Source organism: Poeciliopsis prolifica, unplaced genomic scaffold, assembly GCF_027474105.1.
Source record: "Poeciliopsis prolifica strain line A6 unplaced genomic scaffold, Auburn_PproV2 SCAFFOLD006, whole genome shotgun sequence".
NCBI lineage: Eukaryota > Metazoa > Chordata > Actinopteri > Cyprinodontiformes > Poeciliidae > Poeciliopsis > Poeciliopsis prolifica.
The window spans coordinates 173,851-245,939 of record NW_026562381.1 but is presented as its reverse complement, the minus strand read 5'-3'; the positions used below and the strand labels follow the sequence as shown (position 1 = coordinate 245,939).

Here is a 72,089-nt window from a genome sequence, read left to right as displayed (position 1 = left end):
CAGTGGATTCCCAGAGGCCTGGGGGAATGACAGGGGGAGGCTGGGGGAGAATTTTCTCCTTGTCACCAATGTAATGAATACTGATGACACGATTGTGGCCCGAATTCTCACTGATCGTGTTTAACCTTTAGGTAAACAGGAATTTGTCCGAATGGCGAAGCTTGCGTAGTGATTAGGGAGAGATGGAGAATTACCAAAATAAACTTGAATAATATTGTCACGATGGTATTGATTTGTCTTCAAATGCATCACATGTACTACCTGTGTATGTAGATATTCCTTTAAAATTAACTATAAGAAAAGTTGTTACATTAAGAAGAGATCTTATGAGATTTAGTTTTGCTGAATACATACCATAGTTAACCAATATCATGTGAAGAAGCTAAGAAATCCAACAAATCTTTGTCTAGTAATGTGAAACATCTTACACATGCAGTCCTGAAAAACATTAAAATGTCAATGAGGATGCAACAATTTTATTTGGATTATATTTTATTAGTCCTGTTTATTAATGTCACTTCATCAGATGGGAATCTATTACCCTTCAAACAAAACTTAAGATTTAATTCAGACAAAACTTTGCTTACTTTGGGGTAGTTAGTATCACCAATGTTTTTTTTTTCGTTTTGCTAAATACCACAAAATGTAGCAAGAACAATTTTTACAGATTTTTTGTAACTCGAATGTGCAGATGTAACATATGAACAGGCTCTAGGGTTAATGGACAATTTTATTTGTCATGCAAATCTAAAAATATATAAACATGTATCCATTAACATTCTTTGAAACAAGTGGAAAGTTCATGTTTTGTGATTTGGAGATGGAGAATCCATGTCACCGTTTTATTTTGTTTTTGTTTTTTTACCAAAAAATCTGCAAGTGGAAGTCAGAACAGGCAGCTTTAAGATGAACGGTGCAATGAATCATTTTTAAACCTTTCATTTTTCTTTTAGAAATTTAAGGCTTTGGTAAGTTGTTTGTTAGTTTTGGCAAAGAGCTCATTCGGTGTTGGCAATGAAAGTCCGTGTATGATACAGAAAAACAAAGAGACCATGTAGGCGTGTGTTTGCAAACTGTTCTTGTTTTCTCAAGGTATCAAATACAACTGTTTAGTCGTAGTAGATAGTGTGTCTGACGTACCCTCAAGGAATCCTTTGGGATTGGGGCTATGTAGTACCAACGGCTGCATTATGAGACAGTGTGCAAACACTACCTTTAAAGAGGATTCACACAATTTGAATAAATATAGAAACAGTTGCAGTAGAAGAGTGTACCAGTATGGTTTTGTTTCAAATTTCCACCTTTCAGGGTACAGTTTTAAGTTTTTAGTTAGTTACATCCATTCCCTGTCGGATTTTGCAGTACAAACATCTTCTGCAACAAAAGTGGTTTGAATTTGGCAGGAAACTTTCACAAGGTGATACTCCTATAGAATATAATTAATCTGGAGTTAAGAAGAGGTCATGCATTTGTTTAAAATACCTTCTCTCTCTTTGCATTATGAAAAAAAAGACAATAGGGTACACAGTGCAGCACAATATAACACCAAGGGGTCCTGACAGAGCAGCATGTGAAGAACTGGAATTGAGAGCACACTCGAGTTTGTGTTTATGCATGCCTGCTGTGTGCCCTTATGTGGCTCACCATGTGTGGTTGCGTGCTCAAGCGTGTGTCTCTTTGTTTGAGGGAGGTGATGTATGTGATGTCTCTTGCAGCCTTATTGTGTGGATACCTTGGAGCTGACAGCTGGCACAGCTGAGATCCTCAGCGCTCCTGCATGAGGCTCTCCATGGAAACAGTCAAATTGAACAACGGCAGCTGATACAACTGCCAAGAGATATCTGTCACCATGGGTTATGGTGTCACTGTGGGTATCCACCTCTGCGTTACCAATTTATTTAAACCATGACAGCGTGGTTACGTTTCCAGTAAACCTTAAAAAGGTTTTACTTTCTTTTAAGAAGCAAGGCATCACATTAAGATCTGAAAGTGGCTTGTCAGGTTTGAATCTACACTGATAAACAGACTTTTGTTAAAATATTAATGTAAGAAAATTGATTTTGTTGACAGATAAGCCCAAAATCATTAATGCCCCTCGCACATTTAGCCTCAAATTTTTCTTTTGATTTTACTAGCATGCTTTTTTTTTGACTGGGTGTAATAATAAAGTTTTATTTGTTTTATTTATTTAGTTATTTTCTATGTTTGATGTTGTTGGTCTCTTATCTGTTTCTAAAGTTTTCAACCTTAAAATGCAGGAAGCTTAAAGCACCAACTTTTGAAAACCTTAATACCAGAATTGGTGTAAATCGTCTTTTGTAAAAGCAAAACTAAATAAAAAAAGACATCAGTAAATTGAAGTTTGAATAAATGGAAAGGGTTAAAGTTGGAAAGGCTGCTGGTTTATTAAAACATATTATTTGTACTGTATATTTCAACGGAAAGAAGAATGCTTTCTTGTTCAGAGTTAAGTGATTTCTCATGTCGGTCAGAACATTACAAGACATAAGCAACATTAAAACTGGTTGGGTATTTTGTGCCAAGAGCTTCTGCTTCAGCTGTAAAAAAAAGTTCTCAAATATTTATTAAGGCTAAAGATGTGTCAACACAATAAGAAACTACTAATAGCTACTCTTTCACATTTCTTATTCTTTCTGAAACTGACTCGAAGAAAATTCCTGTTCTTACCTAAATTATGGTTAAATGTGTTGGATTCAGTCTGTCGGAAGACGTATAAAGTGAAGAAGCTAATGACTCATACATTAATTTGTAGCTGAATGTTCTAGACTGTCAAGTGCTTTATTTCCTTTTGTCATGAGTGCCTCTCACCTCTTGTCATTAAGGTCTTATGACTAAAGACGGAAGAAAATGTCAAATCTGCTGAATGATCCTCCAGTCAACCCCCTCCTGATGTGATCAACAGTTTCCTGCTACAATGAATAGCAGAAAACTGTTTCATAACTGTGAATTATATTATTTATTTATTTTATTTTATTGTATTGTATCTTATGGCTGGATGTCAATGTTCAGCATGTTGTTCAGGTGTCTTTTAATATAACTTGTCATTTTTCAAAATTGCTTCCTAAAAGATGGTAAAAGAAGAAGGATGTAAAAGTGTTTTAACGAGGAAAAAAAACAAAACATTCGTGCCAGCTTCTTTTACAAAGTGCCACAAACCTTCACCTTCCTACGCTTGTGAGAGACAAAACACTCGAAAATGTTCACCTGAGAATTAGCATTGTATTTACTTCAGTAAAAACATCCTTCTTTTGTTTATCGGAAATGTATTGGCTGTGCAATTTTCTTTTTGGGGCAGTTTAGTTTAATGAAACTAACACTACAAGATGTCAAAAAACAAATCAATTTTGAGCAAAAGGCAGATGACACAAATAACTGTGTCACGATTTGTTGAGGACTAAAGTGGAGCCACATGGAAAGAAACATGGGTGTCGAGTGGATGGCGATCTTTTAACCAAAATAAAAAAGATAATTAACAAAAACTTACTAGGAAGGACACAAAAAGCAGGAATAAAAAAAGGAAGCACATACAAGGAGGCACATGAAGGGATGTAACAGGAACCAGCGAGAAGTGGAAGCAGAAGAGGTGGACAAAAACTATCAGGGTGAATCCTGGAACGATAGACTGGGGCTGATTGACTAACAGGTCAAACATGAGGACTGAGAAAATGAATTTAATTGTAACAAAGAATAAATAAACACAACATAATTAAACACAAATAAATAAGAGGACTGAACAAAAGGGAAACAGAAACAAGGCAAGACTGATCTAATCAAAGTACAGAAACTAAAAAGGAAAAGAAATGCTCAGGGTTATGCCTTATTCAGAACAGGTTTTTAACATTTGCAAGATGATTGTGGTCAGATTTCACACTGTTTTATCAAACAGGTACTTCAAGCACATTACACACTTGTAGTACATTCTGTACGACAAGTAAAGAATTGCTATCTTAGTTTTCACAGACGTTAACTTTGATTTCTAAATATTTATTAAAATTCCTGTTGCTGTAATGCAGTGAAAAGGTTAACCAGAACTTTAAAATTAAGGTTCAGCTTAGATGTTCTCATTTTTTAAAATGTTTTCCTCTTTTGCTGTGGATGTAAACACTGGCAAAAATAGCTTAAATAGACAACTTCTTAGGGTTGTTTTCAGTTGCCAATGCAAAGAATGGTTTCTGAGCAATGTTAGACACATTTATGGTAAGGTTTATATTGTAGCATGCTGTTTTGAAGCCCAGAATTGATGAGAGAACCATTGTGCATGGTGTCTACTTTGCCCACATATTCTCTTTAAAAACCATCTAATCTCTTGGTTTTTCTCCTTCTGTGCGTTTTATGGCCCTAGATAAAAGTAGTCAGATATCAGCTCATAACTTGACAACAAAAATATCCAATCAGGAAGCAAAGACACACTAAAACTGTTCTCCGTCTATCATGTGACAAAAGACAGAGAGGGGGAGAAATCCCAGACAGATGGATATTGATGGGCTGCAGCATCTAAGGAAAGACAGATCTAGTCACTGTAGTGTTCTGTTTGATGAGAGGACTTTTTGTGCAGAAATGCTTGTACAGTTTTTCACTCAAGCTGTCAGAGAAGGATTCCATAATACCTCTGTTTTCCTTACACATTATAGACTACTTAGGGACTTTTAAGTTTGTTGTAATCAATTTCAGAATAAACTGGCTTTTAGTGTCACAAGCTATGCAAATGTTCACACAGTTAAATGCAACTGCAGGCGCACGGTCTGTTATTACTTTAGCCAAATTAATTTTTTTGATGATTTATGTGTTTTGTTATGTTTTGTTCCATCACTGCAGTTTAGATCAAGACTTTAAATGGCACATTCAGTTAATTTTAGTGACAAAAGGTAGCAAATATATTTAAAGTATGAATATAGTAAAAATAGATTTAAACATTTTGGGTGTGCTTTCCTTTCTTGAGAGCACATGATAATAAAAAATAAACAATTAAATGTTTTATGGTTAACTCAGTTTTTACTAGAGTTCCTTAAGATTGTACAAAAGTCTTGCAAAGGATTTAACTGGAGATGGAGACATCCTAATTTAATGACTCAATCAGTTGACCCTTTAATTTGGTATGAAATCAGCTGCACCTAAATCTTCCTCTGCGTAGATGTCAAAAAGTCTTATTTGATTTGAGCATGTATCACTGATTTCAACACTGATCCAATTGAAAAGTAAATTAAAAAACAAAAAAAACCTTAAAGCTTTGTCTTGACCTTTACTATTTCAACCATTGAAAATTTTATTCGCCTACGGGTTTGATTCTTTAAGGACCAAACCCAACAACTTGTTCCTGTAAGAAAAACACTGCTGCCACCTGAACCATTGCACAACCCTCTTTTTTCAACATTTTTATTTTAAAACTAAGGCAGCATCAGCTATACAACAAAGGTAAAATACACATTTCATCCTGGTAGTATGTGTGTGCTTTGAAAACTGAGTTGAGTAAAGTTTCAGGTATTGAATTTATTTTCCTTAAAACAAACAAACAAAAAATGAGTTAAGCAACTTTGCCCTGCAACACTTTGTATCGAAGGGGTAAATTTTTCTTTCAATTTTGATGGCACAAAGTTTTTACCACCATCAAATAAGAAAGCTCTGGGAATGAATCTGGTCTTTCAGCGTGGACTTTGATTATTCTCCATTTATGTTGTAACATAACCACTATGTTTTGTTTTCCTCAGCAAATATAATAAATGTTAAAAATGCCAAGCTGTCTAGTGGAACAGTTGTGGATTTCATTATAAATAAAAACATAAAAAAATAAAAAAAAAATGTCGAAGTTCCACTGTTAAACTGATGTTGGGTAAATCATGTTTGGGGCCAGGTGTGTGGGAATTAGAGATAAAAAGGGGGCGTGTGCGCCGGAAGACGCGGCGCAATCTGTAAGAAAGACGCTCATGTGTCGATCTGTGCAGCGGGAGTTCTGGCCTTACCTTAGTGTCTGTTTAAACCAAAGAAAAGTAACAAAAAGATAAAACATCGATTAAGGTTCGTCCCAACGCCGCCCGGTGCAGAAGGACGACGACAGTCCATGGAGGAAGCCACCGGCGGGGGGGGGGAAAGGGACGCTCCCGGTGAGATCTGGACTTTATTTTCTTTTGGGGTTTTTTTTGGGTGGTACCACTCTTCTTTTTTTCTCATCTTCTTTTTTTTTTTTTTTTTTTTTTTTGACGTTTTGGATTTTTCTTCGGGAAGAAGACGGGGATTAATACGGAGCGACGCTTCCAGGTCGTGGCTAGATTTGGATGTATGGGACTCCTTTATGGACAAAAATATAAAAGGAACAGGACTTTTGGGATTTCAATTTTTTAAGTGTGGTTTGTGAATCAGCCTGACAAGGCAAATCAGACTCTTGATATTTTGGGTGGGTTTTGATGTTGATTTAGGTTGATTAATTATTCAAATTTTGGGTTTCTGAATAAATTATTTCTGGTGCAAACCTATTAATTTCATACTGAGTGGGTGAACATTTGTTTTTTATCAAATTGACCTGGTAACACTTTTAGCCTTTACCTGGAAAAAGATCCCCCTTGTGTGTTTCTTTGTGAGTTCTGCTTTAATCAAGCCGAATATTACAATGTGAACGTCTTCTCTCGATGTACTATGAATTTTTCTCTAAAAATAGGATAAATAGCAACTCTAAGTTGTCTGTAAGTGTAAGCATGTGGCTTCATAGCTGTCTGTTGTGGATGTTTCAGTGTTTTCTTTTAACTGACTGGCACCTTGTCTGTGGTGACACCTAATGACTGGAGATAGGGGCCACTAGTTCCCTGGGCATGGGAATTTAAAAGATTAATAAGATTAGTTTATTGTATCAATTTAATCAGTTTTGTTTATCTGCTCTGCTATTGTGCTATTCAGACTTCACTTTATAGTTTTCATTAGTTTTCTGTTCTCCCTCCAAGTTTAGACTGCTACAGTAACTCTTTACTTTATTGTTATAAGTGACAACAATGTTGGTTTTTATTTTCTGTTTGTTGCCAACATCTACTGTACTGTATAAAAGGAAGTCTGTCATCAGATCAAGTTCTTCCAGTAAGCACTTGAAGAAATATCCAGCTGTTCATTGCTGCAGAAATAATAAAAGTGTGACTAATAGGCTGGCATGTGAAAGAACCTACGTAACAAACAAGTCAAAGACATAAAGTCTGCTAAACACAATGAAACACAAGACAGATTGTGAAAGACCATGCAGAGAAGGGCTCCATCTGTCCTTGTCTAATAACAAATGGAAAAGAGACTCAGCTGAAAAAAAGGTAGCTTCCAAAATTCCTTGTAAACACATTAAAGGTCTGGTCTTGTCCAATATGAAGAGCCAGGACATAACAGCAATGGAGATGCTGAGATGTATCCATAAATGCATGAGGCCAATCTCATGTCAGCATCTGCTGGCAACTTTCTATGCATCCTGATGTGTGGAAAGTGCACTGGATAAAGAAAAGAAATAGATAAAGAACTGAGGGAAGATGCAGATCAGTAATGCAACTGTTAGAGGAAAAAAATTTTCAAATGCTAAGAATGTAAGAAAAAATATGTTTCAAGAGTGTAGAATAAAAGCCAAAGAATTTTTCAAATTCATTTTCTCACATGGGCCTGTAGGTTTGATTTTTTTCAATCAACACCTTCATCAAAAACTGCGTTTAGAGTTTGTTTTGTGAAAATAGGTAGTCTCAACTGAGACATTTTAAAACTGCTGGCTTTAGAAATCAAAACAAAAAATTCTGGTAGTGTGAAAGAGATGCTTTTCCAGTATCAAACAACTACAAAAATATTTGCAATCACAACAGTCTTAATGTAGCAGTATTTCAATAAAACTTGTGGGGATTTACACGTAAGTTTCACAGATTCATGGATAGAAAGGAAGAAAATATTACCACAGTTTGTATTGACATGATCTATATGCTGCGTTGCCAAAGTTTGCAAGTTTGCAAGTTTGCAGTGGTCATTCCTGCTTCTTTTTGTCTTGAGAAATGGGCTGAGCAAGCAATCAAGCATATGGGCAGTCAAAGTGTTTTCTTCTGTTATTTCAGTACTTTTGTGTCTAACAGAAATTAGACTTTCAATGGAAAACTCATAAAAATGGCAATACCATGCTGCCTTCTTCCTGCTTATGTTGAACCCTTGTAAAATAAAATAAATTACTTACAGCTGCAAGTACACGTCCCACACATAGCCTGAAGTGGCTAATAAACCACTCAGGTCAATGTGATTTCTGAATCTTTCTATTGGCAATGTCCTCCAGTAGTGCCAAAGCTGCCATTGTTCCCTAATTACACACACTGTTATGGATCTATTTATGTACCTGTGTGACCTTGATGTGGACATCATTCTTGTCCACATCAAGAATGATCAAACTTGACCTGTTTGAAGTTAATCTGTTGATCCAACCTTGTTTTCTTTGTCTTTGGGAAAGAATGTGCCCCTCAGATAAGATGCATGCATTTCCTGAGCATCAGCACACAAACAGATGTGTGTTTACATCTACATGTGCCAAAAATGGAAGAAGTTTTTTCTTTTTCTGACTTACATGAAGCTAAATGTGGTTTAGTTTAATCAAAATGTTAAAATTATGGAAAGAAATTGACTTTCATGCTCCTTGTGTAAAATACTACTGAATGACTACGTGCCAAGTTGTGTGTAAAACATTATGCCATGAGGTTTTGATGCACAGTCTTTGTACATGAGGCACTTGGTGGTTTCTGTGGCAACATATTTTCATATAGATGAAACAACAGCCCTGCTGCATAATCATTTTATTAGAAGTTTAGGGGGAGGGGAGGGATCTTTCAATATCTTTATGTAAGCATGTCACTGGAAAATTAGGTTTTAAAAACAAAATTGTTAATGAGCATTGATAGTATGTGTAGGTTTTATTTGAATCCCTAGCTGAAGCTACTTTTAAAAAGAATTACACAAAAACCAAACATGTGAAAACAATAGTTCCCTGAAGGCAGAGATCAAAGTTGGATGCACAATTCAGGGCTTATATAATTAATTCAAAAAGCATCAGACTCTGAGTGTAGCTCATTTTGTGAGAGCTGAAAGTATCAAACTTACATTAAACAACCAGGGAAGTGAGAATGTAAACAAACAATGCACTTTTTCAAGTAAAAACATTCAATTATCAGTTTCATGACTCAAATTCGTTCAGATCTCTCTGTTACTATTTGATCAAAGAGACTATTCGATAAAGCAGCTGTTACTCACAGCCCCAAACACCCAGTTTTATTCACTTGAAACAAAAGAATTAAAAAATAAAGAAAAGATTATCCAAATCTCCTACCTCCTATTGAGAATTACTGCAGCAAAAAGCAAGCACATAGTTCACTAAATCTTTGTGGTAGTCGGAAAAAAATTCGATGATGCATTACAGCACATTTGCTTGTCATTCCCTGGGATTTGGGAATGACTCTAGCATTACTGCTGCTGCTATTACTCAGAGATGGGACTTCATTTATGACTCTGAAGTGTGTCAGGCTGTTTAAGGGGCAGAAAAGATGAATGGCAAGTGAAAAAGAAGCATTCATGGTGCTCAGTATAACTTCAAAACCATTTGGCTGCTTTGGATGATTCACCCTGAAATCCAGAAAAAATATTTTTACTCACATTACATTTAGTTAATGTACAGATATTAATATTAATAGTGTATTCTAGCTGGAGATACTTTGTTCCCCATCTTGACAGAATTTAATTTGGATGCTGACACCAATTTGCAGCTGCTGCATTTGTTTTTATTATTCATAATTTCTCATCTTTTGAATATGTAGTTTTAAATTCTTTTTTAAAGGATCTATTGCTCGGGAGGATCGGCAGGATATCTGTGTCATGTGTTTAATGTAGTTTTGTTGGATAATTTTCAGATATTTTATTTTTAATCAAGATAGCTACTTACAAACTAAAGTGTCAAAAAACAAGGAAATTGCACTCTGGTCCATGTATGACCTTGACAATGTAAAATCCAATTAAACTCTCAGACTGAGATTTTTGATTACTTTTAATTCATCACACAAATGCACAGCTTGCTTTAACTCACTGTGGTAAAACCCAATGCATTTTACACAAAATATAAAATTACATTTTTTAGCAATGCAGCACAGTACTGACAAAAAGTACCCTCTGCTATGCAGACAGATAAAGCACAAAAAGCCTTACGTTTCCATCCATCCATCCATCCATCCATCCATCCATCCATCCATCCATCCATCCATCCATCCATCCATCCATCCATCCATCCCTGGATCAATTTGCAGAGGCCGAATGACAGAGAAAGCTTCAGGAAAATGTGTGGGCTACCGAGAGATTCTCACAGCATGTTTGAATAGCATTTTTAAGGGCAAAATTGTGCATTTCTAAGCACATTCTGCTATATAATTGCACTATCTAATAGCTATGTTACTTTGTCTTATAAAAATGTGGCATAAATCACAAATAACTGTAAATAAATGTTATATTGGAATGTTATGCTTTGAAACTTGCCTCTGTATCTTTAAGAAGCTCCTACTCGGATACTCCCTGCCTTCAGAATGTCATCATGCCAGTTCTTCGAAGCATTGGACTGAGACGTAGTTTGTATAATAAGCTCAACACCATCAGGTATTTGCTAATTACTGATCCCCCCGTGTCTGGTGGAGTTGAGTGGGGAAGGTGCAGGGGAGGGGTTTTTGGTGAGGTGAAAGCATATGCTGCAGCTCCAAAGAGGAGAGATGGTTGAGTGGGTAGTGCTTTGTGAGAACAAGCATTTAGCTTTATTTCAGCCATGATCTGCATCCTAAGAGCATAAAGGAGACAGACTAGAGCCCAGCTATTATGTTTATCTCTTTCTTTGCTGCGACAGAGTGGACAAATACTCCTATTATTGCTGTCAATGTACAACATCCATTAAACTGATATTTCACCTTATAATATTAATAATAATCACCAAAGAAAACTTTCCTCTGATTGCATAAAAATGTTGATAAACCATCATGTCTTTTGCTCTTTAAGGCCGTCTTGCTCCTTCTTTTGGCTCGATCTCTCCTGATCGAATGTAATTTAAAGGCTTGCTTGAATAACTGCTACTGGGAGATAATCTCTTATTCTGTTATTCTGAGAGAGTCTGAAAGAGGTGGCCTTGTTTACTCTTTGCTGTTTTTGATTAACTTTCTGCAGCCTGTGGCTATGTTTGTCTGGACATTTTAGAAGTCAGAAGAAGCTGCTTGATTCCTGCAAATCAAAGCCACTGGCGTCTTTGGCTGCTTTGTCTATCCTACATAAATATACAGTTTCTGCCCTTCTGTCCCCTTTCATGTCTTTTTGAGTTAGTTATAGTATGTGGACACATGTGGACTTTTAGCTGATTGAGAAAGAAGGAGTGAAAATAGGTTATTTCAGAGACAGGGAGATGCTACAATCAGCTGGGGTGACAGCAATAATAGTAATACTGGATTTAAACATTTGGGTTTTCAAGGCACATCCAAGAGACTGTTGATGTCTGTTGAACTTTACAGAGCCATGTACAAGGCTAAGGAGTTCAATTTCCCTCCCAAAGATTGTTGTCAACAGAAACATAAAAGGCAATATGAAATTCAGTGGGGTGGAAATGAGGTGGGATCCCAGGGAAAAATCTTCACATAATCTTTCTTTCATTTCCTTTTCTAGTGAGAAAATGACAGTGTTGACCCTGTGTGAACCACTAAGCTTGTGAGTATATTTAAAAGGTTGATGTTGATAGACAACTGTAACTGATTACTGTTCATTGCCAACTAGTTAAAGTCTTCAGGTTTTCATGTACGAGTAGTGTGATGATCAATTTTGGAGATGAGAGGAAAAGGTATAAAATATTGGTCAAAATCTTATTATGTGTTTAACAAAGTGACAGTTTGCACACATTAGTTTCTGTCAAAGTCAAAATGTCCAAATGACATTATGAATAGAAAAATTATTTACTGGATAAACTTTACTGGACAAGGAAATCGTTAAATGGATGTATTCCCTTTTCAACAACAATGCAGTGTATATATCAAACAAGTCTTAAAAAATTGACTTTGGGATTTAATGCTTTGAAATCGGGCCTCTGTCTCTCTCTGACACTGCCTTCAGCACATCATCACAACAATGTTTCTCCATAGTGAATCACCTTGATTCACTAACATCTTTAACAAAGGCTATCATAGGTCTGTGTGATCAGTCATTTATTTCATTGTGTTTAAAGAGATGCTCTATTCTTTGTATGGAGAGTCTGTTTTCTGAGTAGAGCCATTGTCACTCTGAATGATAAGAGCTCAAAACACACATTGTGAGTGCGGCAAATTTCTCCAGCTCTACAACCCTGACCTCTACAGATAAAGAGTCTTCCAAACAGAATCTACTTTAACTCTCCTCTCTAATGTTATATTTACTGCTATGTGTGCAACCTGCCACAATCTGCCACCTCCCAATAGCTGAAAAAGAAAGCAAGGTCATTCTTTTTAATCCTGAGAAAAGGTTGAAGTCTTGAAAGATATGTCAGCTTTCATATTTAATGTATTCAAGAGCAATTCATTGTATATTGAGCCAAACATGTTAGTTTGTTTGCTTTTTCTTTCAGCTGGATTGCCTGATTTTTATGCTACGGGGCAAAACTTGCTTGAAAGCTGCTTTTTATATCGGAGAATTTGGGAAAACAAACTTGTTAACAAAGCAATGAAAACGGTGAGAAATATTATTAGGATTTTAAAATACTAATTGGATCAAATAATAACTTCCAAAGAGAATGAGCAAAAAACGTGTTGGTTAACACAGATTAAACAAAAATCCAGAACAATTCTCCCCTGGAGAGTTTTGAGTTATTCACAGATTCTGAAAGTGTGATTCCAAGTTTTCTAACGATGTCAAACACATAGGAATAAAAAAAAAAAAAAAAAAAAGAAATGAACAACAGATTACCATTTGAATGTTAGCACTACATTACAAGATTAGTAAGAAAACAGACATCAAAGATCCCCCCCTTACCTGATGAACTTCTCAGGATTGGCAGCGCTGGATCTGATTTTCTGACCAAGTTGAATATTTCTGTAGATGGAAATAGGAGCACTGGGATAAAAGCAGAAAATTATAATTTTTTCCCCCACAGATCTCATAAAATACTGTCATTAGGCTACATAAAAACAGTTTTAACAAATATGTTAAAATAAATAAATAAATATATATATATATAATTTCTTATCAATGTTACATACTGCAGCTTTAAGCAAAGATTTTATTACAGCTAAAATACAAGTCTGCTATGCGTCTGTTTACAAAGAACAGATTAATCATCTAAAATGGGTGCAGCAATCAAAGGGAACACTTCCTTAACTAATTTGGATGGGAGAGAATCCAACATGCAAATCGAAGGTTTGGAAGAAGCTAATAATTTTCATAACTCAGGATGCCTGACTGACTCAAAACAGTCCAAGCACACATCAAGTTCTGAAGTTCACTAACTGGGGCATAAGTAACCACATTTAATCTTATTTTTCACAGAATCAATATTATTTATGAAGTATCGCATAAGGTCATTACGGCTCAGAGTTGGGGGGATTAATTGCTCAGAGTAAGTTTTGCACAACCCCCTCCCCAAAAAAAACCTAGCATTATTCTTATTCGACCCTCTTAATGATGAAAAATATGATGTTCTAGCTTGGCGAAGTGTCTTTAAATAGCAATAGACTATTTTTCCAAGTTAAGCAGGAGTCCTTCAGATGAGGAGACGAGATGCTATTTTCTTTCAAATTTCCTGGTGTTCTGATTTACAGTACACAGCTCTGAATTACACCAAGGAGACAATCTGGATAATTACCTTCAATTTTAAGGAGATTACATTGTCTAATGCCACAAACAATGAGAAACAGTAAGTACTAAGAAAAAGATTTTTTTTTAAAAATGATACACTCCTAAAAAACAACCCCAGTAAAAATATAGAAAAAAAATAGAACCAATGAATGACGCAATGATGTCACTGTTCAGTTTGACTTGTCAATTTTGAGAAACAATGGAGGAAACTGGAAATGAGGTCAATTGTTTGAACTAGTTCAGATTGGTTTGTGCCAAAATCTGCTGTGTACTCCTTGCTTTTTCATAAAACAATTACAATTTATTTTTTTTAATTTACAGAATTTAACACATAACATCAAAGTCAACATTTGTTTTAGACATTTTTTAGATGTGGGTTTAATATAAGGAATGTTTAATACCTGCTGAAAATTAGTCTCATTGAGACAGATATAATAATTTGCTGAATAGACTTGCACACCCCTGACATGAGGTAGACTTTTAAAACTGGCTTCTGTGCCAGTGTTTTTACAAGAGGGAAATCTCATACACTTTGCTGTTTTTGTTTTATGGAGCATTTTTTTTTCTTCTGCTGCAGTGCAAATTACAGAGAATGAAAAGTGTTCCTCTATAATCGCTGTTTTCCAGATTACAGGAACATCTTGTAATCTTCTGATTCAGGTGCAGCTTTCATTTTGTCACACACTGATAAGTCAAAGAGGTACTTTGAGATGGATAACATCATATTCTTTCCAGCTTTTACCCCTTTTCTCTTTGTAGTTTAAATGCCATTAAGTGTTGCCTTTTTCATGGCTCAAAGATTTTTTTTTTTCTAAAAATATAAGCTTGTTGAATCAGATGCCATCTGTGGAAGCAAAATACTGAGGAAAGAACTGTAAAAAGTCACAGCAGTGTCATTTGGTAAATGAATGGTGGTAGAATTAGAGTGACACAGCAGTTCTAGTTCTCAGCTTACAGAAAAAAGTGAGCGGTGCCCAGTCCCCAACACATACACACACACGCCCACACACACTTGTATTGTAATACTAAAAAGATTTATTAGTATCCTATTTTCTGTTACTTTACTACCCCCTTGTGGCAGGATTTATGTTAGGTTTTGTTTTCGTTAAAATTCAGTCTGTGCAACGAGCGTACGGAAGAGGATTAAGCCCACCGAAAAAAATAAAAAATAAATAATCTGACTTTAATCTCAGAATTCTAACATTAATCTCGTAATTCTGACTTTAATCTCAATTGTGGCTGATGGGCTCCAGCAAGCAACCAGCTCCAGAAGCTTCAGATGAGAGTTGTGGCGGACAGCTGAGGTTCTGGAGAAAGATGTCTGATCTAAGTGACTTTTTGCGTTGCCAAACTGAAGCTTCCGTCACACTAATGGAAGAAGAAAAGGTGTCTTTCGTGTCTAAAGCCTAACGGTTATGGCTAGTTGTTAGCATGTTTGTTAGCTTACGCTGTTATAGGAATAAATTTTAATCCTCCCCAAAACAGTAGATCCTTTAAGCAGTGATCTAAGGGTACAATGTAAAAGGTAACTATACAGTTGATTTGTAGTGTAAATAATTGTCCTTTTTCATCTGTTTGACTGTGGAAATTGTGGAGGAATTGCTGTTTTCAGCTTCTGCTAAAGCAAAAAGGAAAAAAACAAAAAGGAAAAAAGGTCTTCTGCTAAAGACTGTTCCCTTCTTAAAGTGAAAGAAGCAAGAAAATGTCAGATTTGGATGATAACATTAGGCGTTACTTCAGACTGGCTTTAAGTAACAAAGAAATCCTTCATATTTTAGCGCACAGTCATCATACTATATGAAGTAATCGAACTCCAAAAAGAATTTGCAGAAGACTGGGGCTGTTTAGAAGAAAGAATCAGACCGACCTTGAAGAAGTGCTGGCCTTTGTCCAACAACAACTAATGGCTAATGAGCAAATGCAACATTATTGGTGGCTACATATTTCTGCAGTTAACATGGATTTGTGGTGTTACAAGACACAACAAATCCAAATTTAATCAAATTGCTTGACCCAGAAGGTGTGGAACTGGGATGAGCACGACGGTTGAGAAGACGTCAATACAATTGCAGAGGACCAAATGCGCTTTGGCACATGGGTGGCTACAATAAACTAAAACCTTATGGCATTGCTATCAGAGGCTGTATATTTTATTTAATGGAGGCTTATACCACGAACAATGACCCCACATTGATTGCAAGTTATTTGAAAACAGTTTCATGCGTCAACAGCTGTCCAGATAGGATACAGAGGCACAGAAAACATTTGTGTTGAACAAATGCTGAAGTTTTCTGCAGAACCACCTATTCTCTGGGTTTTCTATAAACAAGCAGACAGCTGGAAATAAGTCTGTTTTGTGTATTATGGCTTGCCAGGAGAAAAACGTGCATGTGTATGTGTTTGTGTGGTCTGCTCAGATTAAAGCCTGTCAGAAAGCCTTAAGATCAAAGCTTTTGTAGAGCCCAAATCTTATCTGACACTGGTAACGCCGCACAGTTTTGTCTCTTCCATCTCAGAGATAGAGAGCAAAGTCACACAGCCATTGTTTTTCACTATATCAGTTTGTAAAATTAAAAACACTCTGATTCAACTGTGAATGTGCTACTAATGTCAGTGCATCACTGACATGTCGATACCTCTTCTTACCTTGAAGATAAGCTTCGGAATATAACAGTTTTTTTTTTCTGTCAATCAATATATCAATCATAGATTAATTCGAACTGGCATTTAGCTTCCATCTAATTTTTAAAATGACTTGTTTATGGCAATATTACATGTTTTTACACTTCCATTTGGCTCTCAACTGCCTCCAAAATCAGCCCAAGTACCTGAAAGAAAACACCAGGCCTTTTTTGGCAATAAGTTAAAGTTTTCTGGTGTCAGAAAAAAGAGTAGTTTCCAAAAATGTACGATTGTTAAGTTGCAATCAATGGGAAACGTCCAGCCACCCATCAATTCCAGCCCTAGCCCATCACCTGTTTGGTCAGTTGGTTTTACTTTTGTATGTGCTGTATAATGGCTGCTGGAAAAGACAAGTGTTTGTTGTTGACTTATTTTTCAGAAACCACTTGCTCCATTGTTGTTAGTTGTACTTTTCCCCAAGATCTGTGAACATCATCTGTTATTTTTTGGCATGAGACCAAAGAGATGAATACACAGCTTTTCAGTTTTATACTTTCACATTGTTTTATTACAAATTTGATTTATTTTTGTTTAGTTTTATTGCTATTTTATGTTACGATAAAACAATGCATATGAAGCAATTCAGCTCTCGTATTTTATTATTGTTGATTTTTTGTTGTTTTATTTTTTCAAAATAAACAAGGTGCTAAATATGTTTACTACTGATTTTTTTCTTGTTTTATTTTTGTCTATTTTTACTCGCATACTAAGCACATTTTTTATGAAAGAAACTGCTGTTGAAGAACCTCTTTAATAAATAATATCATAGCTACAGGGGTCAAACATTACTTAACTCCAGTATCTTGGAGAAACATATCAGCCCTGTGTTTTCGTATTAGTTCCAAGTTCCTGCACTGTGTTTAATGCATAAATGTGAGGCACTTGTTTAACACAGCTCCAGCCTGGAGGTTAAAATTAGTTCCACTAACAAGTGAATTCATCAGAGAATTGTTCCATCAGGCTAATGACTATGGCCCAGTAATGGCAGATCAATGATTAGAGATGATTAGTTTTTTTTTTTTTTTCATTGGCTATGAATAGAGTCTGTAGGAGTTGTTGGTGGTTACTAATTTGAAGTCATTCCCAGGAGGAAAACAGCTGGAGCTGGAGGATTTACTGGTCGAGAAGGTTGGATTCTGTCAGGCCTCGGGTCATCTTCAGCCTGAGTCGGGTCTGTTGGCTCGGCAAATCTGATGGAGCCCGGAATCATTAGCAGCTATGCGGATTCATTCTTGTTAAGGGATTCTAATGGATAGATTTGTCTCATTACATTTGGCATCTCATTAGGTGCACATACTGTTGGACAAAAGGTATGCACACCTGCAGAAACACATCTACACACACAATACGCTGCTTCTCACAATGCCATTCATCAAGACAGTGTAATGACCTAGATCAATGCAGCCACAGTGGGTACCTATGAATAAGCTTTTCACGGTAAGACTGAATGATAGTTAAACTTGTTTATGAAGCCCAGCATTACAAAGTAACACTAAGAGTTATTGTTTAATTAACACTGATAAATCTGTCACAAGAAGCACAAGGAAAAAAAGTCATTAGAAACATGTTGGCTGGGTAAACTATTTGACACATCATTTCTCATTCCTAAAATTAGATGTTCTTTGTACTTTATACTCTTCACCTGTCTATTGAGGGATAATTTATCTGTGTAAATATAGATGTTTGGAAAGTAAATTTTTAGACTCTAGGGAGAAATGGAGAATCTGTTGAAAACTTTTTTTCAGACACAAATTGAGGTGATTTTAACTATTCATAATTTAGAAATATATAAATATATATCTCTCTATATATATAGATATATATGCCTATATCTATATATAGATATATAGATGTATATAGATGTCCCCAATATATCAATATTCATGTAAAAAAAAAAGAATATTGAGGACAAACATGCAACTTCCTCCATGTTCATATTATGTTCTTTGATTTGGAACAACTTTTGAACATAGTTTGAAAGTGATTGACTCATCACCTTAATTTGAAGATCTACTGCTCATTAACTTTAGAATCAATTAGAAATATTTGCTACTAAAATGTTTCTCATTGGATTGAAAAAAAATCTTTGGATATATTAAAAAACAGAAAAAAAAAAATGTGTTAAGATTTTTATTCAACAAATAAAATATTTTTTGGAAGTTGTACAGGTTTTTTCAACTGAAGTAGGACAATTTGCATTGCTAAATCCCAAAAAGACATCCATTTTTCTCAATTAGGTCAGGTTGAATAATAAAGACTTTTAATGGTAAGTACATTTACATTGAACATTACATGTTTAGTGTGCAAAATTCTCCATCTTTTTTATGACCTGATGGCATTTTTCCTCCTGCTCATCACTCATTGTCCCAGATTGTCAGAAAACTGATCCATATGTGAGAACAAGTCATGCATTTTGTTGTTCCTGTTACATCCATAGTTCAGAAAGTTGACCTGATTGAGCAAAACCAATGGGATTTTTGGATTTAGCACATCAAAAGACAGTTGACGATCCCCAGACAATTTTTGGCAGTTGACCAGTGTTATCTAATAGTGGAAAACCACAGGAGTGCAGTTATAATTTTATGCTTTCCAACCTCTTAAAAAATCATCTAAACTTTGACTCCCAGAATGCTGATACTTTCAGCCTGTAAGCAAACAAGTAACACAAAACATGAAATACAACATTTAATAAAATGTGCCGACACATCAGTGGTTTGTCATCCAGAAGTGATTCTTTTAATTTCCCAGGTTCGTCCTTTTAAAGTAGCCACCACATATACAGTTGGCGTTTTTTAAAAACATAATTTAAAAACTAAAACACTGAACAAAAGACCAACAAAAACAAAGTGAATGTTTAAACCTGATAAATAGATTTCAGAAGGTATTACTCATAAGCAAATCTGAACATAATGGAGGAATTGAATTAAATATTATTTTCCTTTGACTGTACTTACTATTGCTACAGTAAAACTTTCATTGAATGTATATCAGTCACATCTTGCACAAATGGTTAAAACTAACATGCTAACACCGTTTTGCTGAACATTACAGTTAAACATGTAAACCAGAATTTTTTTTTTACATCAGAACAAGTTTAACTTTTTTCCCTTTTTCACCCTGTGGAGTGCATATCATGAAAAATAAACTCACATCAAACCATACAGACTGCCACTGATGGATTAGTGGGGCGAAAATTGGGTTGTGCTATTGTAGTGTTACAATGCTTGCCCAGAAACTTCAACAATCTCTCAGTGGTTGGTTATTACAGGAGTGATGATCAAGGCAGCTGAATTTTTTCCTCCCTCATTGATGCAGGGACTGAAGAAAGGGAAAAGCTTCGTGGTGAAGCTGTTTCCCATAAAGGAGAAGATGGCTGCCCTTGCGTCCACATCGTAAAAGGAAACTTGTCCTTCTTCATAGTCTACAAAAACTCCAACCTTTTCAGGTATCTGCCTCACTGGCAGGTTTACAGCAGGGCAAGCATTGGCTGTGAGCTCATCTCCATTTCTAAACCAGATGGTCCAGTATCCATTCTTTGGACTCAGTCTGATATCCCCCTTCCTGTTGATGGACTCACTCACCACTCCCAAATCCCACTGAGTTTTGCCTTTCACCTGAACCTCGTAGTAAAACTTTCCAGAGGAGAAACCTTCTTTTGCCAGAATATTGAGGACCTTTTGAAACCTCTGTGGTTTGTTGTCGACATTCTTTTTTTGGTATCCAGTGGCAACTTGCTTCCCATCAGCTGAAACATTCAATAAAGGGTGTGCTGTGTCAGGATCGAATGTCACATCTACAGCATACTGCTGCTTCTCTCTAAAGGTAGGATCACACAGTATATTTATTTTACTTTTCACTGATTTCTGCAGCTCCTCCATGGCGTCTTGTATTGCAAATTTGGCAGTGTTAAGTTTTAGATTGGGCCAGTCCTTTACCTTGGGTGAAGATACTGTAAAAGAAAGGGCATTCTCGAGAAATGTGAAGTCATCATCTGCGAGAGAAATTTTATCAAGTTGTTCTCTTTTCTCTTTTATTTGCAAAATTTCTGCATCCAGTTCCATAGTGAAATCTACCCCCTCTTTTTCAGTCTGTTGCAGCTTTGTATTGATTACCTCAGTCAGCTCAATTTGGCTTCTCTGAATATAATCCACAACAACAGCCATCACATGGTCTTTGTATGACAGTGCTTGATCTGCATTTTTCCTGATCCTGTCCAACGAGGATTGAATGTCAAGAATTATCTGCTGACGTGTCTCGATAATTTGATCAGTGCATTCCTTTTCTTTCCTCAGCTTAGTTTTTCTTATTTTTGCCTCTTCTTCTAAAGTCACCACCGTATGCGTTTTATGTTCTTTGACTTTGCAGGACAAACAGAGAAACATTTGATCTTCCCTGCAAAAAAACTCAAAAGGTTCGCCGTGTGTCTTGCATAACCTGTTCTGGAGGTCATTGACTGGCTGGATGAGTTTGTGTCTCTGTAAGTTGGGTAATGTTTGATGAGGCTGCGGGTGTATTGTGCAGAATGACATAAAACATACTAAACAAGACTTCACAGCAGCTGATTTAGGGTCTATGCACAGATTGCACAGCACTTTCCCAACTGGTTCTTCTTGAAGGATTGAAGACGACTTCCTTCTCACTGCTTTTTTGAATCTTTCCGCCATGTCAGCAATGAAAATATTCACCCGGAGCATTGGCTTTGTGACATATGTCTCTTTGCACAGCGGGCATTCAAAAAGACGATTTACTGTTTCCCAGTGTTTTGTGATGCAGTCTTGACAAAAAGTGTGTCCACAAGGAATTGACACAGGTTTTGTGAACACATCCAGGCAGATAGAGCAAGAAAAATTATCATCAGTCATTAGACTTGTGGCCGAAGCCATTTCTAGAAGGAAAACAAGAGAATTAAGTTTTATAACATTTTATTTTCATCTGAGTTCATATATAAAACTCCACAAATAAGTATAAAACAAGACTTTAAACTTGTGAACAAAAACATTACCTGATGTATAAAGACTTCAGTGAAACTTGTCAGAGAAGCTTTAACTTGTCCCAGTCTTTCTTCCTGTTCCACTTTGGTCATGTGATCTCCCTTCCTCATCGCTCTGAAAACTTTAACCCTTAACAGGCTCCTGGCTTTAACTGTCACAAAGGGGAAAAAAATGCAAATCAAAGGGCTGCATACCCACTGATTTTTATTTAGTTGTGCATAATTCATGTTCCTCTTTGACAGTTGCTGGTGTATTTCTGTCTGAAACTCCTTTCATGTACAGTTTCACCTGCCAGTGGATTCAAAGTTGTAAAACAGAAAAATGAAAAATTCACAACTTTTAAATGACAAGTGAATTGTGGGAATCGACACACACAGGTATGCAGTCAACATCATCCTTTTGTTCCATAGGGAAACAAAGGCTTTTAATATTCCTGTCTATGAGGAGAAAGGTTTGAACTATTTTTGTGTTTCTGAATGGAAGTGATTTTGCTAATTCAATTCAAAATACAAATCTCCTTTACAGACACAATGATATCTTGTATTTCTTCCACATTCCTGAAAACCATACATAAAACCAAACAAAAAAAAAACATTTTTTTGCAAAGAAATGTTATGACCTCAAGAGCAATAATCCTACAGGTATAGATGCAGCCCTTTGCAGGAAGTTTCTGAATACTCTTTGAACAATATTGTCTTATTTAGGGATGTCAAAGTTAATACCCTCTTGAACTTTTCCTTATTTACTCATGTTGCAATCACTTTTTGATAAGATTTTATGTTATTGTTCGGTACAAGTTAACAATGTTTGTTGTAGTGCCAACATTTCAAAAGTACTCCAAATATCTTCTAATGGTGATTTTACAAAGTAATGATGACTCACAGAACCTGAACACCTTTTGATCTTTATTGGCAAAAAATGTTCCATTTCACATATATGTGTTGGTCTGTCACAAAATCCCAATAAAACACCTTGATTTATGTGGTTGTCAAGTGAGAAAATGTGAAAAAGTTCAGAGTTTTTCTCTTTGGCAAGGCACTGTCAGTGAAATGATGATAGAAAGCTTGTCAGTCAAAGAAAAAAGGAGCACAAAGGATCTCCTTGCACAGGATATGTGAGACATGAGGGCAGCTCTGTTTGGCTCCAACAAGGTGGGTCTATTCAGCAGAAAGTCTGGGGCAGGGTTTTAATCCCAGTCTGCTCCTGCTCACCGGAGTGTCTTGGCTCTAATGAAATATTTAAAAGAAATTTGGGTGAGATAGGGATTCCACTGCCAAGCCCCCCAAATCCCACAACCCACTCCTTCTCCTCTTTATGAGCCAATGAAAGGCTCATCAAAAAATGAGAAGGAATCACTACCTCACACCTCCCATGTTTTCTCTTCTGACTCCCTCCACCTCTCATCGACCACTGCTTTCTTGTTCCCTCCATCCCTGTTCAGGAAGCTCTAACCTTGGATGCATGAATTAGAAATTTGAGCTGTTCTTAATGCTTGAGGACATGGTAATGCGCTGTATCACTGACGACTCTTGCAAGATGGCTGCTCATGTTTAACCTGTACAAATCCAGTACAGTAGTAAGATTTGGATTTGGAACACCCTTTATTTGGGTTGAATTTGTTTCTCGCAATTTTATGTAGATTTGAGACGCTGATGATAATAGTTACACTCATGGGAAACTCTTGGATCAGGAAATTATATAATATCATTATGTGTTATAAGATGACCAAATTGGTTTTCGAGTAGCGTTCCCACTCAGAATTCTGATGTCTAGAATTGTCTTTTGTTAATCTTTCCAAATTTAACCTGGGATATTCAAACCCTCAGGCAAGAATTGAACATATTAATAAAGCATCCTTCTAAGCTTCTCTCATACACGTTTGTGTAATTTCTGCTTTCCTATTTTTCAGAATTTACCTTTGACTTCATGTCTGGTTCACACAGCAAGGCTTTAAAACTGTTGATAAACAGCATCTGGCTGCAGTTTCAAGGTATTGATGATAGCAGAGGAGAAGACAGTTTGGTAACTTTGGTTCTAGTTTAGTTGTTCTGTTCAGTAGATTTGGTTGCTGTGTTTTGTTCAGTTGTTTGTATTAAATATTAATAGTTAGATTAAATATTACACAAAAATAAGTATGGTTTCTTTTGAACATAACAAATTAATAAAATTGGGCTTCTCTTGAAGAATACTAAATCAAAGGGATTTAACATATTTGCCAAGATGAGTTGTGAGGTGTAAGCCATAGCCAAAGGAGAGTTTTCTTTCTTTTTTTTTTTTTCTTTTTCAAAAATTTTTTGTTTCTGATTTTTCATCTTGATAAAACTACAGTGCAACAATGAAAACCTTGTAAGAACAACCATATCTGTCAGGGTACTCCGATTAAAAGTTGTTCTTTATTTCTTGAGCGTTTGTTAAAAGTAAGGCTTTTAGGATTAGAAAGAGGCTCTGTGGAAACTGTATAGTTTTTTTTATTAACATTGTCAAGAATAAGTAGGAACACGGAAAGTCAATTACATCTTTGAGTCAGCTTATGCTTCCTGCAACCTGAAATATTTTCCTCTTAACTTGGCAGGCTGCAGCTGAGTTAAAAAAAAACATGTCAGGGAAAAAGTCACATGGGAGAAACGATTAATCTGAGACATTTGAACCACAATAGAAAACTGAATTCTCACATTCTCAGCTGTGCAGGAAAAGCCAGCTGGACAAAAAAATGTATTGTCTGGGGAATAGTTTTAATAAGTTAAACTGTGAAAATTGCTCTTGATTCCATCCAGGCAACTCTCCAGAATTAATATCCAGCCAGACAGTTCCTAAAACCTTAAGTAATGCCTGGAGATCTAAAAGATCAGACAGATTTTTTGCAAATGTAAAGGCTGCTACAGGCTACTTTATCTTGCTTCTCATTCATTAAAAGTCTAGTGACTAATGGATTTACACCACTTTCTGAGATAGCCTTCAAACAACACAAGAGATTGTTTCTCTGGGCTGCTGCAAATGTTGAATTATTCATTTCCCCCATTTGTGAGCCTCAATATATGTGACTGAGAATTTGACAACTGAATGTTTGCAGATTCATTCACATAGGTAGTTTTTGATGTCTCTCCAGGGTCCGCTGTCCATAAATCTACTAGATACGGGTTACCAGCCCTAAACTTCACTTCATGCTGTCCGGAATGTATTAGATATGCCACTGCTCCAACACACCTGATGCAAATTACTGAATTACTTTCCCAGCATGTCAATAAGATCAGCAAAAGCCTGCTAATGACCCAGCAATTTAAATCAGCAGGGCCACATTTACAACAAGCTGGATAGTGAGTTGTGATTATTCAATTAAGATTTTTGTCTACTGTGATTAATAACTAGATTAAATGAGCAACATCGATATACAAATTGTTGCTTTGGGTTTAATTAATGTTTTAAACCAGGGGTGCCCAAAGTTGGTCCTTAAGAGCCAGAATCCTGCATCTTTTAGTTCTCTCTCTTGTTTAATGCATCTGGATCAAATGATGGCTTATTAGATGCCTAAGAAGAACATTGACATGCTGAAAAGGTTCCTGGTACCACCAGGGAGAGAACTAAAACGTGCAGGATGTCGGCCCTCGAGGACCGACTTCTTCTTCTGCTTCTTCTATTATGGCAGATCACAAGCAACTTTAAGGCACCTACTGTACAAGAGTGAGTAGCTTTACATCAATCAAATTCTATTTTTAAAATTTTGTATACTGAAGATAAATAAATAATGCTTTCCTTAATCTGTAAGTATGCATTATGTTTCCTTCATTTCCCAATATTGCTTTAAGACTCCATTCATGACCTGTCCTACCAACCATTCTTCTCAATTTCTCCCTTTCAGGTTCATATGTTTTACATTTTGTCAGTACGTGTTCTACATTTACTTTCTCTCCACATTCTTCACATTTATCATTATTTTTCCTCCCTATTAAATAAAAAAATGTCATTATGACCTATTCGTAATCTGATCATTATTATTTCTTCCCTTCTGTTTCTCTCATTAATATTTCTAATTCATATTGACCTTTGTACTTCATATAATCTTTTTTTTTTCTTACCTTCATTTCACCTTTTTTGCTATTTTTCCATTTCTTCACTCTTAATAAGTGATTTCCTTTACCCTGAGGACCAGCTTTGGGCATCGCTGTTTTAAATCAATGGTATTATATTAAGAGTGTTTAAATGTCTTTTTAGTAAGCTTTTGTATTTTAAATAATGGAGACATTAGTTTTGACTTAGAATTTGTATGCTTTAGATTTTTTTAATAAGTATGACATGACACACAATCCCCTTATTTGCCACTATTCAACATAGAAAAAAAACAAAAAACTTGTCATTCAATATCTTAATTTTGATGAGTTTGGCCATTATTTAAAATATAGAGAAGGAACTATATGTTTACATTTCAACTTCACAGAGGGAGGCAGATAGAAAAGAAAGAGCAGCCAGGAGTGACATCTTTTGGTCACAGTCTCCATAATCTTTGTAGCTGTTTGAAGAGGATGGCAAAAATATCTCTCCTCTCCTACCATTACATATGTGAAGATATGGATTTTCTGACTAAAAATGGGACTTCTATTATTTGGTTAAATTTCATTTTTGAGTGTCTTGATGGTAACATTGCTCTAAAACACTGGAATGTGTTTTTAAGTAGTGGATTGTGGATAAAATTATAGTTTGTGAGGTTTAAATAATAAGGATACGCATGCAAAATGTAATAAAATAATTAAATGCAACTTTTTAATTCAAACACATTTCTCATTGTTGGGACAAGTGGTAGTACAAATGAAAAAAAAAAAAAAAAAACACTTTTAAAGAAGCCATAATGGAGGCTTGAGTTTCAATGTGTGGTAAAAGATAGGAGCAGCCTCAATTTCTTACTTGAATGGTCAGTTTTCTAGTTTTCTGATTTCTTTGCTTCCACACCTTTCCCAGAAAGCTTACCTTTGTGAGCTGCTACATGATCCATCTTCTCAAAACTACCACTCTGCTTCTCATTGTGTGACATGTGTCTATAAAAAACCCTTTTCTTTCTGCCCATACACCTTTTTTTCAATCAGACTTTACAGCTACAGCCACTTTTAATGGCTCCAAGCTGCAGCCTTTACTTGCCTGTCACAGAGAGGCTTTTAACAAGGTCCTCCACTCCTTCAGCTCTTTCCCCTCCTATTTTATCCACTCTGCCACCACTTTTCTCTCTTTCGTAATTTCGCCTTTCTCCGGGGGTAAAATATGCAGGTGTCTCACACAAGCTGAAAAGAAAGGGGAAGTGGTTACCTTTTAATAAATAGAAACCTGCACACTTCTCAAACAGCTTTAGGGCTTCGTGGAGACAAATTGTTCTGGATGTGAATTTGCTTGGAGTAGAGGTGAGGTGTTGAATGAGAATGTTTCTCCCGATCAGTCAGAACATTAAATATAACTGTGTACTGTTGTGCAGTAAGAACCCCGATCCACTGAGCCACCTACTCTAAAGGTGGCTTTCAAAAGGTGTTGAGGCATTATTAACCAGCTGATCATCAGAGTCTAAAAATAATGATTTAGCTTTACAAACTTGGTCTTTTATGTGGACAATGTGCTGCTGAAAGCACAATGTGAAACCAGAGAGAGTTTTGGTTGAAAAGGTTTATGTGTTGGACCCAAAAGTGAATTTTGCATATCCAATAGTTTAGTGGATTTGATAATCCAAAATCAAACAGGCTAGAAAGCTGAACTTGAATTTGGCATCTGGGGAAATTATAGGAAACAAAAGGCACAAGTTAGCAGTTGCTGTCAGGAAAAACTCTCAGCTAGAATAGATTTAAAAAGTGTATTTAATGTTTTAATTAGCTTTGACAAGTTTTGCAACAACTTTTAAACACAGAGACCAAACCAGATGTCTATGTGACAGTCAGTGATAATTCTGCTGTCAGCGAGGATCCACCAGATGTGTATACTTTGATCGATCTTTTGCATCTATGAAAGTAGTTGGCATGAACTAAAGACTGCAGCTGGGAAACTGCAGTCATTTAACTGGCATGTTTTAAATATAGTGAAGAAAGATGCAGGGGGAGAAGTTCTGAACGCATGATATTTTATAAATGGTTGATTGTGCTGATGTTATGTATTTCTATCTGATCATTGCAAATATAATAACATAGATGTGGTGGGATGGTGTTCCACCCTCCTCACTCTGTGCACCAGGTGCAGCAAGAAGCACACCGTTGATTGGTGGGCGGGGCAGATAGCTTTATAGCTGAGCAGGTGCGTCTTTGTTTCCTCTGCTACATGTTGGCTGCCTGAGTGACTTGTGTGCTTGTACCATCTGGCTGGGATTGTGGTTGGGTTTTGGTGCTCTACTTGCTGTGCGTTTCTGCAGTGTTGCTCTGCTGGTGTTGGTGGCTGCAGCTAGAGGTTGTTGAGGCTTCCGTCTAGTCCTCACCTGCTGATCCACTCCCTCCTTTAGATTTGAATTTACTTACCTGAATCCGGTTAATATGTTTTCTGTTTTGGGCACAAGATTGTTTTGGAGTTGCAGCGCTTCGGAGGCTCTGCTGCCTTGTCTTGCCGGTGGTTGTTTGGGCCGCTCTCAACTAAACCTGCTCCTGCTTGGGGCATGACTTCTCTGGCCCTTTTGAAAGGACTCTGAAATTAGACAACAATTTGTTCCATTGCTTTAAGTGTTTTTCTTTTACATTGCATGTTTGGTTTATGAATTTTTTTGGGATACCGGTAATTTAAATTGTCCTTATTTCACGGGATCACTTTTCTTTCCAGGGACCAAGTAGTAGGCCCAGAGCCATATTTTCAAAGAGAAATGTTTTAAGGAAATTGTTTGATAAAATATTCTGTGCTCTGGTGCATCTTGTTTAAAAAGATCACCCCCTTCTGGACACATAGAATAATCTTTTTGGTATTAAAGAGTGCAAACCTTCAAAAAGCTACTGCAGAAATGAGTACAGTCAAAAATAATTGTCAAACCTAATTAAACTTGTACAGTTTCATGCACAAAGAAATGGTCGGATTGTTCACTTTCTCCATATATGAAGAAAACCTATAATAATCCAAATATTTTGGAAGATGAAATGCATAGAAACTTTAATGTAAAGAAAAATGTTTATTTTTCTTTCAGTCTATAAATTGTTAATTATAGAAATGTATTCCTGAAGCCTACACCAGTTAAAATGAAAATAAGTGTGTGTGCAGTTGTAGATGGATGAAGATCTGATGTCCTTGGGCTTTTATCGGTATTTATGGCGAACAAGGAAATTAAAGCCAACTAAACCACCCCAGGCTCGCTGCATTTCAATTACACACAACATAAAAGAGTTATTGATCCATAACGGAGGAGACACACAGAAATGGAAAGATTTTTAAATACTCATCAGCCATCACATTCGCAACGTTTCGTAGAGCTGTACTTTAATTGATTTCTAGAAGGAGGCAGATGCCTGCAAGCTTCAGCAAACAAGTGAAACAGTTCAAAGCATGTGGTTGGTTTGTGTGAAATACAATCCCTCATGTCTCCCTCTGAAGAGCTTCTTTTGTTTTTACCATCCAGTCCTACTGACTTTTTTTTTTTTCACAACGTCCTATTTGTTTGTTGTATTCCATCATCCTCGAGATGCAGCAGAGAGCAGATCGGGCCATTTGCTCATGTTCATTCTGTGTAGAACATGATAAATGGGAGAAAAATTCAGTTCGAGCTTCAGCCACATTCCCCATGTCCTGAACTCCACTTCCCATTTTGCACAATCACTGCCTTCTTTCTCAGCGGTTTTAAGGGTTGGATGCTATGTGTTCTGAAAACACTGTGCCACAGAGTCTCTGGAGGTCAACACACCATCTCCCAGATGTTCGTAGAGGAAGTAAAAGCTACAGCTGAAAGAGTCTCATTTGTTTCTTTTCTCTCTTTTAATCTAAGTGATCCTGTCTTGCTTCTGTCGGAAAGGGATGGTGGAAGTTTTATATGTCTGCACCAAGGGGCCTGTTATTTCCCCTTTTTTCCCCATTTTTTTTCTACGTCTTCCTTCTCTTGTTCCTGTGTCTTTGCTGCTTGTCTGCTATTCTCTCCCCTCAGTGTCTATTGTAATGTCTGATGGTCCTTGTGAAAGATGGGACAGATCAGAGAGGATTTTCTATCCATCTGACCCCCGTGTGCCCTTCATCTTCTTCTCACAGCTTGATCTATCAAACACAAGTGCTTTTTATTGTTGTTTAGCAGCTGGCTCTTGGCCCATGGTTCTACTTTTTCTCTCAATCCTCCTCATTACCGCTGTGTGCCTCACTCTGCTGGGAGTATGCCAGTGCATTTGCATTTTTCAGTACATTTGTTGCATTATGCACAATATTAAATCCTCAAAGCCTATGTTCTCTGATGTTGAGATAAAGCATAATTCGGTAAATGTTATTCACAATAAAATTAAGGTAGAGAGTAGGGTTCCCTTTTTAGGTTTAGTAATCCTGATTCGACTTGAAATAGTTTGTTTCAGCTCTAAAATGGCCTCTATTAAAGGAAGCCCCAATACCTTCCTTGGGGCTACATTTTGATGATTTAGATATGTGATGGATTTTTCAGGCACTGTATCTGTTCTTTGATTTTCTTTTGCACCTGCCTTCATCTCTGCCTCACCCTTTAAAAATGGCTTACTTCAAAATAATATCTGAGATTTTAAAATTCTACAGAAAACGTATACAACAAATTTGTTATGTTTCAAATTCCTCGCTGGTGGTAGTTAAAAAGTGTAAATATGATTGATGCATACCCCAAAGTTCCACATTAACATGTATATCACTGAATTTGCCAGGAATTATTAGATTGGTTCAATGTGTGTCGGAATGTTTCAGGCCTATGACGGTTTTAATCTGCTAATTTAAAGGTGCTGGATGAGTGGGCTCAGGGCACGTTGAGTCACCAGTGATGAGGATAATGTTAAATAAATGTGGTTTCCCAATATTCATGCTGTTGTGGGGGTAAGGTTGGTAGAAATGCAACATTTTCCTATCCAATATTTCTCTGTCCAAAAAATTATTATGGACAAAATAATCACCCAGGTAACATTTGAACTTTTTGGGGGGCAGAACAATGTAAACATGAACCACTGAGATGCAAATTTAGAATAGTAGAGTCAAAAAATGTAAGAATTGGTTGTCAAAACTTGCAAAGTCACCTATTTGGGATTACTTTAACTTTAAATTGGGGGAAGAAGTAAACCACAGGACACAACCAAAGTTATTTTGTGCAGTTTCAGCAAAAGGACTCAAACGTAATAAATATTTATGAGCATGGCATGTTCACCATCCAGCTGATTACGCTATGCTATCACCAGGTGCTGCAGCTCCATCAACAAGCTCTGAAAAAGCTTTCCAGCAGCAGAAATATGTTTCAATATGAAAAGGACAGTTCCAGATGCACAATTTAAATATCTTACAAATAAAAATGTTAGAAAAATGGTTCCCACTGGCGTCACAAATGGTAGGAAGACATAAACTGGCATGTATATTTAGAACTTGCACACTTTTGGAACTCGTCGTTAGCACCGTTGAGAAAGTTGTTAAAATTCTTAATTGTGCACACTGCTAAATTCACAATTATACTTAGGAAACAGCCAGTCTCAATCCCAACATAATTAAATAACTATTTTCTGAACATAGGACACTGGTTTTCTATTCTAAGTTTTAGTAAATAAATCACCACTGCATTTGGAGGCACTGTGGGGAAAGTAAAAGCTTTGCTTGCAGCTGGAAGGAGTTTGTGTGCACCATTAAAAATGCCATTAGTTGTTGATTTTTCTGTGAACTGCTTTTTGGCTTCAATCAAGCATTATTACCCTAATTAACTCATAGGCCAAACAATAAAAATAAAAATTCTTAAAAAAACAACAGTTGAAGGGCTCAACCTATCATCAACAATCGATAAATTAATTCAATCCCCCAACCTTAATAGAGGGTAATTTATGCACGTGTGCAGAGTAAGTGCACTGGCACAAGGCGATGTGAAGCTGACGGGGAAAGATCTGCACAAAGAAAGTTTAATTGTGCAGCTCATCATCAACAAGGCAAAGTGCTTTCCGTGATGAACGCAGAACAACAAACAAATTACATTATATTGCAGTGGCAAAATAAAGAAAAATAATAAAATTTTGGAATACAATGTTCCAGTTGGTATTAATTGAAGTCAACTCTTTAACAAATGGCTTTCAGTCTTAATTTAAAGAAACTCAGTGCTTCAGTAGTTTTGCAGTTTTTTAAATGTTTGCTCCAGATTGTAGTAGCATTAGCATGGAATGGTGCTCCTCTGTGTTTAGTCCATGTTTATTCTGGATAAGAAGAGATGTTTTGAACCAAAAGACCAGAGTGATCTGGAACATTGGCACAATTTGATGCATTCAGTGATTTTTAAACCAGCTCATTTAGTTTAAAGTCTGAGCTGCAGGGAGCCAGACATGCCACTCCTCTAAGTGGTACTAATCCCATTTTGACAGTTTTTCAAATTTTACTCAAGACTCGTATGGCTGTTCTGCTGCATAAACTACAAAAGCTGTGACATTACCAGTGGCTTACATATATTTTTACACACTTCGTAAGTTAACTGCTCTGCTGTTTCTAGTGATTTAACATGATCTAGTCAAGATGTAATGCAGACGTTAGCATGCTCTCCATATACACACCGACATGATTCATCAGTGTGATCTTTACACACCGTCCATGCTTATTGACATCTTAAATAAGGATGTGCTAACAGCATTTACACAGATGTATCTGTTGATTGCGGTAGGATAATATCAGAATTTGTCCAATTTGCAATTATGTATTAAGGACAAATATCACACACTGAGAAGTAATTGAAATTATTTTCTAGTTACTTCTTTGACCCTCTGAACAGTTTCTATAAAATTTTGATAAATCAATTTTTTTTTTAATTTATATTCTAGATTTTCAAATTATATGCTATTTGCATGTCAGCCCTGGAACACATGTCAATCAAACATCTCATTTGTCCTGGATTCATCACAATAGTAAACAAGAATTTGTAATTCTTATATAATGAATTTGAATTCAATAAATTTGTAATTCATTCAGATGACACAAAACTATCTCCCTTTCTATGCCCCGACCTTGTGAAATGTTATTGGAGAAAGAAAAGTTGTGCGTTGTGTTGGCACAAAGGAGTGACAGATCTTTGAATGCCAGAAATGTTGTTTAATGTAGTACCCCATGTAAACAGCACTGTTTTATTTATAGGTCTTTGAAAGTATTAAAAAATCACTAATGAAAACCACCTTTTGAGCCTATTGTGCAATACATTGTCCACATTATTATCCAAAGTCATGTGAACATAAAACAGACTTTGTCGCAGAAAGTTCTCATTTCTGAAGATATACCAGTCAAATATTTGATTCCTGAATATTTTTCCTTATCCCCCTCTAAACATGGAACTGATAGTACCTCATGATTACACATAATTTATGGCATTCCTTCACTCATTATATTACATCATACTTATGAAACTTTTAGTCAGAAATTTCACATCTAGAAAGCCCACTTTCATCTTTTATGTGCATTTAACCTTACTTCAGTAGCAAGAAACAAGGGCTATAATTTTCCAGTCATTGCCTTATTCTGTTTAGTGTCCCTTTGTCTTTTATTCTTGTGACATTTTGCCTGCTACTTCATCTTTATTTCTTTCTCCTCATGTCACCTCTGCAAGTATTTAGTCAAAGCTCCAGTCAATCATTGCACCACCTGAAAAAGGTTAAGTATTCAAGCAAAAACAGTGACCTTCATTCTGGCAGGTTTAATGGATAAAGCAGCTGACCATAGCTGCATAGCTCATGGAGCATCTTGCTAGTGTATCACTCACCCCTGACAGTTGATGACAGAACGGTGAGATGAATGGACCTCCTGGAGGTTACGCCTGCGTTGTATATTTTCTTGGACGACGATGATGATGTACCTTTGTGTGGCTTGGTCAGTGCGCAGAATTTCCCCGTCAAGTTTTATGGCACATGACAGTCACTCATATGTCTGTCTCGGGTGATAAACACTTGTCTGATCATGTGTGCAGTTTACCTTCAGGGAACATAAAGTGCCACTCATTCTTTGTCCAACCTTGGTGTGTCAATGTAGCGTGCAAGAGTGATGGAAATCTTCAGGAGCTGCTTCAAAAGAAACTTTTTGCGTAAGGGCAAATGCCGTTAATAGTAGTTGGTTTTTAAAAAAGACCTACAGAGCTGCAAATTTTTAGGCAATGGGTCACAAGCTTTGATATGACTGCTTCGAACATTTGGCAGTTTTGTTTTTCCAAGGCTTTTCTTATAGCTTTTCCAAAATATAGAATGACTAGATTCTAGTCCTGTCTCTCCATAGCCAAAACAGAGCAGGTGGTTTTTATACCGGGGGTTTTATGTACCGGGGGAGAGTTCTTCATTGTGCTGAAGAAGAGATAGTCCTGCTTTTGTTCCAGTCGAGGAGCTTTGCTGTACAAGCCCAAGAAAGTGGGGGATATAATTTTGGCATGTGCTGTTTTATGCGTTATTGTGGACAGTTGGGTTTAATTTGATGCTCTGAAGCCTTATGTAGAGTTTAGATGCAGCCAAAAAATCCACCCAAACCCAACTCAAGCCAACAGACATTATATCCAAGCCCGATACAACATGACTAATTAACACTAATTCGAGGCCTGACCCCATAATACACATATCATTTTAAACTGCGGCCAGTTTGAGATGCTTCCTGATCTCAGAGTTTGGTCTCTGCTGACTTAGTACAACATCTTCTGTTTTTAGCTTTTGCTTAGCATCTTTCAGCTCCATTTTGTTGCTTGTTGTTACCACAGTGTGAGTCAAATGCAAATCTTGTAGGATATGTGATTGATAGAAGTGGAGCAGGGGAGATTAGTTGTGCAGTGTGGTGTGCTAATTAACTTCTGCATCTGACTTTGTTTTTTTTTCCTCAACAGGTTGAACTACCTGCTCCTCTGTTCAGATTATAAAAAGTAGATTAACGCAACTTTATATTTTGCATTCTTGTTTTGTTTTCTCTGTGCTGTAAGTGTTGTTGGCTTATTTTTTTAAAATGCCCAGAAATCCAAGAGTGACTATTGAACATATAATTTTCAGAATCAAAAGATGCAGCATCTTTGAATTGGAACATCTAACTACTTATATTTAGCAAGTACAATGCTAGCTAAATGTTAGGCATGTAACCAGTTTGTCACTAGAATTACACTGAGATTATGCACGTATTTTTATAATCGTCTGTTCTCCTGACTGGTGCATGTTAATAATGAAATGCCTCAGATGCTTGGGAAGCTTTACATGGCCTGCATAATGGGACTGAAAACACATCAGCAAAACCCACCTGAACTTTTTTAAAATCATGCAGGTGTGTGTGGATCTCTATTTGCCATGAGTTTTAATTCAGATATAAAATTCAAACACATCCAAATACACAGCAGGACTAGCCACTAGATGCATGGCATAATAAATGACATCCAAATAGACACCAGTTTGTAATAAGTCAGTCCCAAGAAATCACAAAGATGACCCTTAGAAAAAATTTCTGATCTGGTAGATTGTGAAACTTTCTAATTGGTAGCTTCCTGTGCTTTAATTAAGAATGCAATAGACAACGTGAGTTTGATTTGTACTCACAAGATATCACACAAAAGCCCCCTAATATGTTTTAAATTCCTTTCAAACATCTGTTTTGTTTGGTTGCATCAGAGGTTTACTTTGTGACCTCTCATTAGTTGGAGTAGATGACCAAATAATGAGTTAATTGTTCCTGTGAAAGAGTTGCAATTTCATTTGTAGGTAGATGGATTGCAGAGAACCCATTAGGTGAAAAAGAGATCCATTACACCGCAGCACCCTTTGCAGCCCACTGTGCTAACGGATGGAGGTGTCCATAAAATGAGTGGCTCTATCTTTCACTTGTTTTACGTGACTACAGAGACATGCAGTTCATTGAATACTCACCGAGCCCCTCCCATTGTGTGTTGACACAAATGCAGGGCTCTTAGCACGAGGCCTCTTTTAGTAGACTAATGTTGAAGAAAATCGATATCTAAGGCAGGATCTAATTTTTCTTGCCTGTTTTCGTTTCTCCCTGCAAACTCCTGAGAACAAAACCCCAGAGAAACATACTCTGTATGATCAAATAGACATATATTCCTTGTAAAGCTGCACAGTGAAGCATTGGAAACAGACTGAAAACTTTTCACAAGGTCTTGCACGCATTTTCACCATCAGTCATTGACTTTACCTTTAAGTTTGGCAATAAAAGATAAAGAATACCCCAGAAGATTTAACATCTCCAAGGTATCGTCCTTTTTTCCTCTGAAACCTGAAACAAGATCATTAGCCTTTGGTCTCAACTTGGATGAAGCAATGTTACATTAATTTCAGCTGAGTTTTCAAGCCAAAAGTTGGAATAAAACAATGTAAATTCTACTACTGTGCACATTCCAGCCCTCATAAAAGATTACTTACTTTATCATTGTTTCCCCAGAGATACTGCTGGAAAATTACGTATTGCAGCTGTTCAGCACAAAGCCATCATAATCAACTCCAAGCCTTTCTCCGTCCCATCTAAAACAAAATTTCTACTCAGTGACACTTTGAACACTTGAATCATGCTTGCTGCACTGAAGGATGATGTTTGTACTCAATGACACAGCCTGTTAAAAAAACAGTAGAACACGAGAAGTTGAAGTTAAAGTGAAAATTGCCAGTTGCACAAAAGTTTAACTGAACTCTGAACTTTTCTACTCCCAAAGTCTGTCACTTTGCTTTGTTATTTATATCTACAGTATAACTCAAGGAGGAGGGTGCTCTGCAGGAACTTTTACAGCAAGATTTTAGCAAGCACTGAACCATAAATAAACATACTTATTTAGTGATTTCCCACCTTTGCAAGAAAATCTGTTCTTATTCCATTGACCTTGTAAATAAATTGGCTGTCAATTGTTTTTAGCAATAGTTTTGTTTTTTTAGATCTCGCTGAGAATTATTTAAAAGATCAGAGATTGTGAAGTATAGACACTTCGTCTGACTTTGTATATGTTTCCATTGTAGCCAAATGAAGTGGTATCATACTGAGGAAGATCAAATATATAAAAACTGCAAATTTATATGTAAAACTTTATGGACTTTAAAATAGATAGTTAAAATTTAAACAAAAGCTTGACTCTGGATTTATTTTAAGGTAAATCCTTTTTGTGCTGTTTTTATTCGAAACATACCTTTTAGAGATACGTTCACAAAGTTCTAGCTTCATCATTCAAAAACACATTTTCTTTATGCTTTCGGAAAATGTTGAATACATTTTTGCTGAATGTATTTATTTATTTTTAAATAAAGACTGCCATCAGGACACCTATAATGTGACCTCTTTGATGCTGTGAAAATTCTCAAATTTTGGCTTTGGCTATTATGGCTTTTCCAATAAGATTGAACTGAGAAAATGACAGAAAAACCCAAATAAAAAAGCTCAAACTGAGCTAAACGGTTAACTCATCTTCTCCCTGTGCATGCGCGGGTTCTCTCCAGGTACTCTGACTTCCTCCCACAGGCCAAAAACATGACTGTTCTCAAAATCCTCTCTAGGTGTGTGTGTGTGTGTGCATGGTTGTACCCCGCACCTCACCTGAAACGTTGGGCACCAGCACCCCTCCCAACCCCACTAGGGACAAGAGTGTACATAAAAAGGATTGATAGAATGCAGAGTCACTCGAAGTACAGTGCCTATCCAATAGCTTTTGCTGCTAAAAGTTTGAATAAAAATAAAAGAAACACTGGTTAGGTGATTAAATCCAAAGCTCTAGAGCAGAACTTATAAACATAAAAAGTCCCTGATGCAAACATGGCCTCAATGTGTTGTTTGTTTTTATATTATGTGGAGCCTTCCCCAAGCCAGTGCTTTAAAATTATGGATGATCTATTTTTCCAACCATTAGCTGGAGTTCTGTGTTAGAACCAACATTGCTCTGAACTGAAAAGAATATCAGACTGGTAATTCATCACAGTTAATGTCAAATTATTAGTAGGTGGGAATGCAGATACTGTTTTTGCCTGTGTTGCTGATTAAAACCACAATGATTTGAATCACTTTTACATAAAAGTCAGATAAGAAAAAATTCTTTCCAAAGCATGTCAGTAGCTTTTGACGTCGCAAAAATGCACTTTGAACATAAACTTCTTTAAAACACAAATAAAATATAAATTTAAAAAAACTTTGACTTGAGCATAAAATCAATCATTTATCATCATCATCCGACAGAGTCAAGCTGTTCACTGGATCCAAAATATGTAGGAATCTTGTATTAATGAAATACATCAAGTTCAGGCAACAAAGTTTGAACAAGTATTATACTGTACCATACATATACCCATATTTAGTGTGTTAAGTAATTTAGAGTGTAGTTGAAAGTTAGAAATGGCTTTCAACAGTCTTTGTTGTATTGGTCTTCAAACAGAGGTAGAACCAGATAAACTCAGTGAGGAATGAAACTGAGTTTAAAACAGACAGGAGTCCTGATAACCAAGATGGTGATAATTAATAAATTTAGTCAGTGAAATCCATCATTTTTCTGTTTGCTTTGACTGCAGCACAGGACATGAACCTGATCAATTGTTAAACTACTAAAGATTTTTGTCTCAAAACAAGATTTTTTTAAACTAAATTTCAACATTAGCACTAGAGTCAAAAGACAATAAAATCAAAACAACCTTTTTTTTTTTTAAAGGTTTAGTAAACTTTTCTCGGCTCTCACGAGGGTCACAAAGAAAAGTCAAGCTTGATAAAAGTCAAAACTCCTGATAAATATAGTAATCATACTAACAATATATTTAAAATAAAAGTCGATCAATCATGTATATAGATTCAATCTAAAAGTCAGTTTTTTTCTTTAGGGGAAGAAATGAATCTCCAGTCTCCCTGTGGTCTTTTCAATTATGTGTCAGTCTCATATTTGAACAGAACCGAGCTTCAGTGGTCAGAGCAGGAACGTTGTTTTAGCGCCCTCACACAGCCGAAAAAGCACCTCAAAGTTTGACACATTTCTGGCAGAGCAGGAGTTGTCAGAGTTGAACACTTGCTCTATCACGTTTCCTCACTATTGAGCAAGCATATGCGAAATTGTTTTGGTGCATTTCTGACATCACTATTAACATTTGCACAACAGCTAGTGCATTTAATTAGTGCAAAATCCACCAGCTGTTCAGAATGTAAATTTAATTTCTCAGAAGCCAGAACTCCTGTCAACAGAATGAGTCGGGGTCGTCATAGCAGTTCACTTGAAGTATTTCCTGATGCAAAAAAGTCAGATGTTGGTGGCGCAACCAAATGCTCAAGCTGCACCATACGGTAATAGCTGCTGTTACACTAAGTGAGGAAAATGAGCACCAAACACCGAAAAGAATATTCCACATTTTTCCTATGATCTTTGTGATTCCAATTGTTTCACAGCATTTATTTACATAAAAACATAACAAACACCCCCTGGGTGCTCAATCCTGTGCACAACTACTAACTATTTCATCAGTGAGTTTCATTGAGAGAAATTGTTCAGAGACATCTTCTGCAGAAAGTGAGAAAGAAATGGATAAAATTGCCAGATTTTGGTAAGTAGTTCAACTTGATGGGAGACAACTTGGAAGATCAGGCAGCTGAGACAGATGGAAGCTGCTGGGTAGATCTGGGAACACACACACAAAGATGACAAAAAACAGGATATTGGTAACTAATTATCAAGAAAAAGTGACTAGCAACAAAATCTTAGTAATGAATAGAATATAAAAAGAATGATGAGACCTAAATATAACAAAGCACAAGACCAAAGTCCATGATGGACATAAAATATTCCTGTCAGCACAAACTGCGTTAATCCATGATATGTGGTGTTCTTTATTTCCAGTAATTAAATACTTTTAAAATGAAATTTGTTTTTTGTTGTGAAAATAGCAAGAGTAAAATATGTTTTTCTTTGCATTATTGTACTATTAAAGCAAAGTGTGAATCTTAACCTGAAAAGTTCATTTAAATAATTTAAAGTTTCACACAGTGTTTTGTGAGTGGGTGTAAAGAATTGTCTTCATTGTCCCCTAAAGCTGGCCACATTTAATTAAAAAGGAGTTTGTGCACATACATAATTGATTGAGAAGTTCCCACTAGTATAAATGCCAAAGGACATCCTATAATTTTCTCAGAGATCCTAACATATGTAAAAAATAGATTAGGTGTTTCAGTTTTCCTCTTAAATCTCCAGCATATCCCACATTAACTGGATAGTTTCTCATATCATTTGTCTGAATAAAGCTCTTTGCTTTCTTTATTATTGTCGGGTATTTTTTACCACAGACGTGGTGTGAATAAGACCTCAACCTATTAAGTCAGTGTGCTCCACTGGTCTGCGCGGTTTTGTGTTAAAGGTGTGTTGTTTAAATAAAGGTAATTTGTAGGAGGGAATTAAAAAAGGCAATGAATGCTGCTCAGTCACTGCATCTGCATTTTTTCTGGAGCTAGATAATAACAGTAATTTATCTTGATGATCGCTGACAGAGAGATTTGGCTCTTCCTTACAGCGTAGTGATACACTTGCTAAAAGTTTTGCAGTATTGAGAGCTGTATAATCACATCACACTGGCTTGGTATGCAGTATAGGTTTTTTCTGTGCAGTACATGCACATAATTCTTGCAGTCTATTCTTAGAATAAAAGAGCAAAAGGTCCATAACTGCCTGACTTTAAAAGCACTGGCCTTTTTCGACTCTAATAACATATGACTTTGAAGAGAGCATTTTCATTTCTTCAAAGGGACACCACTGAGGGAGGGAAAGACAAAAAGCAGAGGAAGAATGGAGCAGGTGGGAGGGAAACAAAGAGAGTATAGATTAGTATCTCTGTCTGACGCCCACATCACAGTGGCTACCTCTCTCTCCAGACACCCACTTAGCTGAAAGAGAAGACATTAACTGATCAGTGTGATGCATTTTGATTAATTCAGACCATTATGTGACCATAAGCCCATTTAGACCAGAGGCACATTTGTACAACAGGAATAATACAGATCACATGCATCAGATATGAAATAAATAAAAAAATAAAATAAAACAAACAAAAAAACTTCCAATTATATATACGCATCTAAAAAGTTGACAAAAACTATTCCATTGAGTTGGTTTTTAAATTGGGGAGAGTTTTGTGATGAGGCTGAGGTTAATTTTATATCAAAAATCAATATAAATTAAGTACTTTGAAAAAATATGAACAGAACAGGATCTGCTTGTGTCTTCATGGTCTTCATCTCTAAAATGTTGTGCTTCATCCATAGGACCTGTTCTGTCCCTCTTCTCAAGAGTCACTGGCTCTTTTTAGTCAATCTATCTAACCTTCTGGTTTGAACTTTAAATGTTTCCTGCTGTCTCAGTGCTGCTCTACAATGTCCTTGGAGTTTTCTATACTCTGTATATTGGGTTCTGACCATTGAATAGGCAACAACAACCCTACAAAGGCCAACCAGGTATAGAAGACAGACAGTTGGACAGTTGATAAAAATAAATTGACATTTTGCATCACAACAACAAGGAGCCTTTTGAAAATCTGCAACACTTTCTCCAACTGTTTCATTATTTAAAATGCTGCCAAATTTCTATTCTCTTTCTAAGAAAGAGTTCAAGTCATTTAATTCAAGAATGAGCGACACTTATAAAACATGTTTGTGATTTGAATTGTTTTTCCTTTCATTTTTGGAGTTCAGAATACATGAAACAGCTTTCCTTTTGAACAATATTCATACCTCCTTCAATGTTGTTATGATTCCATCATTGCACAGAAACAACTGGTGTTTTTGTCCTTTTGTTTCACTATAGCTGTGTTTCTGAGTGACAATCTGGCAGCTTAGTATTTTTTCTCTCAGGCGCTGACTTGACTGACAGCCCTCCATGACAGGTTTTATTTTATTCTCCTGATGGTTCCCCATTATTATTTGAACTTTATATTTTTTGTTGCTTTTAGAAGTTTGATTCAGCTCCTTAAAACTAAATTTTTTTTGTATGGTGTTGAGGTTTTCTACATCCCCTCGACAAAAAGAAACTGTGTTTGTGACTGACGGACCTTTGAGAGAGAGAGAATGACACTGAACTCTTTGACTGCTTCATGTCACACAATGTCAAACCCTTAAGTAACATCCCGATTCAGTCTAACAAAGCAAACACAGAAGGGACAACTTAGACTGTCATCTTTAATCATTTTACATTTACTGTGTAAATTCAGATGCATTTTATTGATGCATCTGTTATCGAGTCACATTTATTGTTCTGCTCCTGAAGTAACTGCAGTGGTGAACCCTGGTTATAAAAACAAGAGTTGGAGTAGAAGGCCTGTCACTTTGTAGTTATCATAATCACCTGATGTTGTTTAAATGTTAAATTAGTTCTCATTCTGAGCTGACTTTTCTTTTCTTTGCTTTTGGAAACTGAGACAGAACACTTTAACACACTTGTCGTCTCTGGCAGAAGAGCGCTCCGCTGTCTGCACAGCCACAGGTGTCTACAATAAAACTCGCCTCTCATGAGGACGCAAACCTGTTGCTGGTGCGCCCGGGTCAAAAGCCCGACTCTCGACCCCCTTTCTCATCCGGCCGGCACTCCGTCTCAGCCCCGCTCACACCTCATTACACCTCTCCTCTAGTTGTTCCTTACCTGCTCTGACACAAGCAGCCTGGAGAAGCAGGGTCCAAGTGATGAATGCAGTTCTAGTGGAAACCATAAGCCAACATTTCGTTTTCCACCGTGTGGCAATGTTTGCTAAATAAACTGTGGTAATCTGAATATAAATTTACTTTGTATATCTAAGAAATGTCTGATAACATTAATACATTTTATTTAAAAGGTGCCTTTCAGAGCACCCAAAGTCATCTGTCAAAAAAAAAAGCAAGAAAAACTTTAACATAGTTTTATATATACATAACATATAACAGCTATAACCCAGGTTAATCAGCATGTCCCACTACACTTCTCTTTTTGTCAGAGTGAAAATGCCAAAATCCAAGACTTAAAAAAGGGACAGGTGGCTCAATGAGGCTGATGGAAAAGGCTGACCTACTAGAGCAAGAGGGAATGTTAATGCGGAAGAGGTCAGACAAACAGGAAGGAGCAAGATGATAGAATGTCTTGACTATATAAAGAAGGATTTTGAATTCCCAGCAGTATTTGATTGGGAGCCAGTGGAGCTGTTCAAGTTCAGGTGATTGGTGGATCATTTGGAAATCAGATGGGCAGCAGCGATCTGGACCAGCTGGAATGTATAAATGGATTTATTGGGATACCAAAGGGAAAGAATTGCAGTAATCCAGGTGAGGTGAGCAGGACTGCACTGGTGCAGAGACGTGCAAAAAGGAGAATCAAGTGAGACGTTGCCTCACCTATAAGCTTGACAAGTGAAATGAGTACATAAGAAGTAAAACAGATGTTAACTACGAAGAGAAAAAAAAACAACTTATTCCTCATTAATTTTCAATGAGAGGTATTTTTTTTGGTAATAAACATTTTTATGGTAAAATAAAATTGCTGAATTGATGCATTGCCTTCATGTACATGGAGTAGGTTTGGTGCATGGACTTCAGATCATAGTCAGTTTGCACTTGTAATCAAAGAAGAGAGGTCAGTCAAAGAAAATAACATTTTAAATAATGTAATTTGACCTTAAATATTCTTAAATATTTTTTTCTTAAAGCATACCTAAAAGCTTTATTCAGTTATGGTCAAACCTAATATATAAACTCTGTTGGATTTGGGATTTGTGTGTCTGACTCTGGGGGAGTCGCTGCCTCACCACTGTCAAAACATCACCACACGTCACTGCAGTGGTGGTAGGAGAGAGACAGGCGGAGGAGGATAATATCATGTAGGTGGAAGTAGGCGGACCAGGTGACATTGTTGATGTGGGTCTGAAAAGATTAGGTACCCAAACGCTTAACCTGAATTGATGGAGAGACAGATGAGTTGTCAGTGGTGTGGGTGAAACAGGGTCAGACGGTCTCTTTATATCCCGCCGCTCATTTCTGAGCACAGCATTTGAAGCATCTGCTGCAGCATGCAGGAAATTTGTGTGTTGAATAAGTCTATAATCAAATTGGTGTGTGTCTCCAGCGTTGTCATGGTGTCATTAAATATAACCTGCACTTTTACATGCAGAACAATTTCTGGGTCACATAAAGCCAAGCAGTGGAATATTAAAATTCAGTTCTGTGGTCCGTTATTACGCTTCCTTTTTGAGGCACATATCAAACTTGCATTAGGTTGTTTCTATGACCCTCTTATGATCTTCTGGAGTTCACTAGATATTTGGGATGTTCTTGTGCCTCCATCACACTCAGCCCAAGTGTGGTGGAAGTAACACCATCAACGTTTTTCAGCATGAAGAAAAAACTTTCTGTAAAAATATCTCAGGAAATCTTGGTGGGTCCAATCAAAAAAAAATAAATAAAAATACACAATGTTTTTGTTCATAAGACCTTAGATTGCAACAGGACAACCTATTTAAGTAAAGGTTATGGTTAAATGAATGAGTTTTTAGCAGACATCTGTAGAAATCTGGACCATGCTAAGGACAGCTGTGCTGAAACAGGGAAACATCTAAAATATCCAGGACAGCCGGGCACTGAGGAGCAGGGTAAGGGACCACTGCTTTAAGCCATTTATCCCCCTCTTCAGTCAACATATTGCTAGGAGTTTTCTTTGACAGTGTGGTATGTACAGGCACATCCTGGCTGCAGGCTTAGAAACTCTTTGAACTTCTTACTAACCTGAGGCTATAACATGTATGTCCATTTCTCTATCTGTAAGGCCAACTCCAGGAGCAAGTGCAGCTCACAGATTCCTTTGTGCAAGACATCTGACCCTAACAAGGATTTGTTTCTACAATCACTGGTGAGTGTTGTGAGAATGTGGTGTGATGTTTTTGGCTAAAGTCAAGGGAGAGAAATGAAAGATGTGCAAAGCAGCCACGCAGCATAAAGCGCTGCAGTGTCTTGGAGTTGGAGTGCTTCCAGCATAATGTGGGCATGCTAAGGTTATAGACTGGGCATGAGGCCAGACTCCATTAAACCCTGATGACTAAGTGATATCAGTGTGCACAGACTCCATGTCATGAGTACGACGCCACTTCTGCTGCCTTGTTCCACAAAAAATCCCAGCACTCTGTCATAGTAAAAAGTTTTTTGCTTTTCCTTGCACATTTATTCCTATTAGTCTGAAATTGCATTCATTTCAGAGATCCATTTTTCTAATCTCTACACAGAAAAAGCTTGAAGTTATGTGTTCTGTGAGCCCAATTTCTTCTCATAGCATGTTATCACCCTTTCCACAGAACTGTCTCCATGAAGTCATGTATTTATAAAATCTACACAGCAGACTGAGGAGAGTATATTGTCAAATTAAATGGCTAGGCAACCCAGAACACAAGATTCTTGGAAAGTAGAAGACATACTTCTAGTGAAAACTGTTTAAACAGTAAATATTCAGAGGGTACAACAATCCTAAAAAACACAGATGTTTACAGGAATGTCATATTAATCCTAAAACAAATTTGTATCTGCTATATTTAGAGGTTTTGGTGGCCATGGTTCTTTTATCACCTTCAGAGAGTATTTGCCAACTAAAATTATTCTAAGTGTTCACTGAAGCCATCAAATATTGTGCTATATAAAGTTTGTTTATATAGCACATTTCAACAATAAAACATAAAGGCATCAAACATATAAAGTCAACTGAAAGTCAGTAACAGACAATTCATTTTGTTAAGTGCCATTTTATGAAATCATCAATACACATCAAATATGTTGAAAGATGTTCCATTTATTATGGTTCAAAAGCAACTCTAAACTGTTGGGTTTTTAGTCTTGATTTATAGGATCTTGGTGTTTCAGCTGTTTTGCAGTTTTCTGTAAGTTTGTTCTAGATTTTAGGTACAGTCACAAAAGCTGTGCAGGCCCGAATTACAGGAAGGAGACTGGGCAAAAGTGACTTTCGTGGGAGAGTTTTCAAGGCAAAAAACACTGCTCACCAAATGCAACTAAAAAGTATTTTAGGCAAACAGGAAAAAATATTAAATCTGAATACTGTGCAAAACCATTCGAGAAAACATATCTCTGGATTGACATAACAAAGCTAAACCGTTTTTGAGTCTGTGTCTCATGTTCTATTTGTTCTCAGTCTGACAGCATTCCATTCAAAAAAATATAACATGCCAACAATTCTATGTAGTGGGTGGAGGTTTACACAGAGCTGCATAATAATGAACCAGAGTGACCATTCATGACACATTTATCGCTGTGAATATACATTTTCACTCTGCTAAAGAACCAGGCAATGACAGCTTTTTCCTCTACATTGGTGATGTGGTGTTGTGCGATTCCAATGCTAATTACAGCCATTGGCATGTGATTCCCCACCCATAATTCACTTCTGCCACAGAGAAATTAAATTGCCACAGTCTGTGAACAGCTGTTAATTGGCAGGAATTGACTATGCACAGACCTGTTTTTTTGTTTCTCAAAATGCACATGTCAAAAATTACTCTAATCTCCAGTTCATGAAAACCTTTGACTGACAGAAATTAGAAAATTACATAATAAATGGTTCCAAGTTCAACAGACTCAAGAGATATTTGGATCTGCTGGGCAATCAGTATTATCTTGTATCTGATTATTCATCAGTGACTGTTCTGCTCTTGCCAGTCGATCATGCATTTGCAGTAACAGATGCTTTTAAAAAGGCTGATGAGATTAATTGTAGGGGATGAAGATGTATTTGCTGGCAGCTAACCCTAAACGGTTAGGATCAGAAGAGATCAATGCTTTTCTTCTCAGGCCTCATCATGCAAAGTGAGTGGTTGGGGTGCAATGTAGGTAGCTTTCTTAAATACAAGAGGTTAAATTTCTTTCATCTCTCTTTCAGACACACATGCAGAAAATTAAAAATAAATCTGGGTTTGTGCCTGAAATGTCAGCACATTTAATTACTACAGTAACAAGTCAAATCAGAGCAGAATGATCTGTCATGTATTATGTTTTCATCATGTAAAGCTCTTTAAACTTTGCTACACAAATAAATCTGGCTTGACGACATTGATAAGCTGGTCTATTTACTTCTGACATTTCTGGAAATTTGATACAAATTTTGATACGGTGTAGCTGATTCATATTAATGCGATCATTATAATTACTGATGTTTAATAGAATAAAAGGAGTACCAAACGTGTCATGACGTACTTTGTCAGGAGTCTAGCAAAGCTAACCATGCATCAATATACCAAGCCCAATCTCCTAATATGACAAAATATGCTGTAACTCCTACAGTTATACGCTGTAGCATATCATTACAGTTACTTGCATATGTTTTGTCATGAAATTAAAAGGCAGTGTATAACTTTAACTCTTGTATAGTTTATGCATAATAGAGGATTAAAACATGGCCTAAACAGGTCATTAAATATATAAACCCAACAATTTACTAATTCCACACATGCTTGATTGTCAACATATGATAACAGTTATAGGATGCTGCCATTGGTAATATGTCTCATCGAATTTCTGCATTTTTTTTTATTTCAAACAAGCAGTTTTTTTTTTTTGCTTGCTTACACTGAGATTTTTTGTTTTGTTTTTTTGAACCTTTAAACCAGGTTTGATTTATAAAACAAACCCTCTTTGAGATAGAAATAAATCATTCAGGATATGCCAAAAGTAATTTCAGTCAACAAAGCGTTTTTGCTTCAAGGTGATCCCTCACACCAGATTTAAAGTCTTTAGCCTTTTTGCCCCATGATATTATTGTTTTGAATTTCAATAAAATGTTCAGGATTGATGTTTAGAGACCACAAACTGAATTTAGATTTGTTGACTTAATAAATAAATATTGGTTTTAAAGAGCCATATATTTTGACTGCGCTCATGGTAATCTTAAGCCTCCTCAAAATGTATTACAAAGAATACATATTCAGTCACAATTTGAGATTTTTTTTCTTTAAAGACCATAAATTATTCAAACGTTGTTGCCTAAAACAAAGAAGCAGCATATCCAAAGGCTTTCAGAGACATGTTTGCTTGCTCACTACAACTAATATCAAACGGCCACAATTTAGTCTCTCTTGTCAAATTTCAGTGACATTAAGCAATTTTTCTGCTGATGTGGTCACTATTTTTGTGATGAGTGCTTAAGCAGAAATATATACATGCATGCACAAACCAGGTTAAGAAGTCATTCTCTGATGCAGGACATTTTTGCTTGCTACAAGTGAATAAGGACACATAATGATTCTGTTTTGAGAAAAAAATACATGCCAACTCATAAAGAATGAACATATACATGATACTAAAAGTAAGTGATGTTGCATGTTATCCCACCCTCTACTTCAAGGTCATTTCTTTACATCCATTTCCATTTTTCATGTCTGACTACTCTTGCTTTTTAAATGGTCTAACAAATAGTTCAGTCTCAGCTTAGAGGTTTTTAAATAGCAAAGAATCTTCAAATGTCTCCATTTCCTACTTGCCCAGCACACTGAGGAACTATTTAGTGAAGCCAAAAGGCCAATCAGGAATCCAAAAGAGCAGGAAATGGTTTGTCAGAAATCAATCGTTACAGATCACCAGCTCATGAGTGTTGCAGAAGGCTAAAAAAGGTTTCCATTCACACATTCATTTTGCTCTTTTGTCAGAAACTAGACTACCCTTATGTATAAATAACTCTGAGATGTACTGTATGGAAAATCTATTGAGACACCTTATTCTTTAAATCTAATTCATTTCCTTTAAGTTTACAAATGTCAATAAGAGCTTATAAATAAAAAAGGGTAGTTAATTTAGAGAAAATCACAGTCATGGCTTTCTGTTTTTCTGCAGCTTTTAGAAGTACCTGACTCTTCAAGATCTCTCTAAACAATCAAACTCAGTTCATCTGTTGACATTTTACAATTTTTGACAGAAGAAAATGTAGATTATCACAAAAACTAAAACAAGAGGCAATGAAGAACTGTCGCTGCCTAATTTCGTGAAGTGATTTCGCACTACAGTCACAACTAAAGGTCTTCTATTGTTGATGGTTTTGAAAAACATCTAGCAGTTCTTGTTCCACTTCAGTCTTCATAGTTATCTGAAAAAATGCATGACATTATTTCATTGTTTGTGTCATTATTTTCATTATTTCTTTAAATCCAGCAATATAGAGACATCGGGTGAGATACAGCCTCAAATGAGATTATACAAATAAACTAGAATAAAATTATTTATCTATATGTCCATCTAGCTAGCTAGGTAGCTATCATAATCAAAGTTATGAATGCTGATAAGTTACAAATACTTCCAAATGTTCTAATTTTGTGTGAGGGCTTTCTGTACTATCTATGTTTACCCCTATTTGTTCAGCTTGGTATTATTTGGCCAAGTGTTGCACTGGTGTGGCAGTTGAGAAATGGCAGCTTACATTTTGGTTTATCGTCATCACCAGAATGTCATTAATACTGTCTGTTTTCAATTGATACTGCATCATTTTATTTGAAGAGTTATTTTCTTTTACCTAATTCAAGTTACATTCAATTGTTTTGTGAAGCGCCTTTGTAGTGACTTCCTGACAAATAAAAATCAGAATTGAATTAAGCTCTTTGATCTTGGGTAGGCAAAGCCATAGCTGCCTGTTAGTGGTGCCGAGTCAATGTTTTACAAAAGAGTTTTCAGAGTCTTGTTTCGGTTCAGACAAACCTACTAAACAGAATTATAATAATTATCATTATGTCTGATAAAATATCTTAAAACTGAAACCACATGCTGATTACAGGTGTTGCAGAATAAAGCAATGCCTGCATAACTGCAGATGATGCTAGCCACCTTCTTTAAAAAAATAAAGTTGTCCAAACTACAGTTGTTCTAAAGGGACTGTATTGCAGTTTTTAGCTGCGGCACTTAAGTGAGCATTGTTTTGTTCATATGTAAAGATACTGTTCAGGAAGTAGTGCAAATCGGCAAAAGTTGTTTGTAGGTAGTTTATGAGTTTTTGTTGTTTTTTTTGTTTTTTTTTATGAAAGTGTGCGTCCATAAGACTGGTAAATTACAGTCTGATTATGTTTAAGACAGATAATGTTTTATTACTACTGACATTTTCTGTTAGCTCATTTTGCTCAGAAGAAGCTATGGCTAAGCAGAGCTAAGTTTTACTTTAAAATGGTGAGTTCTTTGTTTATGCATACTGTATCTCTGGAGAAGAATGATTCCCCAGCTCAGACTTTGACTCATAGCTCAGTATAGAATCAGTCATTCATATCTCACACAAATGGAACAGCATGGTGCCATATGTAGAATTAGCTACTGAACAAACTCTGTAGCAACCAGCTGAGACCCATCATATGTACGTTGCCTTGGTTGTCTCTTTTAGATTGAGTTTGACTCTTGATCAGCAGTCACCAGACTTTGTTTAACCTTGAACTTGTTGTTGCAATTTCCTTTTGAATCACCACCCTAAAAAAAGGGCTTTTAACTGTGACTATGTTAATGAGACTCAATGATTCACAGTCCAAAAGTGTCCCTTTGGGTGAACTGCTTTTGCATTTCATTGTGGCTGTCTTTGTTTTCTGAAAGATGATGCGAGCAGGATTTAAGCATGATGAAATAAAAAGCCAAGAGATGACAGATCAAATTACAACCAGCAGATTCAAATAGACCAAGTGTATAGAAACGCTGACGTAATCCCAAAGTTTAATTCTGGATTGTTTAATATTATGTTTTATTTGTTTGACTAGGTTTTGCATGTTACTGATGCAAGTTCCTTCTGAAAGATGGAAAAATTTTGAAGGTTAAAATATTTATTTATTCAACCATTCTGACATTTGATCACTAGTGAAAACTTTTTCTTTCTTGTTTATGTTGTCTTGAATGTACATTGATCTATTATGCTCACAAAAGAGTTTACATTTAGGACACCGGTATTCTATTTGTCCTGGGGTTGTCACAATACCAAATTTTCAAGTTTGATACTCAGACTTACAAATCTGATGTAGGCACATCTCTACACAGTGGAAATTAGTAATATGTCTGACAGGTGCTCAAGACAACCTTACATAAAATCCATTCAATGTTAAGGATTAATCACCCTCTTCAAACTTCAAACTATTTATATAATTAGAACAGGTAATGGGATGTTCAGGAAGTGAAATAGAGAGGCTTTTTTATGACAATATACATGTGTTTCTTTTAACATCACAGACAAAAAGATAGACAGATGATGCACTCTGAATCTAAAATACCCCTAGTGTGACAAGCAGCACCATAAGGAACGAAACAAAACCACTCTTGTCATCCTTAGATGTGAAAGCCTTTTACGCTTCAGTTTTTTTTTTTTTTTTTTGGAGGTGTCAAACATGTCAGTTGCTCCTAATGTTCCTGCTGTTCCTCTGATGTTTTTTTTGTTGTTGTTGTTTTTTTTTTTTTTTTTTTCAGACCAGCTTGTTTCATTTGCATAAGTTCCTGTGACTGCACATTGTGGATTAACATCGAGATGTTCCACATGCAAATACCACACATGTTCAGGTCTAGATAAACTACCAAACCAATAATGATGGATGTGTAATATAAGAATGTTATGTTGGTCATATAGCCTAAATAATAATGAAAACCCTGCCATCTTAACAGTTTTGCAGTCATTGACATCTTGTACAAAAAAGATAAGACACTTCTTAGAGAGCATTATTGGAGCCCATTCAAGGGTTTGGCAGTGGACTATTGGACCAGCTCTTAAACATTATCTGCAGGTGTTATGGAGACACACCAAAGACAAAGGCTCCCTCTTTGTCTTTGATAAGGGGCATTCTCTGTCCCTTTTAAGAACGTTGTCTTGACTATACATTCAAGATGCTCCTTATCCTGAATACTGAATAAGGAAAAATATATATTAAACAGTTTTGATTCATTGCATGAATTAACACATTAATGTTGACATTAAAAAAGTTTTTTGGACTCATTAGTCAACAACTGATTCTGTTAGTGGGAGGGGGGAAAAATCAAGGTTTAGAGGTGCAAGAGTACTGTTGCATTTAAAATCTGGTCCTTTTTTGAAACAACTAATTTTCACCTCATGAAAAAACGATGTTTTTCATTCTTTTGTAATTCAAAGTAGTACTAGCCCCCACAAATACACCACACTTGCTCTGACTCACACTGAGCTGGCCCACAATCTGATGTGTTCAAAACATGTGGGAAAGTGAAGCGTGTAGCCTACTACAGGGAAAAAATAATAATACCATCACTGTATGTAAGAAATAATAGTGCAGAAACTATTACGTGGCACTGATCCAACTTGGTTTCTGGCCACTGCTTCATTGCCAATCATTATCTCAATCATTATATACATTGTTATTTAATTTTTTTCACACACTTTTAATTTCCCTCTTGTTGTAAATCTGCCCTAAAGCAATATGGAGTGGGATAATACAGAACATTGCACATTTTCTTATTAAATGTATTTCTAATAGGGCTATTGATATGAAATCTACACCAGATGTTAATAACAACCCAAATATTTAATACACACAAATCAAAACATATTTGTCCATAAATCAGGTTATTTTTCAAAGAACCAGTGATTAATTTACTTCCTGCACCATCATCTGCATAAGACTCCACTTATGAAGGAAAACCATACTGACACTAGTTTAAAGCTTCCTGCAGGACAATTAAACGCTGAAGATTAAGCCATTAAAATACTATAGCAACAGGATCTGGTCATTTGATTAAATGTAACTCCTTACATAATGTTTGGATGCGAAGTAGCTTTGTGTATCAACCCCAAAATGTCAGACTCTCAGCAGTCAAGCAGCGTACGCCACGGTAGAATTTATAAGTAAAAGAAGGCAGAATGGGGAAATTTACCAGGATATTTCAGCTGTTAATAGAGATGTAGTTGCTCAGAGCAACACTGACATTTTCAGCGCTAACGTTACAGACTATATTTTTTTGTTGTTCCCCGGCTCACATTTTTTACCTCTTCCGAGCACACTGCTATAAATTCAGAACAGCTAATGCAGCAGCAAGCAGCTTTTGGCAGGCACATCACAAAAACAACACTAAAAGCAGGTATATGTTATTAGTCACTGTATGGAAAATCTGCAGCTACCCTTTTTGAAGAGAAGTTACAAGCATAAAAAATGTGAACTGGATTTCTGCTTATACTATAAGCAGGAAATATATTTATTTTTGTTACAGGAAAGTAAAAATATGTATTACTTTATTTATGCTGTGGTCATGGTTACAATGTAATGTTAACACAAATATTTAATCTGAAAAATAAATGCAAAAGTTCAGTTCAGCCACACTTTTAGTGCTTTCACAAGTTTGTTCAAAAATATCCGGCACACTTTGTTTGGAAGGGAACTTTTGTAATTGTTCCCACCACACAGATGTACTTTGCAAGATAGTTTATTTATTTATTTGTTTATTTATTTTACCACAGTTACAGCTACAGTCTTTCAAGAAGATAAAAACATTCACCTCAGTGATTTACAGGTCTGAGTGCAAGCTCAAATGGGAGTTGCAGGAGTATTTAGAGGTATGAAATTAAATGCTTGAATAAGCTCCTTGTGGATGAATGATGCATGCCTGTTGACTTTACTGCAGGGTGTATTTCTCTAAGGAGGTGAATATGTGTACTTTTCTGAAGTAAATGCTTGACAGAGAACCATTGGCCAGAGGATTTGGTGGGGCATTGATTTGATAATTTGAAATTAAAGATACTTAAGAATACTTTTTATAAGTAATGCTAAAGAATTGTGAAAATGTACAAAAGTTGAAGGAGTATTAAAACGTTTGCAATACTTTGTAAAAACAACTGTAGTTTCCCTCCCATGTGGTACAATTACGCTCACAATCCATGTCATGGTTATCTTTAGACCTCTGCAGGCTGCAGGATCTTCAGATTCACATTCAAGTACTCTGTGGAAAGTGATAAAAACTGGTTCCCTTTTACAGCTGAAGTGTTTTGGGCTGAATGTTCTGAACACTTTGACTCATTGTTGAAGACTGCAGGGTGCTTGTGTGTTGTTGTTGTTGTATTACTCATATTAAGGGGGGATGATTCGAGCCAGATTGTGGTTGTCTACCTGTGATGGGTTTAATAATACCTCCAAAGAGTATTACACATGTGGCTGGAACACAATCTTATGTTTCTCCTTAAGATTGTGTATAATCTCAAGGAACAATAAAAGTTTTTGACTTTTGAAATATAAAATAAAACAGCAATTTCATGGATGGTATCAGGAACACTTTAAAATGAGGGTGTGGAGGGTGGAATATTTAAATGAATTGAGAGACGTGCCATTTTTATATGTGGCTAATCTTTGAATATATATTTTTAAAGAGGTCAAATAATACTTGTTTCTCATTTTTAGCTGATAACACTGTCCCTTTTTTGTCACCCATTAGGAAGGAACAGGCCAAAGGACCCTGCTCTTTTCAGATATAACAAAAATATGGGAAACTTGCATGTTTTTATAAGTTTAAAGGAAGGCGTGGTAACTAGCAAAGGTTACAGAACCAGTTTTATTTTTGACCTGAAAAATAAATCAACCAAAAAAATTGCATGTAAATGAACAAGTGACTGACAACTGCCCTCAAAATGCCTTGAGCAAGACGATAAGCGTTAGACTGCTGTACTCACTTAATTTTCTGACATATGTTCAAATGTATGAAATCTCTATCCCTCTTTACTGACTCCCCTCAGCAGTCATAATTAATGTTGGACTTTGAATTATTTTATGGCAAAATAAAGGTTTGAAAATGCCAAGCATGCCTCGGGGATGATATTGTATGAGAAAATATGAGTCTTCATACCTGTGTGGGCCTGAAGGCAGGACAAGTGATCCTCATCTGAGTGCACAAAGAGCAGCTGGTGCTCAGAATGTTTACAGTACAAGTGGTGACCTTTTCCAGGCATTCCTTGAGTCACAGTCGTTGAATTAAGCCCCAATGGGGATGACGAAGATACTTTAGGTTAGCTAAGGTTAAACATTACATAAAAGTTTTGGTTGGAACATTATATATTAATATATAATAATACAGACAACCTTTTACTTGAAGACGATTTTTCTTTCAACATTAGAAGACACTGTCAACTAGAGAGTGTTGTCTAAAAAGAAATGACTGAGCAGTTCATTTTAAACAGTTTGAAAAGAGTATCCAAAACTGCCTGTGCTTCCACAATTGTAAGGTAAATGGACTCACAAACTAGGTTTTTTTTTTTTTTTTCAAGCTTCAAAAGCCATTTTCTATTTGAACTTCAAACATTATACTGCTTGATACTGCAAATGTCTTAGTGCGATATACGAGTGTAGACATTGCCAAATGTTGTTGACTGTTTTCACCTATTGCTCTTCGTGTATGGCATTTAGTGCTACACTCTGCCAGCTTTCCTTTCAAAATTATCATAAACATTTACTGACAAAGTGGGGAGCTGCTCAGCATGATGGAGGTGGTGGTAAACACTCCCACCCAAACCAAGGTGGGGGAGGTGAAGGGATTTGATCTGTGTGGCAACAATGGATTAAGTCAGTTGTGGCAATAAATCTTCATTAAAGTCATTTTCCCGAAGATGTTTCTGAGAGCTGGAGTAGAGCTGCATAAAAGGGAGGGGGAGGAGAGGGAGAGGGAGGAGAGTTGTAAGGAGGACAGCTGTGTCTCCCCTCATGGATCATCTGGAAGAGCAGCTGGTGTCTCACTACCTTTGCCTCTTCCTCCTCTTATTCTTGCCTGCCCCCCTCTCTTCCCTCCTGTATTGCCAGTCCAAATTACCCAACATCTTCATTAATGTTTCATTACAGCTGAGTCAGCCACTGTAAACCACTGCCAAATTAAGCTGTTGTTTTGTAAGCAGATTTCATGGGTTCGACTTGCACTCTGAGTCACAACTTTGAATACATTGCAAAGATTAATTTCCAACATGACAAAAAGACAACACGCTTCTCATTTAACCTCAGTATTTTTATTTTTTTTTACTTCTGTTTCAGAGTTTGTATTGGGCTTAGCTTCTTATGAACACAGTGTCAATGTCAAGGCTGTTTGTATTACTTTTTAAAAATACCAGTCATTATTTGTTTTGTAAATTAGTTATTTCTTTTTGTTTGCACTTGTTTGAAATGAGCAGCGAGTATTTCCCACTGCACTTGAACGCACCTCAAGCAGCGTCGTGACGTCGTCAGATGCCTGCAGGTGGAGGCTAAATGCTGCGCTGGGCTAGCAGGAGGTAAGACGTGCTACGCTGTCGGTCCAGATTAAGTAGTTGAGCATTTTTCTTAGTTAATTCACATTTCATAAGTTTTATATTTGTACTTGTGTTTGAAGGGACATGTATTTTGTTTAGCCATGGAATATTATATGGTCTATATGAGTCCAATTTAGATTTTATTCAGGAAGCTAATGCTAGTTCACTGAAATTCAGCAGTTGTGCCGGGGTTTCACCATGTTTTCTTTAAATTTTATATGCTGTTTTTTCAAAGAGAGTTGTCTTGGACCAGTTTGTTTGTGTTGTTTATCCCAAACACGTATCAGTTGTATATAATGTTGTGAATGTTGTCAATTGACTTGGTTTGTTTTGTTTTTACTGTTCCATTATAACAAAGGTGACTGAATGTCATTGTTAAATGTGAATATGTTGCATTTTTGCATATGACCAAACACATTAAAACAATGCTGCTCTGGGCCAGCAGGAGCTCACTGCTGTTTCTTTTTGATATCTGTCAGACAAAATAAAATAAGTTCAACCCACATCTTGCCACTGTTCTCCTTAATACAGCAGTAGAAAGACAGAAGGCATTGTTAAAGTTTGGACCAGTCACGTCGTTTTATTTTTCATCTTCCTGAAAGTTTAGCAAGTGCATTTCACGCTTGGACTTCTGACCCCCCCAAAATTCTACCTCTCCTTAGTTTCCCAACACAATTAGAAGATGTCCACACTTATTCCCCCACAAGGAGCTTTAATCCTGTTTGGGAAAATAGTGAGACAATCATTGAAGTAATGAAAAGAAACAGTGTTTTTAATCTTTCCCAGAAACCTAATCCTTTCCTTACCCTGTGCTTCCTGCCTCAGTTTTCCTTAAGATGATGCCAAATGTTCCCTGAAATGCTCAAAAATACAATCTTAAAACATAATATGCTAATTAGAAGGTGTGCTCAAACTATTCCCAAGCAATGAACCCAGGTTAAACTGATCAACATAGCATACAATTGTCATAGCTGGCAGTGCTAGAAATTGTATTTATAAAGCAGCTTTTGTTTATTCTGCCAGAACATTTAATTTTATTTTTTGACAGCTCAAAAGAATAATGACTGTACTCCTTCTAACCTCAATATCATTTAAAGAGAAGATGTTGGAGAGATAAAAAAAAAATAATAAAGTTGAAATATTGCAGATAATTGGTTGAAGTAGCAGTAATGTTTTTTTTTCCTGACACAAATTGTACTGAATATGTAATCTATGTAAATCAAATCAAAGGCCTCATTAATGTTATTATTTAAGAAGATTTAGTTTGATACAAAGATACTGCTTTTATCTTTTCTGTTCTCATTTTCTCAGAAGCTGTTCACATGAAGTCTTGGATTAGAGCAAAATTGTTACATAATCTTTTTACTTGGAGGAAATAAAGTGGTACTTTTCCCAGTACTAGATGGAAAGCCTAGTATTTTGTGTGTCAGAAAGTAACATTTTAATTTCTCCTGTCACATAATTTTCTTAAATTCAGTTTTTGTGCATCCCCTTTTAATTATTTATGAGAAGAAATAATTCAAATTAAAGCTGACGTATTGATTTATGACTTTACATTCACAGATGCTGCTCTCCTTGTACTGAAACAGAAATCCCAACCTTCAGTGAACTTCGCCCGCGGCTTCAGAAGACTGGCTGGGTATGCATGGTCATATTTTCTCTGTTTGCTCTGCATCTCACAACCCTCTCAAGCCATTCTAAACATTCACACACAGCCATGTATTCCCTCCTGAACCTTCCACCCTGGCACACTGCAGAAATCATGTTTTACTCATGCTATAAAATATGCACACACCCTCAGATATTTATGGTTCATCGTCTCTGAACTAATCTAGATGGTTTAAACATCTATCCAGCTATCCATTGACTCTCCACCATGGCTTATGAAACTGGTGTCTTGTTTTTTTTTTTATTTGAAAGAGAGATAAACTTGGCATACGTCTCCCTTCTTTGACCTGAAAAACGCATATTATTGTTTATCTTTTGACATTTCTAAATTTAAGCAAAAGTTTTTCTTTTTAAAGAAATACTTTGGGGCTTATTTGACCTTTGTGCTGTTTTATTAGTTAGTTGAAAATTACACTGAATTCAGGCAACAAAATCTGGATGACATTTGAGTTCTTCAATACATGAACATATTTACAAATTATGGTTGTTCTTGGAGAATGGAGATGATGTAATAGTGGATTGTTGTTTTGCAATTGTAATTGGAATATTGAGTTGCAGCTGTTATATCACCGCGTTCACAGCAGAATACTGTGGAAAAGCTGGAAAGACTTTTCCTGCATCTTTCTCTCTCAGCCAAGGCTAATGGTAAACTATCTCTCAATATATTCCTCGTTTTTTGTTTTCATCTATTCAGCTGTGCCAGGACTAACAATCTGGTAGGAATGTTGACAACCTGACGACTTGCATTCTGCATAATACTCCACCTCAAGACAAGTGACGATAGAACTCAAATATTTAGCTTAATAAGTATGAGGTCATGAAACAGGATGGTTTTAATAAATCATTACCTTCATAACACATAGACCACTTCTATAACTTTTACACATGGGGTGTTGCCACTCTACCAGCTGCTGAGAAATCTCTTAAACAGTGACTGTGTGATGAAAGTGATATATTTTATATTAAATATGTGGGAGCCCTTTAAAATTGAAGCTTTGTACTCTGGTTTTATGGTTTTATTGTAAAGTGTTTTATTTCTTTATTTAGTCAGTGTGTTTCTTATTTGTTTTAATGTTACTTAAACACAAAAGCTGACTTCACACTTAATAAAGGATGGTTAGGTCTTAAAAACAGTCGTTTTTGTCACAAGGAAAGACAGTAATTATTCTTGAAGAAGAAAGTGTTGCTGCCTATGATGCTGTAAATGAAAATAGGATTTTTCATGAGAGAGCGGTGTGAATGTAAATCACAGATAACTGAAGGAACATTGTGATATCTGCAGGCTTACAAAATTCTCATTATATAGTTTCTCCAGGCAGTGTTATGTCTCTTACTCTGTTTAACATATGATTTTGAAAAAGTATTATGTATTTTCCAGGTACATAGAGCCATTATAACCACTGATATCTGCAGTTGTTATAAGACTGATTACATTACTGTCTTGATCACATTGGTATGTAATCCAGACATTTAGAGAATGATTCAGTGTTTCTCCATTATTCTGTTTATTACTATTGTTAGGAGTGTTGGACTGAGAAGTAGCTTGTATTATAAACTCGTCAGACTCGCAGTTCTATCAGGTGTTTGCTAGTTGCTGCTACCGCTAGTCTAGTGGAGCCGTGTAAGGAAGCAAAGAGAATGAACAGTGCTCTGTGAGGCCGAAACTTAGATGAAGACTGAAGCTCTAGGGAGGAGCTTTGTGGAAATAGGCAGCGCTTTGTGAAATCAAGTTTAATGGCCCCCAATAGCTGCGATGAGAGATTTAAGAATTTATCCAACATGCATGAAAGAATAAAAGCAACACTTCATGAATGTTTTTGATGAGGGGATAACAGTATAACAAGCTATAAAGACCTACAAGGATAATTTTACATTATATGTCACCTTTACAATTTTTTATTCGCAATTTACGTTGCTAAATGTGTAACATTCAGACAATTTACTGAAGTACAAACTGAAAATTAGAATAGAGATTAAAGGAGATTTAAGTGAATTCAAACATGTCCTGGTTGATTGTGTCAAACGTTTAGTCAGAGAATTTCTCAATCTTCTAATCAACTGGTATTTCCATGCACAGCAATCTTTATTGTCTATGGTTTGAAATAGTAAAAGTGTTGAATGAGCAGGAGTTGAGGATGAAAATGCATTACTGATGTTAAAGTTAATAGGAAAATCTAAAGACGAGGTGAGTAAAAAAGCTTCAGTTGCTGAGGTAAAGATCAACTACCTCTCATTTGTCAAATACTGATGTAAATTTGGATGGAAAAAAATATGAAAAGACAATTCTCATGACTTATTTTTCTTCCAACTCTGTCTACTTTACTTTTTCTACATTTTTCATAGAAATGAAGTGTCACAAACTGTCCCACATTTTGTGATGTTAACTGATTTAAGAAACACAGTACATACATTTGAAATGTGGTGTTTTGCCTATTTTTTTGTATGTACTTTTTGTATTTCTAAGGCTTTTAAAGGCCAAAAGGTTTGATAGGACAGACTTGTGTGGTCTTTCTGGGCTCACTTGACTCAAACGATTTTTGCTACAGAATGCATGTAACAAACATAGATGGACACAAATATACATTGGCATGTAATCTAGAAATTTAGAGATTGATCTATGTGTTTTCCAGTTCTCTAATTAAAATAAGGATTAAAATGAAAGGCTTGATATCGACTGATAAATTTCTGACAGAATCCAAATGAGATTAACATAAAAACCCAGTTGCAGATGGGGGCACATTTGGCAAAAGAAGCAAAAACACCAAAATCTCTGAGGCTTGTGCTGTCTTTCTGCTGATCTGAAAATACTACCCCTATTACCCAGCATCCCTCACAGTGACTGCTCCTGTCTCAGCAACTTCCAGCCATCATTTACTGTGCCATAAGGGAACATTTACTGTAAAAGTCACAATTTGATGAATAAGAAAGAGGAGAGGCTGTGCCTAGACAGGGAAAGGGAGGGATACAGTCATCACTAGATGCTTGCTGTAGTCAAATCCACAATTTTTGAAATCTGCTTTAATTTCTATGCTCTACAAATGAAGCCTGGTTGAACCACACTTGAAATAAACAAACCTCCAGGAAAGATTCAAGCATTGAACATAGGGTACTGTATGCATAAATGCTTTCAAGCCACACCACATACGGTAATTAGGAAGGAGAGAGCACACAGAGAGATGTATTTTAACTAAAAGCCAAAGTCGAGCAGTGAGTGAGGGAGAACGAGATCAGAGATGAGCCAGCGCAGAGACTGGCGGACTTGTGTGGGCGGACGAGGAACTAGAAGGTTTCTCTTGATGTTTTTGTTTGAGGGCGCTTTTCGTGATCTTGGTGCCTCCAAGGAGTTTCTCACAACAAACCCCGTTTTGCTCTGAAACCACTCCAACACTGGGTCATCGCCCTGTTAGTGAAGAAACACAAAACATGGCTTCTGGACTGAAGTGCAATTGTTAGTGTAGTTCTGAGAGAGTCAGAGCAGCACAGAATCCCTTGGAGGAAAGACAGTAAAAACAATATCCTGAAGTACATTTTTTGCTGTTCCTCTCAGCGCCTCAATATACTTCTGCATGACTGTTAAACAAAATTCATTAGAAATATGAATATATTCTCATAAGTGTTGTAAAATTAACTCAGATTCTGAAGATATAACTAACAATAGATAAATGTTGTGTAATGTTAAACTGATGACTGTATTCAAGAGTCCTTATTGTATTGGCTACCTTTTGATTGTGTAAATGTACTAGAATTTTCTAATTGTGTTGCATTTACAATAATGTCTATAAATGTACATTTTCCCTGCCAAATAAATACATTTCATATTTAATATAGGACTAACCAAATTGTCTTTTGGGAGAGAGCCTTTAATGTAATTAACTATACCTCTTATTTACACAAAACGACTAACGTCAGATGAACAAAATGCTCATTGCTGTGCAGAAAATGTAATGATTTAAGTGTCGAGTTTTTTCTTGATGGTTGAATGGAGTGGAACATGGATTGATGAATGGTCCTATTCTTTAGGAGAAGAAGGAACTGAATAAAAAAGTGAAATACTCAATTAACACTGTTCATTTATTTAAATTTATGTATTTTCTTACCGGGACTCTCATATTAAAGTAGTTCTCTAAGATACAGAATATGAGAAAATTACTATATGTTTTGACAATAATTTGTAGTTTTTTTAAATAGATTTTTTTGTGAAAAAATAGAGCTGGTGGCATTTTGTATGAGTTTTATCGTCCTGTTCCTGCTTCATTCTGGCAACGTGAGCTTCTCTTCCTTTGCATTATCCATCTTCCTCTCCTCTGTCTCACCAGACAAAGTCATTCATTGTTCTGGCATCCGAGCAATTTTCATTATCACCTTTCTCTAACATCGGTCTTACCTGGCTCAAGACCGATGTTTGGGTCATGACGAGGAGACAAGAGACATTTTTGCCGTTTTATTCAGAAGCATCCACTTACTTATGAATAAATAGATGTTTTCACATAGGGCCAGGTATATTTGAACAACTTTAGTAACTAAATAAAATCTTCACAATTTAGTTTCTCAAGTTATCTTTGGATAATATCAAAAGTTTTTTGGAACCGACTGACTTAGTTTTAACACCTATGCAAAAAGAAAATAAATCTTTAAGAGGGTAAATGGTTAATCACAGCGATGCATGCAACAAATCACAATCTTTTTTGTCTGTCGTTTGCAGGTGCAGAGGAGATCCAGGGGAGAGGGAAATTATTTCCATTTCAAAAAAGGGAAAGTAAAAAAAAAGCTGTGAGGGTGTGTGTGATCATGTGTGTGCAGATCCAGGTGCGGTCTAAATCAGTTCCTGTGAATACACAGTCTGTGTTTCCTGAAATTGCTTTGTGATCCTACAGGTCACCAGACTAAAGAGGATAGGAGGGGGAGAAAGACAAAGAGTAGAAGAGTTATTTGTCTGCATGTGTGTGCGAAAGAAAATGAGACATTTCAAAAGACAAAGATGAACAGCAGGAGGGAGAAAATCAGAAGCTGAAAAGACACAAAATAAAAATAGTTTAAATATTCATGTTTTTCTTGATGATTTATTTATGAGTGTCTGATATTTCCCGTTATTTATAAACTGCCTGAGCATCACCATTGTTGACAGAAACGTTGTTCTGCATTCATGAAGGGGAAGCCTAATGTAAAATGCAACGTAAAACATCCAGCATGTCTGAGGATGATGCCACAGTAAAGGTTAGCAATGAATGCTTCAAGATTTAATGTGTCTGTAATGGGTTTTCAACCAGCTGCTGCCTCACTCCTTATGCATTCTCACCCACATTTTGACCTCCATCTTCGGCTGATGACTGGCATTGGCCCCATAAATCCCCCGGCATGCTGTTTTGGCATGGTGTCCACAACCCACTCACAGGATCTGATAGGCATCAGGGAAGTAATCCAAAGCAGGAGCTGCGCTCTTTTCCTCCCGACCAGAATAAGTATCCCTGAAAGTTATAGGAGCAGAAAGAAGCATCTGAGAAAATCTGCTGTCTGACCCTCCTCCTGTAAGCCTGGAACATGTTTTATTTATCAAAGCAATAGAAGATATCATCTATAGTTTATCACTGTCCTTGTCTACTTGCTTGAGCGAGACACATATGCTCCACTCAGCCTGATGTTGTGAAACAATGAAGAGGAAGTAAGTATTCTTTCTTAATGTCACCTCTAATACTTCTTGGTACCTCTGCCCAGCGGAGCGGAGCTGATTTGCATTCTCATTTACGGAAGAAGAGAAGGGAGGGGTGGAAATTAAAGGAAGTGTTAGGGAGTGTATATGCATGCAGGAGCAGATTCACTTATGTGATGTCTCTGAATGCTTAATTGGAAGAATGACCTCTGTGAACGCATAAAACAGATCTGCTGTCTTCAACGTGTCAGTCTATAGAGGTGATAGATTCCATCCTCTTAAAACTCTCTTATTTCGGTATCTTTGCTTAATCTCGCTCCACCTGCTCCCTCTGCTCTATTATACAATAATACCTCCTTTAGCTTATCTCCTTTTGCATACTTCATATGGTCTTCTTTCACCTTGTGTTTTGAGGGTCAAATTAAGATAATTACCAAACGTGCAGCTCTGTCTTCCAGGCTCTGTCTCCTTTAAAGGCCTTTCACTGGCTTTGTCTGCAAAAAACTTGGCTGCCATTTTTAGAAAGTGTGTTTATTTTGTTTGTTTGCTTATTTTGCTGAAGATATAAAATTTAGAGACACTCTTCACATCTTTCAGCAAACAATGGATGAATCAGGTGATTCACAATTAAAGGGCAACAAACTTGCAAAACCAGAAAGGCATTCATTGAGTTTTACATAAACTTAATGAGTCATTTTACATGAAAATGACAACTAGAAGCATAAATATGGGACTAAGTACAGTGACTGTGATATCTCCCGAGGAGCTATACTCGCTTTGCAACACCTAGAGCTTGTCTAAAGGACACCACAACAAGTTGTAAATTATACAATAAAAATACATCACACACTAATACATTTGTCTCAACCAAAAGTCAAAAGGATCAATGTTACATGCAAGAATACTCTGGATACATTTTTTTCAGGGCATTTTAAAAAAAATTAGAAGCAAAAGCAACACTCATTGGATTTTGAAGAATTTATGATTCATCGACATGAATGCAGCATCTCTTTACACATTTAGAAAAAAGGTTGTGGGTCATCTTTCCAGCTAAAGAAATGCTGATGAAGAGAAAGAAGAAGCTTTCCCCAATATGAAGTTATGTTATAAAGTTGACTGGCTGGTAAATTAGCTGCATCTCCTGCCAGTTGCACTGGGGATGTGGGTCTCAAACATGGAACAATTTCCTTTTCAGATATTTGTCATTTGTGCTCCAAACAAATTTTTGTAGCATACACCTTGTAAAAAGATATTAATTTACATTTGCTAAATTTGGTGTTTGATTTCCATCTTCTAATTTTGCAATACAGGATATAAAACTGTTTCAAACCATGACTGTCATTCACAAGAACCTTGGCTTGTGTTTTAGACCCTGGAAGGCTGAAAAGTTATCAGTCTTTTTTTTTTTTTCATAACCAGCATATGAAAAATTCAAGGAAACACCCTTTGGAAAAGTTCTGGTAACGCTGTAATTCTGCTGTATGTTTGAAAACATTTTTATTTTAGGGCTTGTTTACTTGCGTGTTGCTGTCATTATTTGTTCTGCAAAGCAGTGCCAGTGAAAAAAATAAAATTGTATTTCAAGTGTGTAAAATCGATCTTGAATTGATTAAATTGCCCTAAATTACATGCGGCAAAATGAATCCTAAATAGGCACGAGGTAATGCCATATGCTGGTGTATTTTTTTTAGGAAGGCTAAACAGCATTAAAAGATGACTTGCCTATATCTCAATATGCTCTAAGCAAGAGCTTTAATAGAATTCCATCTTGCTAAATTTGAATTATTTTCATTAAATTTAAAAAGCCTTGATGCTTATGAGGTTAATGCTGTACAAACTGCACTTAATAAGCTTCAATTTCTGTGCTTAATTGTTTCCTAAAAACAAAACATGGCAAATATTTTACAAGTGACAAGGTTACATGTACAAGTTAGGGTTAATACTATCGAGAATCCTTTTGATATATTTGCTTTATTTATTGTTATTTCAGCTCATTAAAGAGCAAGCACTCTAATGTGGTAATTATCTCAACTGGAACTCCACACTATGCTCTTTATAACTTGCAGCACTAATTGCAAAATTTACATATCGTCAGCTCTTTTTTTAAGCTGGTTTATGTTCACCTTTTGAAGGCTGTGACTTTGGCATGGGGGAGAAAATGCAGCTTGGAGGATGTATTGAAAAGTATTTTTTTTTTTTCCATTTCGCTAAAACCCGTGTGAGTTCAGGCGGATTCAGTTTCAGGAGAATCATTAAAATGTTGTCTTACATCGACTTCCTACATTCAGACTACATTAAACATGGTTAAGAAAAATATATAAAAGTTTATTTTAGGCTAATTTTTTCTATTTTCTGTCTGTGGACTTACTTATGTATCGGGAACATCATCCCAATCATTGAGTGCTTGGCTTTGAATTTAATTTCAACTGGTAAAACGCATTTACCAATTGTAATTAAATGTCCTGTTTCAGTTTTAAAATACTCTATTGATCACAAAGAAAATTAAATGTTCATCAGGATTCTTCAAACAGCCATTGAAGAGACGGTAAAGACCTGAAGCGGTCTGTCACATTTTCTAGTTTGAATTTTTTTGTTGTAAAATGCAATGTGCTTCACCAGAGTTTTTATTTTTATTTTAGTTTAGTTTTCCCCTATTTTAACAAATTTTTCAAACAAACTTGTTTACAGGTTGATTGACACACAGAGTTTGAAAAGGTTTTGAAATGACCATCTTAAAGTTTACTTCCGACATTCAGAAAACAAGCTTTATAAACGCAACTTCAGACTTTTTAGACTTCCACTTTTGCAGATTTATAAAGAACAGTGTATGACTGTTACTGAAATTTCCCAGACTCTCAACCTTTTTGTCTTCAAACAAAACTGAGCCTACGAGTTTTGAGTGTACTCCATCAATTCAGATTCACCTCCTTAAGATTATACTCCAGTATTTACCCTCGTATAAAATATGCATTTTGAAATATATATATAGATAAAGATATATTCAGTGTCAGTTGTAAGGCACCTTGCATGAAAGCATCTATTACGACACATCTCAGAGGTTCTGAGATGAATTCTCTGGGTTTTTCTCCTCCCTCAATTTCCTCTTCTGCTATATTTCCTGTCACAATTTCCTTCCTTCTCACCTTTTCTTGCATTGCCATCTATCTCCTCCTACCTCCTTCTTCCCTCTCTTTATGTCACCTTTAAAGGAAGTGTGTAACACTGATGAGAGTGGGTCGAAAAGTTAACTTCAAAGGAAGCCAATTTACTCCAAACATGAAAGAGTAGCACTTTTATTTTCCTCTGAGTGATGCTGCTGTTGCATTGTACTATAGACCGCAAGGCTGTCAAAAATGTCCTTTGAAACCAGTAAAAAGACATTTCACAGTGGCGGACATCTAAAAAGAAAAAAAATTCAATCAAAAAATATATAGCCGGTTTTAGGATAGAAATTTAACAAAAAAAGCACGGCCTGATAATTGACGTCTATCATTTGACTCAAAGTCTCAACCAAAGATAATTCCCCACCACAGTATCACTAAAGATGTCATGTACATTTATAGTTTATTTACACATTTTTATATCAGGGCATATAAAAATCTTTCTTTCTTGCTTAGTAAATTCAGATCCTATTTTATTTATTCACTTGCAACACAAATGCATCAGAATATATTTAAAATCTGCCAAAAATATCACAGTAAATTAGCAGTTTTGTTAGTCAATGATGTATTCTGTTGTTTCCGGCAAACAGATTAAAGTTTCTGGACAGTGGGAAGAATCCAGAGAACCTAAAGATCAAAATCTAGCATGCAATAGAGGCAAACGCACAGAAACATGTGGAAAGAACCCGTCTTTGATGACGATCATTGGCTCCACAGTGTTGACCTTCACCAAATTACAGCTGTAAGAAATCTCAATTACCTGACACTAGAAATGAAGAAGTAATTAAGAAAGTTTGATGAACTGGATTACATTCTTTCAGTCTTTCAACTTAGAAGCATAAAACAGGTGTTCCCATATCAAACCAAAATACAAACTTTAGAATTGCAATGACTCAGATTTAATAGTCTTCAATTTCTACGTTTTTTAGTGTAAAGGAAGCCAGTCTGAATTTAATTGCAAAGCACTCTCCAAAAGTTCTGGCGTCTCTGAAAAAGTTTTTTAGAAAATCTTAAGAAATAACTTGCTGTGCCAAGATGAACACAGGTCCTCAACCAGCCTTCTTTCTCACAGTTCCAGTTGTTTTCACTATTTTCTGACTGTTTAGATGAGTAGCTTCTCCAAACCACTTTTTTAAAATGTGAATTTCAGTGGCCAATCCAAAAAAAAAAAAAAATACAACCAATTTTTTTTTTTTTTAAATCAGCTGGATTGTTTGTTTTACAAAATGTCAGACGTGTACAACAATGAGTAGATCTGCACACCAAATCAAAATGCAGGTGTGTCAAATAAAATGTATGAAGACAAAGCCATTCTTTTTAAATATCAATGATTCCTCAAAACTGCTGTCCATGATTTCCAGATGAGGAAAGATGCCTGTATTTGTAAGTCATATTCCACAGCTTCTTTCCATTTTTACTGCTTTGGGCAATCAGTCTGACAAAGTCATAAAATATGAGATACCACTAGCAAATAGCATGTCTGTGGTTATTCAGTTTGGCTGGTTTTATTTGACAAATGAGGTGAATTTGAAAACCATTTTCATTTGTTCATAAACATTTACAGGGAGTAACTGTGAAGTGTTTCCTCTTCATTCTGATGCAATTAAAAGTTGGTACAGTCTATTACTGGATGACTGTTGTGATAAATTTTGAATTTTAATCAACAAAGTCCATCTCCAAATGTGACATGTGGAGGAAGAAATCATTCATCCGTCTGTTATTCTGTATGTTGCAGTCAGGAGTGCATGAGAAACATTCCAAAACCGAGTATCCACAGACAGTTGGTGTAATTAAAGTTTTGAAGAATGAATCATTAAACAACCTCAGATATTCTGTGAAATAAAATAATCATACAAAATGTAAAATGTGAATATTTTCTTCTTCTGTTTGATCACTTCTGCATCTGTTGTGTTTGTGGGTGAAAATGCAAAACTTTGAAACTTGATGAGTACAAGTATTTCCTATCTGCTGCACTTGATGACCATTTATGTATCTGCATCCATTTAATGCATTTAGTGCAGAGCCATCCTGTCTACATGTCCATATCTAAAACGAGAAAAAAACGTTCCACTAAGGTTCATGAGGTATATCTTTAAAAGCCGTATAAAGCAATTTGGGAAATAAAGACACCAGCCACATTTAACCTTGTTTTCCTCGTATTTTTCTTAAAACACATTAAGTATCTATCTTAGACACAGTCATTTAATACTAAATTATGTAATAAACAGTAGCTTGTTTTAGCTGACTGCAAGGCAAAGTCAGACAAGGTATAACCTTGCTGCTGCCCTCCATTTTTTGCGTGTGTTTATTGGTGTGCATGAATTTGTGTGTGTGCTCTGGCTCTGACTGAGAGCAGGCGTTGGCGATGAGCATGTTCCAGTTTTAATGCCTTCATCATTTCCAAGGTCAGAAGAGGAGGGCTTTTGGGCCACCTGCCAGAGACAGCCATGACATGGGGTAGGACAGAGACATGAAAATATTTGATGTGTTTTACAATAACTTTGCTACAGGCTCTTCAGCACTAAAACTACAAAACCAAAAGATAGGTCCTCTTGGGCACATTATTTAAAATTTCATTTCCAGTCCTTTCTGTCCTAAATAAAAAATATACAGTATTTTTTTTCTCATTTTGACAGATGATTGATGGGAGGCTTAGAGCAGAGCTTTATGGCCATGGGAAAGCAAATTCAACTGTTCAGAATGTGCATGAATAGGTCAGCCAAGCTTGAAGTACTTTGTACATAACAACTGGGTCGACATAGTGACATATATTTTATAAGATGACTGTATGACCTTATAGCAATAAATTACCTGATTGTTTTTTGATAAATATTAAATAAGGCTGAAAAGAAACTCGAAGCTTCATGAAAGGTTACAGCAGAAAAATAATCAAGACACTTTCTCAACTCAATAAAGCATAATGTTCAACTAAGAAAGCATTTTATTGATTATACAGATTTCTAATTATATACACATTTTTATGTCCCCAAGTCTCCATCATAACAGATGCATCTCTAGGCAGATCACATTACTGGCCGATTTCACAACTGAAAACTCTTTTTACAAATAAAAAGTGGACACCTGTAGCATGAGCTTAAACAACTACCCACTGCAAAATGCACATAAAGTCAATGTGCATTTGACTTTATGTGCAACGCACATTCTTGCTTCCACCCAGAACAGCATCAGTACCTCTGCTGCTTCCATCATGGGAACTGTCAAGTTCCTGGCCACCATCATATGAAGGAATTGTCAAAAAGCCACAGGAGAGTCGTCTTTCCCGCTTCAGTCCCTGTTGGATCAGAAATACAGAGCAATCATCAAGTTGATCCTGACCTTCATAACTGTCTGGTCCCAGAATATCTAACCCATCACATGATATACAAATTCATAAAAAAAAAAAACATGCATTTTTGTGTGCGCAATACACATGTAACATAGTAAAGTTAAATTATTTTTAATATGCAACACATTTTATTAGTGCTATCTGTCTGATTTTTTAAAAATTGTTTTTGGGATAACATATCACTACAGTAATTCCATTTATTTATTTTGGACACCAGAGTAATACACAAGTAAACAAACAAAAATATAGTAATCAACAGGGACATAATAAACTTAAAGAAAAAAATGGTGTGATAATTTTTTTTTTACATAAACAGAGAAAAGAAAATCTAAAGAAAGATGCATAAAAAAGTGTTGGTTTGTCTCAGTTTTTTTTTTTACTCTTGAAGCTGAATGTCATTTGCAATATAATATGCTTATTTGTATTAATGTAACAATAATAATATTTATTTGTTTTTTAGGAATACTTGAATAGATTAGAGAACATGTATCACTAATATTCAAAACAATTTGCACATACTATTTCTTGATTAAGCAATGTTTTAGTAATGGTTATTGTTTAGAGTAATTTAATTGTTCTGTGTGCGCTGCATTAAAACGACACATTTAATGCAGTTGTTTTTTGCCATCAAAAATATTATATTTTGTCATTTTTATTTCTCTACCTCTTTGAGAAAGCAGTGAAACTCAATCCAGTCTTCTTTCATTTTTTTTTTCAATTCAGCCTTCTCGCGTGTTTAGATAAAATTAAGCGCTACAATCATAAAGTTGAATAAAACACCTATTCTGGACTTTCTTTTTGTAGCCAAAATCACTGATGTTGCTGATCACATTTTCCTCTTGTTTGTGTGTAATGGGTTACAGTTGTTGACTTTAGGTCAGACAAATAATAGTTGTCTGTCTTCTGCACTTGACAGTATTGAATCTGCAGAGGCCAATTGTATTGTCGGTCCACTACTATCAGCATGCCCAGCCCTCTGTCTGTGTGCCTGAGCTCTCCTTTCCCTCAGGTAGAGGAAGAATGATGAGCTGTTAACCTTTAGTCTGATGGAAATGAAAGGGCTGATATATATCACTCGGCTCTACCATTCTACAGCATCACATACTCACTCACGTCAGCGTGGATAAATGGATGTAGGGCACAGAGACAGATGGAAAGTCCCTGAACTTCACACTGATTGTTTGGAAGTAAAAACAATTGATGTGTTGTTGAAATTAATGAAAAATTCTTGTTGCTCAGGAAGCAAAAATGAGATGAAATAATAAACTCTTGCTGTTTTGTTGATCACAAAATCAGTGCGGTTTCCATTATAATGTTGTCATTTCTGCCTTCAGTCTCGGAGCAAAAGGGAAAATTTAAACATTTGTCAAACAACTGCAAAACATATTGTTTAAGCAAAAAAACAAAAGTGGCATTTTTTTTCCGCTTTTTAATTAAGAGAAGCATTTATGTCATAAATAAAGGAACCACTAATCATCCTAGGTTGACTATTTGTGGATGAGTGAAAAAGCAGCTTATGAATTAGAATATTAATTTTAAAGCACAGTGAAAAATATCATTTTGAAGTTAACAATAGAACTTGAATAGTACCTTCACCCAGCTTTTACCCCAAATATATAAATCCATGCTAAATTTACCTGTTTGACAATAACAAATCAGCAAAATTCATCTTTCTTGAGTTGATAACGTCGTTACTAGCTCTGAACATCTGGCAACTGAAAGTTCTTCCATTTATTTATGTGCAAACAAATAGAGAATCTCTGTGAACATCGACTGGATTTTGAAACACATTTTGAGTTGGATTTAGACTTATAGTTTGACTAGTGTAGCCTTTGATCCAAACTTTTTTATCAGACGTTTTTTTTTTTTGTGTGTGTTTTTTTTTATCACTGTTGTCCTGCTGGAAGGTCACAAATCTTTTGTAACCTCTAAGTAGTTGGTGTCTAGGATTCACCATGTTCAACCTTGGAAGAAGTGCGTTCAGGGTGATGTGTAATAATAGTTTTCTGCCAACATAACATTTTCCATGAGGATCTAAAAAACATGTAGCTAATGCAACTAGTTTTACATGTTTGATGAATCATTCATGATTTGTGGCAGGCTGCAAATGGGACTTCCTCCAGCTTTACTTCAACAGCTTCTTGCTTCCTGCCTCTCTGCTGATAAACCAGACTGTATAGTCTATTTTCTCTTGACCTCCAGAAAACTAATGCTCCCCACTGCTTCATTCTCTAATTGTAACTGTCTTTGTCTGACTTTTCAGTGAAGGTGGACCAAAATGTCTTGGTCTGGTTGCAGCTTCTGTTTTCAAGTAATTCTGAATGTGACCACATGCCACACTAGTTTTTTCTTTCTAGTTTTTTCTTACAATGCACTACATTTTGTTGGTTTAAAGATTCATGGTTAAAACATGCCAATATATGAAACAGCTCAAATTTAATAAATACTTCTTCAAAGCTGT

At 36.1% G+C, this 72,089-nt stretch overlaps 1 protein-coding gene and 1 long non-coding RNA gene across 2 annotated transcripts; one reads left to right on the top strand and one right to left on the bottom strand.

The window, feature by feature from the left end:
• Positions 1–18,689: 18,689 nt before the first annotated feature.
• On the bottom strand, positions 18,690–21,592 carry LOC129360275 (E3 ubiquitin-protein ligase TRIM21-like). The gene is made up of 2 exons (XM_055030377.1): positions 21,521–21,592; positions 18,690–21,403 (listed from the first exon to the last, which is right to left on the bottom strand). Exon 2 carries the CDS (start codon positions 21,399–21,401, stop codon positions 19,767–19,769), a length of 1,635 nt encoding a protein of 544 aa, XP_054886352.1. The 5' UTR covers positions 21,402–21,403; positions 21,521–21,592; the 3' UTR covers positions 18,690–19,766.
• A 34,144-nt stretch (positions 21,593–55,736) lies between these two features.
• Positions 55,737–62,485, top strand: LOC129360633 (uncharacterized). Its single transcript, XR_008606075.1, has 3 exons — positions 55,737–55,788; positions 57,370–57,445; positions 62,177–62,485. It is a non-coding gene; the product is annotated as an uncharacterized LOC129360633 (long non-coding RNA).
• The last annotated feature ends 9,604 nt before the right edge of the window (positions 62,486–72,089 follow it).

Excerpts from the sequence above, each read along its gene's own strand:
- LOC129360275 (XM_055030377.1), bottom strand. The coding sequence starts at position 21,401 with ATGGCTTCGGCCACAAGTCTAATGACTGATGATAATTTTTCTTGCTCT.